Source organism: Gossypium arboreum, chromosome 4 (assembly GCF_025698485.1).
Source record: "Gossypium arboreum isolate Shixiya-1 chromosome 4, ASM2569848v2, whole genome shotgun sequence".
Taxonomy (NCBI): Eukaryota; Viridiplantae; Streptophyta; class Magnoliopsida; order Malvales; family Malvaceae; genus Gossypium; species Gossypium arboreum.
In genome coordinates this window covers 5666142-5738230 of record NC_069073.1, presented here as the reverse complement: position 1 = coordinate 5738230, position 72089 = coordinate 5666142, and the positions used below count along the sequence as shown (strand labels likewise).

The 72089-nt window shown below is 32.5% G+C and overlaps 5 protein-coding genes and 2 non-coding genes across 10 annotated transcripts; 4 read left to right on the top strand and 3 right to left on the bottom strand.

The window, feature by feature from the left end:
• Positions 1-7644: 7644 nt before the first annotated feature.
• LOC108458388 (uncharacterized) lies at positions 7645-9980 on the top strand. Of its 4 annotated transcripts, none has more exons than XM_017757759.2 (2): positions 7645-8982; positions 9654-9980. In XM_017757759.2, the coding sequence occupies exon 1, from the start codon at positions 7974-7976 to the stop codon at positions 8961-8963; it is 990 nt and encodes a 329-aa protein (XP_017613248.1). In that variant the 5' UTR covers positions 7645-7973; the 3' UTR covers positions 8964-8982; positions 9654-9980. The 4 variants fall into 4 exon arrangements, with proteins under 4 accessions (XP_017613248.1, XP_017613247.1, XP_017613249.1 ...); XM_017757758.2 differs by having other exon boundaries at positions 9594-9980; XM_017757760.2 differs by lacking the exon at positions 9654-9980 and having other exon boundaries at positions 7645-7867; positions 7954-9128.
• A 2340-nt stretch (positions 9981-12320) lies between these two features.
• LOC108460998 (uncharacterized) lies at positions 12321-17287 on the bottom strand. Its single transcript, XM_017760744.2, has 4 exons — positions 16974-17287; positions 15134-16281; positions 13803-13877; positions 12321-13183 (listed from the first exon to the last, which is right to left on the bottom strand). The coding sequence occupies exons 2-4, from the start codon at positions 16040-16042 to the stop codon at positions 13067-13069; spliced, it is 1101 nt and encodes a 366-aa protein (XP_017616233.1). The 5' UTR covers positions 16043-16281; positions 16974-17287; the 3' UTR covers positions 12321-13066.
• Positions 17288-40523: 23236 nt separating this feature from the next.
• On the top strand, positions 40524-45584 carry LOC108458301 (fatty acid amide hydrolase-like). Its single transcript, XM_017757648.2, has 20 exons — positions 40524-40880; positions 41227-41336; positions 41766-41826; positions 41925-42115; positions 42273-42402; positions 42615-42692; positions 42794-42941; positions 43032-43144; positions 43268-43343; positions 43427-43498; positions 43599-43650; positions 43772-43843; positions 43967-44047; positions 44127-44230; positions 44331-44423; positions 44499-44567; positions 44649-44713; positions 44789-44850; positions 44946-45041; positions 45243-45584. Exons 1-20 carry the CDS (start codon positions 40619-40621, stop codon positions 45303-45305), a joined length of 1998 nt encoding a protein of 665 aa, XP_017613137.1. The 5' UTR covers positions 40524-40618; the 3' UTR covers positions 45306-45584.
• A 656-nt stretch (positions 45585-46240) lies between these two features.
• On the bottom strand, positions 46241-46312 carry TRNAQ-UUG (transfer RNA glutamine (anticodon UUG)). Its single transcript has one exon. It is a non-coding gene; the product is annotated as a tRNA-Gln (tRNA).
• Positions 46313-47097: 785 nt separating this feature from the next.
• On the bottom strand, positions 47098-47169 carry TRNAQ-UUG (transfer RNA glutamine (anticodon UUG)). The gene has a single exon. It is a non-coding gene; the product is annotated as a tRNA-Gln (tRNA).
• A 2834-nt stretch (positions 47170-50003) lies between these two features.
• Positions 50004-52984, top strand: LOC108459897 (uncharacterized). Its single transcript, XM_017759298.2, has 3 exons — positions 50004-50093; positions 50347-50424; positions 50649-52984. Exons 1-3 carry the CDS (start codon positions 50004-50006, stop codon positions 52671-52673), a joined length of 2193 nt encoding a protein of 730 aa, XP_017614787.1. The 3' UTR covers positions 52674-52984.
• Positions 52985-70322: 17338 nt separating this feature from the next.
• LOC108459954 (auxin-responsive protein SAUR32-like) lies at positions 70323-71289 on the top strand. The gene has a single exon (XM_017759348.2). The coding sequence runs from the start codon at positions 70821-70823 to the stop codon at positions 71130-71132; it is 312 nt and encodes a 103-aa protein (XP_017614837.1). The 5' UTR covers positions 70323-70820; the 3' UTR covers positions 71133-71289.
• Positions 71290-72089: the final 800 nt, after the last annotated feature.

Sequence of the window (72089 nt, the reverse complement as noted above, 5' to 3'; positions counted from 1 at the left end):
GTCCCCCACAGTCGAGAAGTAGGTTATAAAGTGATTGTGCCTCGAGATCATCCGCAATTTATCCTCGCAGGTGGTAGTGGTTGCAAGTAATGGGTGGAGGGTATAATTTATTAGTCAGATGTCTTGGGAATATACAATGCCTTGTAAGGCTATTGAAATTCATTCATACCATTAATAATAGTGTGCTTGTAGATGGTATTTCTATTCATAGTTGACTCGTATAAATTTCACTTTGTGATTTAACAGGTGATATGCCCATTGATTTGACAATCTAGAAATGTATAATGTACACTCGCGTCCGGATTTATACCATGGAGATGTGTCGTGTTCATATCATGGATGCGATAATTGGACATGAAAAATAGAAAATGTAATGGCGTAAATTCAATGTTATCGGAACAGTGATTTCGTAACCACAAATCCGATTTAAAGAAAAATTTATTTCAATATTTTTGCTTGAAAATTTATATGATAGGAAATTCGTATGAAAATATTGATAGGAAAATTTTATCAATTTAGTGATTAGTTAGAAAAAGAAATTATTGAAGAAATTGGGTAAAATAAGGTATCGGGACCTCTATCTCGTAAAACCGAGTCAAAAATAATTTTATAAATATTTATGAAATGTTATTAATGTGGTATTAAAATTTCGTTAGGAAATTTTAATGTTTGGATAGTCAATTAAATGAAAAGGACTGAATTGTAATAGGTGTAAAAGTTGCTAGAGTGATTAAATAGCTTATTAGTCTAATGAGAAAGGATAAAAAAAGGCAATTAGACCCAAAATTTATTTGGGCTGGACGGCAAGGGTATGAAATCAGCAGAAAAATTGATAAATTAAGGGTAAAATTGAAATATTGCAAAATTAACTAAATAAAACTAGGACTAAATAGGAAATATCTAGATTTTTCTTCATTTCTCTTCAATTCCAGCAGCTAAAAACGCCATAGGAGGGTTCTCTAAGCTGGTATTTCATAATTTTTGCACCAAGTGAGTTAATCCTTGCCTTTTCTTGTAATTTTGTGTTTCTAAGACTTTTACAACTAGATCCTACTATTAAATTCATTAGTTTTTGATTTCATGGATGAAATTTAAAGTCACCATGGTTGAGTGCTGTAAGTTTATGATGAAATAGTATGAAATTAAAGCTTTAATTTGTTTATGAGATGATTTTATTAGGCAATTTCAATGGAAATTGATTTTTGGGACCTAATTGTGAAAATGTTTGGAATTAAAGTCTATTGCTGAAATTATGATTCCTAAAGGTTGTAAACTAGTTTAAGGTGATAGAATAAAATGTTAATTGAGAAAAATCAGCTCAATTGAGAGGCTAATTGAGTAGGGACGAAATTATCATTTATTAAAAGCTCAGGGGAAAAATGGTAATAAACAGCTTGCACTAAAACAGTTTGGACAGCAGCAGTAGACTAACTTTGAAAAATCACAAAAAATTGTAGGAATCGGATTAGAAGATGAACAAAATATGGAATTAAATCTTATTGAGTCTATTTTCTCATAGAAGAAATATTGTAAGCAATGGATTTGTAAATTTTGAGATATAATGAATTTTGTGAGACAAGGTCAGAATGAATTCGGGTTCCCCTGTTCTGACTTTGAAAAATTATAAAAATTGAATAAAAATAATTAGGGACTTAAATTTATATGTCTATAATTCTGAATGAGTCTATTTTAATAAAACAAACAAGAACATCATTTGAATTCTGTACAAAGAGATAATTTATTTTTAGTAAAGAAGGGTCAGAACTGTTAGACAACAGAACAAGGGTGAATTTGAAGAATAAACTGTACTGATTAGCTAAACCAAAAATTCTGAAAATTTTATGATAAAATATATATGAGTCTAGTTTCAGGAAAATTAACGGATCTTAATTTGGAGTTCCGTAGCTCAAGTTATAAATAATTTAGTGACTATGACTCAAGTAGACAGCTTTGAATGAACTATAAATAATAGTTGAATTATAGAGAATGTTGCATATGAACATGAAATGTATTAAATTGATAATTAAATTTATTTATTTAGATCCGAAGATTCAAATACGAAGCTAGATCGAGGAAAGGAAAAGTTCGGATTAATAGATTTTCTTGTTTACAAACAAGTATCAAGGTAAGTTCATGTAACTTGAATTATATTCTTAAATGATTGAAATGCATGTTTTTGATATGAATATGATTTGAATGTTCATTGTATGAAAATTTATGAAACATTGATATATTTGATAAAATGGGAAGAAATCCCGTTTGAATGAAAGGAAAATTCGATGGATCTCGAAAAGGAATTGACGGTAAAAGGATCTAGCCGGACGGGTGATCCTATCTTGATATAGCCCTCCAGAAGAATATGTGTAAAATGGATTTAGCCGGACGGGTAATCCGAATTAGGTCTGAATTTAGCCTGACTGGTAATTCAGATCCAAGCTCATTAGAGTAATTGTCGTTGCGAGGATTTAGCCTGACCGGTAATCCCGACAATACTCTATGAGTTTATATTGCGAGGATTTAGCTCGATGGTAATCCATTGCAAGGTTGAAGTTCATGAGTGTGCTCTCTGAAATGGAAATGTCGCACATGAATATGAATTGACGGACCTGGAATTGTACACTAAAAGTGTACCTCTGAAAATCCATCGAAATTCCAATAAATTCAACGGGATAAATATGAAAAATAATAAGGGAATGAAAATCATGGTATTGATGAGTACATCAATCATGGTATATATATATATATATATATTATTGATACATGGAAATTATTGTACTAACTTGAATGTTGAGTTTGTACATGTTAGGGTAATAATGCATTGAATGGATATATGAATGTTTATTATATTGTATTGAAAATATTAGGTAAGTATAATTCTTTTTACATGAGCTTACTAAGCACAAAGTGCTTACCCGCTTCCTTTTTCCCTGCTTTTGTAGTGTTAAGAGCTCGGAGGTCGGATTTGGTGGGAGACACATCACATTTATCAACCTCGGGATTTCGGTATATAAAGAAACTTTATTTTGGAAATCAATGGCATGTATAAGCTAACAAAGTAAATGTTAACGTGAAATGAATGTAAAGTTAGCCATTAGTATAGTTAACAAACCTAGTTATAGATATGTGATGACGTTATCTTATATAAATGCATGAATCTATCATGAAAATATGTTGAATTGAAAAAAAAAATTAATTCGTAAACTCCGGTAATGCCTCGTACCCTATTCCGGCAATGAATACGGGTAGGGGTATTACAGAAAAGGTTCAAGCAATCCATTGGCAATATAATATATAAGAGGCGCGATTTGTCCGTTGGTAATATAAAACGTAAGAGATGCATAATGTCCGTCAAAATGTGAGTGGGAGGATTATTCATTATTATAAATTGTAATACCCCTCACCCAGTTCGGTCACGAGACCCGAGCTAAAGGATGCTATAGTAAAATACAGGAATATTCACGTGCAAAGATTTACAAGAAATTTCATTTTAAAATCATTAAAACATTTCTAAACACATTTAAAAACAATCATCTATAGATCCAAGCATGTTTAAAGATTCAATTAAAAAAATATAAAATATAAGTGTTAAGATTATCATTGAAATGGGTTTTGCCAAATGGCTGACCACCAAAGATGATCCATAAGTTAGTTTGCCAAATTTCTTACATATACTCCGCAAGCCATGACCACTCGCTTTCATACGTGTCTGCCATGTTGGTTCACTTCTGGACAATACGACATATCAACTTGATTTCATATAGTTCACATATTGCGTCACGCTTGGTTCATCCATCACCAATACTCGCAAGATTACTATTTGCAGCTTTGAACATACTTGTCATATCCATCTAACAGCCCGTATTTATAAAGTCCACCATGAAACCAAAATAACTTTACACATTCAAGGCATGCATTCATTTCCATTCAAGCAACTAATTATCAACGCCATACACATGAACAAGCATCAACATATATATAAACACCTATAATTTATTTCAAAAAATATTCACATTCAATTCCTTAAGATAGACTTGTATACGATTTAAACTTATATACATGCCACTTGACCATGTGTAAGATTAAAAGTAAAATCTACCGAAACATGAGTTGAATAGTGTTGGTTGTAGGTTGATTCGCCTACCGAGTTTCAAAAAATATTAGCTATAAAAATCAAGGAATTAATCAGATTAACAATTGACTATGCTTATGGTTTTAAGCATTGAACGCACCTCATAAAACATTAATATAAATAACTTAACTAATGCGCGCTTTTCTTGTCAACACATTTCACATGTACAAAGTGAGTGCAACACATTAAATCATGTAATATTGTCTATTCATTTTGTGCCATTAAAACACAAGTCATTCCATTGAGCATTCCTACTTTTTTTCCAGGATATATCACTATAACAACAATGACACATTTATTATAACTAGTCAACTTGATAAATTTTCATGACCAGAAATGGATACGCGGGTGACCAATCGAAACATGCCAGTTTGCTCATAAGAGCTATTACACCCAATAACACACCAGTTTGCTCATAAGAGCTATCTCATCCGATAACACGCCAGTTTGCTTATAAGAGCTATTCCACCTGATAACACGCCAATTTTCTCATAAGAGTTATTCCATCCGATAACACGCCAATATATTTGTAGAGATAGAATTGGAAATCCGCAACAAATGTTGGACTCTAGTAATGTCAATGAACTTCCTCATTTTATTCACATCTCTTTTACAACCCATACATCGCGCAATAACCCTATTGGCATGCGAATTGTCTCTTTTGTTCATTTAGGCTCCATAAACATATCTGAATATTCATTTTTACCATTTAATACTTTTCTTACCTCATGTTCCAGTTTGCTAACATTTTCTATATTCATTCAAACTCAAACATTTCATAATTAAACACAACATTATCATATGAACTTATCTGGTACAACAACAAAAGTAGAATATCAAAGATTAATTTGCGATCTTTCATTTTCCTCTATTATCTACTGGTTGATTTGGTTATTGATATATACGTTAATACACTTCAATTTATCAGTGACAAAATTTAAACTTAACAATTTCGCAATCAGCCATACAAGTTAACTAAATTGAGATACAACGATCTTAAAAACATAAAATTTATGAAGAATAGGCTTTGAAAACACTTACATGCAAAGTCAATTGTTCAAGAATACTTAGAGCTTTTCTTTTTTTTTCAATGAAGATGGTTTTAGTGGAAGAAGATGAGGATGAAAAACTCTCTTTCCATCCACTATAGATTTCTACTTAAATACCCAACACTAGTCATTCATTACTAGGAAAATATGGTTAATCACCACATAACACCCTGATTAATTCTTATAAAATACATTTAACTAGGTAATCAATAATTCTTACTATTTAGTCCTTACATCAAAACTACTAACCAATCAACCCAATTACCAAATCAAGTATCAATATAACACTATAATGGACTTGTGAATATTAATGAATAATATTTATCGATTCACTCATCGAAACTGTAATCCCCAAACCATTATTTTCGACACTACTAAAAATTGGGTTGTTACATAATAGTGATAGTGAATGTAGCTTTTGGCCTTAGTTTTTAACAAGTAATATTGAATGGGTGTTTACAAAATGATGACAATTGTGACAACCCGACTTGGTTGCATGGTGACCCAACTAGGTTGCTACCAAGTATGGCGACCCAATAAGTAATAAAGTGACCCTACTTCTAGGCACATAGGGGGCTTATAGAAAGTAATAAAGTGGCCTTGCCCCTAAACGCATGGAGAAAGGCTTACAGAAAAAATAGTGGTGTTGCTTCTGCTTGAGGCGGAAGGCTTACAATAGATCCTACTCCTAGACTCATGGGGGGAGGCTTCCAATAAGAAATTGTTGGTTGATAGCGTTACTATTGGCCCTTGCAGCTCAAAATTATGTGAAGAGTGTCATCTTACCACTTTGAATTATGACTGTCGGTCGTCTTGGATTTACATGATGAATGTAGAATCATAGGTATGATATGTAGAATTATATATATGACATAAATGTGGATGGTGGATTTAACTATCCATGGGAGTCCCTCATAGGCTCACTTTGTTTAACTATATAGGTATAAATGTATATAAATGTGTAGAATGGGGTATAACTACCTGTAGGAACCCCTAGTGGGTTCCTTTTCTTAGATTAATATAAACATTTATATGTAAGCAGATATAGATCGTGGGTTGTAACCACACATGGGTTTTGTTATAATCCTCTCGTAGGCCTTTGCTTTTGCTGCAAATGTGACCAAACTACCTTCCTGCTAGAACGCCCAAGGATAAGAATTAGAAACCTAAAGACAAAAGTTATTTTCAAGGGACAGAAGTTGTTTCTACAAAGTTTTTCATGAAGACAGATGATGATGAACTTCTTTGTGTAGACGAGGTAGTGACCCAACTAGCTTGCTAACGAGTATAGTGACTAGTAAGTAATAAAGTGACTTTGCCCCCAGACACATGAGGGACTTACAGAAAGAAATTAAGTGGCATTGCTCCTAAATGCATGAGGGAAGGCTTACAGAAAAAATAGTGGTGTTGTTTCCACTCAAGGCGGAAGGCTTACGATAAATCCTACTCCTAGATGCATGATGCATTCCTATTAATTTATACTAGCACTCCCCTTTAGTTTTTTGGTGCTCGAAAAGTTGGATTGCCTTCATTGAGTCCCTATTGTGAGCATAACCAAAGATCATTGAATCACCATTATGAGCACCAAAGGTCTGGGATACCTGAAAATGGTCGGATTTCATGTAGAAGCATCTCTGGGTTTTTTGATTTCATGGTTGGAAAATAGAGTTGTAGTTGTTAAACTCCATATTGGCCTCCAAGGACTAGTTTGAATGGTCTTAACATGCCTTTATAGAAGCTAAGGGCTATGTAAATAATAGTCGTAGTCATGCTTTCAGGTTTTGGGTGCTGGGTTTCAACATAGAGAGGATTGGAAATAAACCTGATTTGCATTGTGTTTGGTTGGTTTTAATGGAAGATGAACAAGGTTTCTTCAATTTGTTGAGAAATCTTGATGGGAAGATGAGTAATCGTTCTTCATCTTTTTTTTTTTTTAAGAAAATTTGAGTTATTTCTGTAAGTCACTCCTCAAACTAAAATTATGGGTCCCCAACAGAGCTCTTTAGGTTCAAGGTTGCACGAGCCTATTTCCATCAACTTAAAATTCAGTTCCATTCCATTTTCTTATTCTATGCTTTGAATTGATTCAGAAAATTCAAAGATCAAGGATATTGGCAAGATCAAGCTTGTAAATGTTGTGGACAAGGATTAACAATGGTGGCAAGGAAGGTCACATGTTTGGTCCATGTTCACCATACCATTGTTGATACATAAAATCAACGAAAATGGAGAAGGTGGAGAAAAATCCACTAAGTAATATCTTAAGGTATTTATAACAATGCGAGGGCCCAATAAAGAACTCAACCTGGTCCATAATAGATGAAAGTCCTACGGATAATCCAATCGGCTCCAAATTGTGGAAGGGATATAACAATCATATATGTTCTTTTTCCACTTTCACTTAAAAAATAATTTATTCAACAGACCCTTCTTTTTTTATTTTAAAAAGAAATATAATAGAGATAGGAGGCATGTGGGCCTTAATGTAATCTTGGTTTAGAGCAGGCAATGATTCATTGAAGAGCTAACAAAATGTGAAAAGCCCAGCATTGCTAACACCCAAGGCTTCAAGCTGAAGGTTATTGAATAGGTACAGTAATGGCGATGGAGCGTGGTAAGTAGATTCACGACAAAGCCGACCAACAACGTCAAACAGAATGGGGACCCATTTCAACAGTAGTTAGTCAAAGTAAGTATCAAACTGGATCTTGTTCTTCTTGTTGTTACTGTCTAAGTCAAGATTTCAAAATAAAGAATGAACCCTATTTATTACAGACATAAACATAGGTAGATAGATGCAAATCTCTAAAGAAAAGAAAACAGAACAAAAAAGCAAAGAAAAGATGCTCCCTCTCCCACTAAAGTTGGTACGACAAGCCATTACACATCACCCTCTCCTTCTCTCCCAAAATACTCACCACCGTCGTCGCCGCAGTCGCCGTCGCGATCACCACCGCCGTGATCTTGATGAAGAAGAAGATGATGATAGTGAAAATGATGCCTGCAATTCCAAGCCCAGCTCTTACAATTTTTATCATCATTCCTCAAAACCAACGAAACCCAAATCCAAAACCCCATTTCTTCTTTTTCTTCCTACTAGAGAACTCATCGGTGATACATACAGGTTGGCCAACATAGCTAGAGAAATGGGTATGGATTTGTACCCTACTCCTTCCCTTTCTCACATCATTTTCTCTTTCTCTTCTTCTTCTCCTTCACCTTCCTCTTCTTCCTCTATTTCTTCTGCTTCTTCTTCATCTGCTTCTTCTTCTGCTTTGTCTCTCTCTTCTTCTTTCTCCATGCCTTTACCCACTGGCGCTGTTTTGATTTCCTTCCCTTCACTGTCTTCCTCATCCCTTTCCCATCTTCGATCCTTTGTTTCCCTTTCTAAAGGTCTTTTCAAGCTGGTCTTTATCACTACCGACTCGGATTATGACCCCAAATCCGATGATGCCCGCAACTGGGATTGCTGCTCCATCTCTCTGTTTTCAAGGCGGACAGGCGATAGGATCGAGTCCATGCAGTCATTTTCAAGGGCTTTAACTGGAATGGGATGGACCCTTTACAGTACAAGGAAAAACCCTTCTCTGGATTCCCTTAATACCGCTACCAAATCGGTTCACTTGTTCAGAAAAGTGGATTCTGGTCGTGTTCGTGGAGGAAGAGGCAATGGGGAACACAGGATAAGAGAGCTGAGATTGCCTTCGTTGGATTTCAGGAATGCTCCTTTGAAGATATTGCAGTATATTGTTTTGATGACTGATGATGTTTTTTATCTTGGGTAAAAAAGAAAAATCATAATGGGTATGCCTTTATATTTCTTCTTTTTCTGTTTATCTCTTTCATTTTTATTTTTATTTTTTTGCTAGTTGATGTAAATGTTAATTTTACTCATCCAGACACTATTAACTCACTCCAATGTTAAAACAATTTGTAGAATTTTCCCATGACATCTGCCTCTAATCACTGGTTAAGGTCTTGTTCATAGAATGATTCTTGTGGTTAATCCCTTTGCTCTAAGTTTCATGTGCTGGCTTTTGCTTTGTTTTGAGACCAGCTTGTTTGCCTATGGCTTGGAAACTAGTTAGGTATGATTTACAGAGTTGTGCTTTTCTAAGTCCTTTTATCGGTGGGTCTGCTCAGAGGTGAAGCTGTCTTTTACTGTCATTTAAAACCTTGCATGATAAAATTAAGGGGTTTGTTGAACTAGAGTAGCAAGTGGAATGATTAGCATGAAAAGGAATAGCTGCCTATATTGATGGAGGGAAATAAGAGTTAATCAAGTAAGGAAATTTCTTGAAGTTGCTATTAAATGGAAAAAATGAAAACACTTAATTACACCCTTGTTGTATGAAGGCTAGTAATTGCTTCTATGCATGCCTAAATGTCTGCCATGAAATATACACTACCTGCAGGTGGAGTTCGTGTATCTTGTTGGGAAATGCTATATTAGTTTCTTTGTTCTCTCAATGTAGAATATGCAATCATCTTGAATAAAGAGGATCATTGCCCCCTTGACTTAAGAGGAATTTGGAGGGGTGAAAGTACCATGGACATGGAGGCCTTGTATTAGGAGTCAAATTGTATTTTGCTTCCTTTACTCAAAAAATGGGCAATTCCTATCTATTATATCAAAGAGCAAATTGGTCATTTTTATTCAAAATTTTATTCATTTCTACTATTAAAAGCTAGTTATTTTACCTTAGCACGAGGTATATGTGATACGCCACATGTCATTGTATGAATATTTCATCAGTCTCGTTAGTTTTTAACATTATGAATGGATTAAATTTTTAATGGAAGTGATCAATTTATTTTTTTATCTACCGTACAAAAATTAACTTGTTCATTTTTAAGTAGAGGGGGTAAAATGCAATTTGACTCCTAGTATAGGGGTGTCCATAATACTTTTTCCAATTTGGAGTAAATATTTGATATATTTCTTTCCTTTGGGATCCCTTTTTCTATGCAACCTCAAGCTTTAGAGGCAGTTGAAATCCTAGAATGTTATATATCTTGTAATGGGAATGTAAGTTACAATAATTGGATACAAGCATGCATGTATTAGATTTTGCACACATATGGATCTGCCTCTTAATAGGAAAGTTTCTGATGAAATTTGTCATTTTAGGTGGCATTTCCACTGCACTTTATCTGTAATTCATAATCCTCAATTTTTCATGTACGAAGTTAGACGTCTCACACATGCTAAAATTTTCAAGAAAGAAAAAGTTGAAATAGAGAAATGATGGGGCTGAACTTTTTAGGGGGGGGGGGGGGAGGGAGTGTACTAACACCATTCCTTTTATGAAATTGAGCTAGAGTATCAAGGATCCATTTCTGTACTCTTGTTAATGTGTATTTATATAAACCCTTTGAGGCATCATGATTTTCAGATATTGGACCCAAAAAGTATGACATCTATAATGTCTACTTTGACATTTTTAATTTCTTGGAGACTGCAGAATATGATCAAAGGATTTGACTGAGTTGTAATCATAGCATTTTCAGAAGTAGTTAAAGAGACTTAACAAGCAAAGTTGCTTTGATCGTCATACATGCATGGGATTCTGATATAGTGTTCATTCTCCATTTAATAAGCTTGTTTTTGCTTATGATCCAAAAGCTAGACTCGAATGCGAGTCCATTGTTTCTCAATTCTCCTCATAGCCTGCTTATAGTGTTGAAGGAGGTCAAAATAATTGGGTTATATGTTTGGACTTGCTTGGAAAATTCTGGTCAGCTTAATAACAATTAAGTCTGGTTTTTGGAGCTGGATTGGTGATTGAATTGATCAGGTCACTCGTTCTCAGTTGACCGATATGATTGTTAGTCGGATTTCAATGAAATAAGTTATTTAAGAATTTGTAAAAATTATAAAACCCTGCTCAGTTAACTCAAAAGTCAATTCAATCCCATTGTTTGAATCGATATATCAGTCGATTTTCAATTTGATCATTTGGTTCGGTTCGATTTTAATAATTATGCAATTAAGTTGCTGACTCTATTGTGGATGCTTGTTTTTGGACTTGAGTGTTTACTCCATGGATGCTTATCCTTCTCCCTTGTTTTCACAATTACAAATACAATATGGTTCCAAATAATTATAATTAAAATCAAGCAATACAGGTCCAAATAATTATAATTAAAATCAAGCATTAAAAAGCTTAATGGATTGATAACTAAAATATCTTCATATTAAACCCAAATAAATCTCAACATAGTCTACACATGGTGAAATTTATGTTTTAATAAATTTGAAAAGAGTCCGCGTGATTTACACACTATTAAAGATATATATAAATTATACAACTTGTTCCTACTTGTATTATTAAAGATATATATAAATTATACAACTCGATCACTCAAAATTGTGGTGAAAATGTCATGATCGCGGATTAAAGCTTGTGACGAATGTACAAAGAGCATCCCCTGGAGGTCAATTGATAAAATGAGACTCATTCGATCCACTGGAACTAGTCTGATTCGTGAAACATATGGAGAAACTTCGTTTAGATAAAGCCTTGGTGACCAAGTAAAGCACTTAAGGAAATTTAGGCTTACCATGGTAAATGGGGAAACTAATCTTAGAAAATATGTAATTTGATAATATTTGATTTTATAATCTTAAAGGATTGTGTCAATCCTTTAAAAATCTCAATTATAAGCTCTAATCCTGATTCAATGTAATTCAATCCATTCAGAGTAATCGAAATGCTTTGAGAGCATTTACTCAAACTCCTTCTATGCATAACTTTCTCGAGGCATTTTCTGTTATTTCATTGCTTTTTCGTATAGATTTGAACCCTAAAAATCAACTAAAGTCGCATGAAATGCAAAACGAAAGTTCTAACCATGTGAGAGTAATACTTCCGAAGTTTTATTAGGGATTGGATCAATTTAATCTCTCTCCTATTAAATAGATCAATTTAATCTTATACTATTAAAAAGAATCCAATGAAGTAAAATTGTAAGAGTTAATATTTTTTATTTAAAAGAGGCAAGAAAATTTTTTTCATTTACAATTCAACTTCAAACAAAATATATCCATAAAATCATAAAAAGCTTTAAAAATATAACATTATTAAATACTAAATAACATGTTTTTACCTAATAAATATTAACTATGTTAAAATTTAAACTTATTTGATTCTTTTAAATAATAAATAAATTAAATTGATCTATTTTAATAATAAAACGACTAATTTAATCCGATCCTTACAATAAAAACACATGCCAGATACATTCCCTCTAAAATGACTTAGCCCATTCGCCAACTCATCGCAACTCATCTACGTTCCGATACAATGAAATGTGTTCGGAGTTGACCAGGTGATGATGACCTCCCTTCTCTGTTACACTTACTTTAATGGCTTGAATGGATCAACATTTTATCCGAACCAAAAACAAAAGATTTGGAGCTTGAGAGGATTTCATTGGTTATAAACAACAGCTAGGCTAGCTGTACCTATTTTAAGACCAACTAGATTGGTAAATCCAACAAGGATATTAGCTAATGGCAATCAAACTTTATCCAACTTTCCATTTCCCTTGTTCTTTCACCCAACCACTAGGAAGCAACATCAACTTTTCACTTCTCAATTCACTTGTGTAAAGCTTAAATGGCACAAGCGTCAGTGAAAAATGTCAAAACTGACCCACAAGAAACAAAAAAAAAATTCACATTCCCTTCAAGGGTCAATTAGGCTAAACATAATTGTACACATAAATTTTACCTTATCCACAGCTCATTTCTCAAATGGCAGCCATTTATGATGTCTTGAATAAAATCCCATATATTTTCCCACTTCCACTATTATGTAGGACCAGCAGTAAAGAAAGAATACAGTGAACTTATATGCATCATCATGTATCATATATCAACAAATCATGTTGTATGAGCACCGTGCGTTCTTGACGCCCATATACCAAACACAAGAAACCAGAAGACGAACAATATCGCCCAATAGCGAGCTGGTCCATACTTAATCCTTGTCAGCACAATCTGCAATTTACCACCCAGTTTATACAAAACGTTATCTCAACTGAAATCTATTACAAATAAAAATAAAGATAAAGACTACGCATCCCATAATCACAAGCACATGAACCATATGACTAACTCAAATTCAGAATTCAACTGAAAATGCTCAACCTGGCACACAACACATGAACCTGACAGCAACATATTTCCTTAGATATATAAAAGGGCAATGTTTTCAGCATCGGATATAATTCCAAATTTAAGGTAATGATGATGAGACTGCATCATTCTATCAATATCATGCCTATTGTAAAGGTTGAGCAAATGTTTAATTCAATTTTTTCAATATAACTGCTTCAGAATGCAGAAAACCTTGATCTGCTTACAATAACCTCAAAGGACAAAAACAGGTTACTCAACGGTTGGTACGGAACTACAAAGCATCAAAATAATGGCATGCCAATTCTGAAGATATAGTAAAAGTATAACTAAGTTTATCAAGATAATTGTTTGTCAAGGAGCAGAAACATAAAGAACACATCGTGCATCAACTTCCAAATATATTCAACATTTACTAAAATAAAAAATGCACACAGTTTAGAGCACAAACAACTACAGATATGACATCCAAGTTACTTACAAAGCGAAAGAAGACCACAACTGTTAAAGCACAAATGCCTCCCAAAAGAATGTGAAGACCACTCTTAGCCGTTTTCTGCAAAACAATGAGTGGCACATAAAAATAAAGCATGCAATAATTATAATACTAAAATAAAGCACTGGATAATTATAAGATAAAACAAATAGTGGCATATAGTTTCACTTAAAGAAAAGGGGATAAAGAACCAACTAATAACATAATTTATGTTTTAGACCGCAGCAATTACTAACAAAGGATGCCAATATGGGTTACAAGTGAGACATCTGAACAAATTTAGGTATCACCAATCAACTGCCACTTGTATGTACTTGTGTGGGATTGGATTGATATTCACATTCTCTTGGTCTAAATTCTACAAGTGAATCGCATTCAGCATAATTATAAGATATTCTTAAACTTAATTAAGAAAGAAATAGATTTTTGCAAGAAATCTGATCAGCTCCTAATTCACCATTTTCTCTTTGCATCATGGGTATCTCTCTCTCTCTCTCTCTCTCTCTCTCTCTTTCTTTACACACCAAGATTTCTTAATAGACATGTAAAAGGAAAGAATATGCTTCACATGTCTCTGTCCAATAATCAATGCATATGCCCTCATATCCGTGAAACACCTATCCTGTACCCTGAACTTGAACCAATATCAATGATTCAGTCTTTGTTAAGAAACTCATGCTTAAAAATCTTAGGAAACTGGTTAATACTTAATCATTATACTAATCAAGAAGAAATGTCACACAAGTCTAAACCACACCAAAATGTCCAAAACCATATATTATGAAGGCATACAAGTAGATTTAATTCAGCCTTTTACATAGAAGAATATTATAAGATGCAGAATATTTTGAATTACTTTTAAAGGAGATCAGTATCAAATCCACCACTCTCAATGTTATAGATATTCCTCTAACTAGAACAGAGAGATAATACAGAAATCATAACAAAAGCAATAGATGGCAGATAGTGTGACCATAAGATTCAGTTGGGATGTATAGAGAATGCTCATAAAGAACTCAGTACGGGAAGAGATTGATTAAGTATTAGATAGAGATATTTCCTCTCTTACAGAAAAAAAACATTTTCTTTCTAATAAGGCATTTCCTGTTAATTAATTAGTATAATAATCACTTCTCACGTTGGTTTAGAATGGGAAAAATAATTGGAGCTTCTGTAAATTTTCATGCACAAGCATACTGTTAAAGGTTTTCTAATTAAGGCGAGCTGATTTTTCATATACTGAATTTCTTTATCCACAGGAAAAACAAAATGCACTAAGTCCTTAGCTTGTTAGATGAGCATTTATCACAAAATACCTTTCCAACACGAGGAGCAATGAGCCATGCAAGTGTAACAGTAAGTAGGCCTGTAGCAAGCAGAATTCCAGTACCTTCCACAGCCCATTTGGTTGCAGGATTTTCACTGGGAGCAACTTCTTCAGTGACAGTATTTGGGGGTTGTTCAGAAACAACCTGTGAAACTGCAGAAGAACTATGATTGTTGTTGTTATTACTATGTGGACTGAACCACAATGAAATCTCACTTAGTCGTTGCCTCCGAATAGCAGCAACAGCATCAGGGTCTACACCTGAACTTGAATGAATTTGGGCAGGATTAGGATCACCACTAGCAGTCCTTTCTCTCAATGCTTCATAGTCTTTCAAAGAAACTACAACTTTCTTAAAATCGGAAGTCCTGATATTTTTTGCGGGATTTCCACAGATCTCACAAACAGTAGATCCATGACTAACAAACCATTTGAGAGCACAAGCATAATGCACTAGAGCAAGATCACTTTTGCAAGAACAACCAAGTTCAATTAATGCATCCTGATGATGACAGGTGCCCATTTCTAAATCAGTACTACAGATGAAAACCTCTCCTTCAGGGCTTATGAACTCAACAAACCCAGATTCTCTCCGAAGACTCTTAGAATGAGACTCATCACTTTCAACATCTTGTTGAACTCCTTCTGTATCAGGCTTAGCTTCTCCTTTGCTTTTAACTGCTTCCGCTAAGGGAGGAGTGATGCCCAAAAATCCTAAAGCAGCATCCCCCCTTTTGTCAGATTCTGAACACTGGCACACACGACAAGTAGGCAAACCTGCCTCTTTGTCTAGACTATACCGCGAATAAGTTCCAGAATCATCAATGTCAGCATTTGAGCAACTATCATTGCTGACACCTCCATTAACTGGTTGAGGCAAGTTTTCCTTACCCATCATGAATCAAATAGAATTAAATAAGATCACTTCAATCAACGCAGTATCTTATTTCTTTGAAGCATAACCTTAGTCTTCCAAAAAGCCAATCTCCCCATTGCAAGTTGCTAAACCATTGAAAAGAAGCAACAGTATCTCCACACAAAGAGACAGTTCACAACCACTTGCCTTTCATAGAAAATTGTTTTGTTGTTTCTGCACAATCCAGGGCCTTAATGCAAGATAGAAACAAAGAAGAGTTGCTGCAAGAAGGGAAGTAGATAAAATCAAGATTCTGGTTCAAAAATAGTACATCATACATTGTTTAACACATTAAAAAAAATGTAAACGCACACACACACAAACAAAAAACCTAAAATTTAGCACTAACCAATTCTGCGGAATGCATGAGAAAAATTATAACAAACACTAGCAAGTATTAAATGATTGTCTTCTCTTCTTCACCAGTTGAAAGGATTTAAGAACAATTAATAAGAAAACATAAATGTTCAAATAGAATCATCTTAAAACACCAAATTTCCAAAATTTGTCTAATCACTCAAATGGTCAAATCTCAATTTAAAAAAAAAAAGAAAAAAAAAAAGAAAACCCAGTGCATTCGATGTAGGTATAAAGATACAAGGAAATACATAGGAATAAGTAGAGGCATAGGAAAGGAACACTAATAATTAAAAAAAATAGGAAGTCCAAACACAGTCAAACCTAGAGCGGCAATTCAATTAAACTAATATGCAGGCATGAAGATGGGAAAAAAAGAGAATCTAAAGCAAAGCAACTGAATCATAAACTTAACACACAACTCAAAGTCCGTATAGAAAACTGATAATTAATATTAAAAAGAACAAACAGGGAAACCAAAGAAAACCCAGAAATCTTAGATCATGGAAAAATGGAAAGCACGCCAAAATTTAAAAATAAAATAAAATAAACGAACCTATGGAAATTGGGATGGAAGAGGGGAAATTGGGAGGAGTGAGGCGTAGAGAGAGTAGAGTAGATGTGAGGGAAGGGAATGTGGGGGCTGCTCAGCTCGTTTTTGTCTTACTACTACTTTATTGTGGGCTTCACATTGGCTCGCTCTTCCATTTTAGTTTTGGTTTTGGACTGTGTCGCTTATACTTTCCTTTCTGATCTCCTTGTCCTTGAAGAGGATTTTTCGAGTGCCTTCTGCTCTGTTTACTTTTGTTTGGAATTTATTTTCCCATAAATTTTACCTCCATTAATTTCACATAATTTGACTTCTATACAAATATTCTCCCAAAAAAATCTCAACATTTTTAGGATATGTCTTTTATTTCTTTTCTTATTTTTATATAATTTTGTTTCTTTTTATGTTTAAAAATAATGTGAACAATTAAGGGCTAATTTAGTGATGCTATAGAAAAGTACTTTTGAGAAATACTTTATTTAAGAATTGAGTGTTTAGCACTATTGTCAAAAATATTTTTGAAAAATAAAATATTTATTTTAGACATATTATTATTATTAAGTAATAAATATATATTTAAATAATATTTAAATTAGTTAATATTATTATATTTTAGTAAGAATATAAAAAATATTATAATTTGTTGTTAATATTTTAATATATGAAATATAAATTTTAAATATTTTAAGTAATAAATATTAATTATTTATAAAATTTAATTAGAATTTATAAACTAAATTTTTAATATTTAAATATAACTATTAAATATTTGTAATTAGATATTAACATATTTGTATTATTTTTATAAATATATTCTTTATTTTTACTTAATGATTTTAACACATTTGTAATTAAACATCAAGATAAAAAAAAGAAGAAGGTGAAGTATTATACTAATGGAGGGGTGAAAAAATAATTAAAGCGCTTTTGGGAGAGGAAAAACTAAAAAATTTAACTTCTTATTTTCAGAAGTGTTTTTCAAAAAAGCTTCTGGAAAACCAAAAAATTTAACTAAAAGCGGCTTATTTAGCACAGCTTTTCTTCCAAAAGTACTTTTGGAGCCGAAAATACTTTTTTTAAAAACTACTAAACAAGCCTTAAATGGGTTTGAATGTGCTGGAACGCATTATCTTTCTATTTATAGATTATGGAAGGACTATTGTAGGTATAAACATTATATAAAAAGAATAGATATTATTAAAACTTATAATGAGATTGTTTAAAAAACAGATTTCGATTAAAATTAAAATATTAACATTTTTATATTATGAGAAATTTATGTTTAAATATTTATAAATATAATTTTAGGTATTTTATTATTTATAAATAAGAGTTTTAATTTTGGTAAAATAATTTGATAAAAATTATTTCATAAGAAAAGCTATCATATTTATAAATAAGAATTGCAATTTTATTAAGAAAATTATTAAATTAATTTATATAATAAAATTAAAACTTTATATATAATTATTTTATATTTAAATTATTTTTCCATTAACAAAAAATAAAAAATATATTACTTTTTTTCAAATAGTAAATTTTAATTATTTATATAATAAATAATTTTATATTTTAGTTTTATAAATAATATATTGTATAATATAATATTATATATTGTCTACAATTTTTATCATCAATTTATTGAATATTTTTACAAATGATTTAGTAATGATTAGAATTTTTATTAGCACTATATTTTAATTATCAAAATAATTGATATATTATAATATATTAATTACTTATTATTTTGAATAATGTTGTTTTACATTAATCATAGTGTTAAAAATGTATTAACTGTGATTTCAATTATTATTAGTATTACTATATTAAAAATTTTAAATAAACTAATAAAATATTTGTTGAACCCAAGTTTAATTTTTATATATTTTCCGAGTTTAGCTTAATGAGATAATTTATTATTTTTAAACTCAATACAACAAGCTATTTAAGTAGATTTAAATCACTTAGTGTAACGACCCGAAAATTTACGGTTATCGAAAAGTATATTTTCGGGTCTTCATTTTCGTAAAATGAATTCGTAAATATTTATTAAAAATATTTACGAAGTTAGTTAATGGTTAATTCGGTTTTGATTAGTTGAATTTGTCTAAATTAAGAGTAATTAGGTATAAGGACTAAATTGTAAATATGAAAAAGTTGAATTATAGAATAAAGAAAAATGAAGGGACTAAATTAGAAATTAAACCATAACAAGTGTATGGTAATAAATGAATACATATGTACTAATAATATACACATGTATAAAAATAATAAATAAGTATTACTTAGTATTCAAGTATAAATATATATTATATTATATTATATTATATTATATTATATTATATTATATTATATTATACTATATTATATTATAATAGTTTAATAATAAAATAAACAAATAAAGTAAATAAAGAAAAAAGAATGAAAAAGAAACAGAATTGAAAACGAAACAGAGAAGGAGAAAGGAGAAAGAAAAAGAAAAGGAAAAATTAGGGTTTTAAGATTTGAAGTTTAATTGGTAAGTCAATTTAACTCCTTTTCTTGTAATTTTGATGTTTTTAGAATCCTCGAACAAAATACTACTTGATTTATGTTGAAATTTTAGAAGTTTGTAAATTTTTAGATGTTGATTATGTTGAATAAATTTAAAGTGCTAGGGAATAAATTGATAGAATTTCAAGTTAGAAGTGAAAAGGAGATTGAATTGTAAAATAAATCATAAGTTTTGAGTAATAGGGACTAAATTGAGAGAATTTTGAAATTAGGTTTATGATGAAATTTGACAGTTGAAATTAGTTTAAAGTGGGATTTGAATGAAAATACAAAATTAATTTTAAATAAAATAAAGTTAGTTTTGATTAGGGACTAAATTATAGATATGAGTAAAGATTTAGTATAAATTGAAATATTCAATATGAAATTGTAGTGTATTGATAAATTTTAATTATTTCGATTTCCGTAGCTAACATTGAGCCGGAAACCTCACTAGAAAAGGAAAAGACAAAGTCAACGAGGATTAGCTTGGAAATTACGATTTGTATTTCTATAATCTGAATTTAATATTTAATTGTTGAATTTATTACTTAATGTGTATGGTAAGTAGAATGAGGTAAGTAATTAATATTATAGAATTGAATTGAATATAATTGAATTCTATGAGCAAATGTAAATAGTTGAATTGAAATTGTGAGAATTTGTGATTGGTATGGATTTTGATTGAAATTGAATTGAGAAATTGAAATTGAAACCCTATTAACTGTATCAGGCTGATTTAGATATAGTTGGCATGCCATAGGATTGGAAGTGTTCAGGGATACTTCGACTTCAAGTCGATGAGACACTGGGTGTCAAACTATTTCTTCGAATAAATTTGATGAGGTACTGGGTACCAATTTACTTCGGCATGACGGATGAGACACTGGGTGTCAATCTATTACTTCGAATTATCCAATGAGACACTAGGTGCCATATTGGTGTGTTTTGGTTGGATCCGTGTATCCGCCAAAGTCTGAGTCATGTTAATAGGGGTAAATAAATAAATTGGCAATATGAATGATATTGAATGATTTTGAACATGAATTGGATTGAGATATTGAATTGAGTTATGAAATTGAAATGTATGAACCAATGGGTTCATGAAATGGTTATTGATATGTGAAATGATATGTGCATCCTATTGAGAAAAGTTACTTGAATATCAATTATAAGATTGAAATAGTAGGAGATGAGAATTGAAAGTGTTATGAATGATGTGTTATGAAATTGATTATTTGTTGAATGACTTTTGTTATGTGTGTTTAGATATACAAATATTGAAAATTCTTGTTTAATAAGTATTCGAATTATAGAAATACCACTGAGTTTATACTCAGCATACGGTTTGTTTCCGTGCGCAGGTTAGGTCAAAGTCAGATCGTTGAATCAACATCCAAAGCTGATCCCGAACTCAAAAACGTAGTGAAGTATATTTCTTTTGGTAATGGCATGTACCTAGGATATTATACATATGTCATTTTGAGAAGTGTTTGTAAATTATATATTAAGATGATATAGGTTGGTTATATATGTATAAATTTATATATGTTATGTTGAGTTTATAAATGGTATATTTTGGTTGAAGTATGAATGAATTTAATGCAACTTTTAGGTAGATATTTGATATAAAGTTTGAATTGGTTAAATGAAGATAAATGAATTGAGTTAGTAAGTATTTGTAAAATATCTATGTTAGTACATTGGTTAGGCCATTAGGTTGATTATTTGACATGTTTTAGATGTATTTGAATGTGTTTTGGATTGATTGAAAGATTGGTAATTGAGTTGCTTGCTATATAAGTTTGCAGGGTGTGGTAAACTTGATGAAAAAGGCTCATTTTGAGTCCACACGGCCTGGCACGTGTGACCGGACTGTGTGAGACACACGACTTACGCATGGGCATGTGGTTAGGCCATGTGTCCCCTGCATCTTAAAAATTTAAAACAGAATGCTTAGGTATTACCACACGGGCATGTGTCTCAGCTGTGTTAGGCACATGGCTTAGCACATGGGCGTGTGACTTGGCCGTGTGAGGTAAGTCAGGGGGTTACAAGGGTTAGGACATGGCCTGAAGCACGGGCATGTCATAGGGACACACGAGCTTGTCCCTTGACCACACGAGCGTGTGAGCCCTACACCTAGGAAAAATTTTGAAATTTTACAAAAAATTCTCTAAGTTTTCGATTAATCCCCATTTGTTTTTAACACTTATTTTGGGCCTCGAGGGCCTATAAAAGGGAGTATATGATTAATTTACGAAGTGTATGTTAATTGAATTGTGTAATGTTTGTATTTGTTTTGAAAAGTCCTGTAATGCTCTGTAACCCTGTTCTGGCGACGGATAAGGGTTATAGGTGTTACACTTAGCTTTTAGTATTTAAAGTGATCTAGGTATCTACTCCAATGATACTATTTTTCCGTACCATTATGGAAGAAGATTTAGATAAAATATGCACTTCTATGGGAATGAAAAAAAAATCAATCTACTTTCATTTGGTATTTTGGGTTAACCTTTTTTACTCTTCGATACCGAATCACATCCTTCTTTTTGACGATTGAATGCGCCCCTACAGTTCCATATTTAGTAATTACTACACTCTTTCTTCTGTATCAAAGATCGTCAACAAAAGCAAGAATACTTTTTTCTAAGAAAAATAACATTTATGGGTATTTCCATCGAGATACCGAAATGGGAATACAACATTAGTTCTTTCTCTTGGTTTTGAATAAATTGAAATTGACTAATAAATCTATTTCTTGTTTTCTTTGTCAATAAATCAACATTCTCATGGAGAATAACAGAATATATGAAATCACAATGCTCAATACCTGTGATTCGATTCAATTTTGAATAATCGTAAATCCAATCTTCTTTTTTATCAGAAAAATCTGAACTAAATAAGTTGTGTCTCACTTGATCATTATTCATTAAGAATCTAGAAATATATCTTCGTTTTGGTTTAGGTATAACAAATTAAAGTTAGCAACTAATTAAACTAATTAAAATAAATTACGACCAAAACGTTCAAAGACATGAATTATTTATGTATTAACTTTCTTTTAACAACTTTGAATGATTTGACTTAATAGCTTAACTTAAAATGATTTTTTAATGGTCTTATAGATGATTATGATATTAATTTAATTATTTAATTCACTTTGTAAATGAGCATGTAGTATGACTGTTATAAAAGAAAAAAAATCAAAAACTGCAATATTAAAATTTTTTAGCCCAAAACAATGTGATATTGTTTTATTTTACAAAGCCCAAATTTGTTAAAAACTATCGAACTAAACCGAATTACAATTATTAGTTTCAGATATTTCGGTTTTTATTCAATATAATTTTGGTTTCAAAAGTTAAAAATTGAATGGAATGGTTCGTTTCACTTTTTTGTCCAAAAATCGAATCGAATTAAACCAAATATATCCCTAGTGAGAAGAAAGTGAGATTTTGGTTAAAATATGTTGTTAGTCCTTATACTTTGACAAAATTTAAGATTTAGTCCTTGTACTTAAAAAGTTAAAAATTTAAGTACTCCCGCTTTTTTCATTCAAAAATCTTAGTTCAATCATTAAAATGGTTAATATTTGCTATTAAAATTTGTCCAACTTAGAATTGTAATTAGGTTGTCTTCGTATAATATAACAAATGTTTGATAGAAAATAAATATGTTAAATTATCAAATTTTGACAGAAACTAATAATAACAATAATGATTAGATTAAAAATTTTAAATTGAAACAATACGAGATTAAATTCTTAACTTTTAAAAGTGTAGGGACTAAATCTTAAATTCTATCACTTTAGATGACTTTAAACTTTGGGTATCACAAACATTTAGACCCTACAAGATTAAACGCAGCAGTTTGTAATTATATGGCATAAGTCCCTCAACTGCTGCCTCTTTTCATTGGCACTTAAAACCTTTGACAAGCCTTGGTTCTGTCTTAAAAGGCCTCTTGACATATGATCCACTTCCTTTTCCTTAATTCATTTGGTCATATCTTGTGTTAATGGCATAATCTTTTTAAAGTAAATTTTATTAATTTATTTTATGAATGAGATTATATAATTCAAGAAAAAATAATAATAAACACTTATAGTAAGCGGTAAAAGACAAACTCCATTAATAAAACAAAAACTTCAACCTCGACATCAATAAAACATCATGACATGTTGACAAATAACCTAAATTGAATAGATGAGCCATGTTTATCACATAGATGTAAGAAATTTACCTACAATGAACCTCATGTAATGATCTGATAATCAAGGGTGTTAACTGCCTTAAGTGTGACCTGAGTTCGAGTCGCGCTAATTGCGTTTGTTGTTTGGACTTTACCCTATTATTATAATTAAAAAATTCTCAAAATTAGTTCACAAAAAGTTTTCTCATTTTCTAATTATTAAAGAAATGAAAGCTACAACTACCCTCAATAGCACGGATGCAAAACTCAAGTTGCTCCATAAATTTTACATGATCCACTTTCAACACCAAATTTTAAAATTTATTAATTTTAATTTTATAAAATTTTTATGTATTTTTAGATTTTCTTTTATATATACACCATAAATATATTAATATTGATTTTTTCACTAATTTAATATTTTTAACGAGTTATTGAAAAGGACAATTATCACGTGCTTTTAATATTTGTAATATAATTTATTTGCTTATTTGCTTATTTCAATTTTCTTTTACTCATGAGTTAAACTATTTTTATTTTAGTTTCATGCATATTTTTATAGTATATTATTTTAGTTTCAAAACTTTTGTTTTATTATTTATAGTATATTATTTTTAAATATATATCTGTGTTTTAAATTCATAATTTTTATACGCATATATGTATGATAAGAGTTCTAGTATATATTATTGCAGATATATATCATTTATATGTATATTTTAAAAATTTATATGTATTAAAGTTATAGTAATGAATAAATTATAAATATATATTTCATAATATTAATATAAAAATAAACTATTAACAAAAGAAGGCAAACGGAGAGGAGTAATGTATATATACGAAGGTGGTGAATGTTTTCGGTATCTATATAAAGTTACGAATGCAATCCTATACCGCTCTCTAATTGATACTTGCAAGTAGACCTATGTATAGTCGGGTTGGGTTCGAAAAAAAATGAAAGAATTTAAATAAAATTATGAGTCTAAAAAATGAATTTGGACAAAAAAATAAGACTCGTTTAGAAAAATAATTGAGTCTTAGGTAAGGCTTTTTTGACTTGAGTCCAGCCCACCCGAATTTGCAAAAATAAAAAAAAAATATTTTTTTTGCTTTTTTTTTTACTGTTTTGCTGCTATTTTCTTATTGTTTTTTACTATTTTGCTACCATTTTACTATTATATTATTACTGTTTTGTTGTTATTATATAACTTTTGTTTTATTGTTAACTTTGTTACTATTTTAGAGGCATTTGCTTGTTAAGTTGCACCTATCTAAGTATATATTTAAAAAATATTTTTAATTTATTGGGAAACATTTATTTTATTTTAATGCTTTTAGTATTTTTGATGTATTATATATATTAAAAATTATATAAAAATAATATAAAAAATTTAATACAGTCAAACCTTAAATTTTAACATTTTTATTCGGGTCAGACTTTGGTAAAATTTTAGATTTTTTTCAGGCCTCGCAAAGGAGTCTAAGATTTTGGTTGGGTCCGACTTAACCCATGGACATATCTAGTCAACAAACTTACAATGGAATTTTGAACATAATTTCAGTATACATTAACTATTTGATTGACATATGTTTGAAGAATTATTTTTTAGCTTTTTAATACAAATTAAAATATGTTAATTTGAGTTCGATAACTAAAGTTATAACCATTTTACAAAAGCATGTGTAAGTAAATTTTTAAATCAATTTATTCAGGTTATAATCTTTAATTTTTATTCCTTTATTTTTATTCTAATTATTTAATTTTGAATTTTACGGATTTAAACCAAACTTTCTCTTCCTTCTTTTTTCTCCGTTTTGGATTTTATACATCAAATTACCCTCCTTAGTTTCACGGCATTTTCAGCTTCAACCTTCTTCCCTTTGTAGAACCAACATGAACCCTTTTCTTTTCAGCCTCCATTTCTTTTCTTGAAAATTTCTCCTGAACCAAATTAAATAAAATAAAAAGCACATGTAAATCAATTTTTTTTGATCGATTTTACCTGATTACTTGTTAAGAGAAATTAACTCATACGAGAGAAGTCTTCAAAGAGTTACCAGTTCAAAGTTGACAAACCTTTCAACGAACAGCATAGTTGCCCACAAATGCCTTATATGTTGCAGGGCACAAGTTCAACCCTACTACGCACAAATGCTAACATTTCTTTGGTAAATGGCCATGCGCTATGCGCCACACATGATATACTTCTTCAAGCATCCAACGAGGGACTTCTATTTTGTTGAACCGATTGTCTCTTTAGGCAACCTCAGATATTCAAACTCTCAATAAAGTCGAAAAATAAAACTCATCCAAAAACAAATATTAAACATGTTGAAGGACTCATCGACTTCAAACGAAAAACACTTCAAAGATTTCTTTCAAAAAAAATAAATTTTTTTTTATCAATTTAACCCCCAACAACCATATGATAAATCAAATCCAATATTGTTTAAATTGCATTTAGTTTAACATTAACGAAAACCGATTCGCTTTATTATATTCATACTCAAAGTGGATTGCAATTCACATGCAACACCAATATTGATCTCAGTCAAAAGTAGGAAGCAATTAATAGGGAGTTCAACTGATCAAGGGTTTGGATTTAACCCCATTTAAGCGCCGTAAAAGTTATAATCCACGTCTCTGGAGAGGTCTCGCCTAAAATGGTAACTGCATATAAATTACCCTAGCTTAAAGTTGATGATGATCAGTACCATATTTTGACCCAGCATGACCCAGTAATTACTAATGCCAGCTGAAATTCTAAGTAGGAGAATTTACTCCTTATTCTATGGATAAATATATATTATAAAAATTTTCAACAAATTAATTTTTAAATATATACTTTTATGAATTCTGTTTAATTAAAATAATCGAGGTTAAAGTTTAAAAAGTTTGTGTTAGTTCGAATAGTTATAGAGAAAAAAGTTAAGTTTAGGAAGAAATGACAAGGGAATGAACACTCCTTCACTACCGAAAGTAAAACAGTAAACAAATAGAAGATACAATAGTTGTTTACATAATTCGGTTTTCCTATGTTTGTGGAACCTACCTTAGTGACAAATATTTATTATCTTCAACACTTGCAACAAGTGATCCTAACATATACCCGCGACAATTTTCTTCGCATTGAAGAATGATACTCTCACCACTACAGTCACCTATTGAATACACTCATATAATAAAGTTCCTCAAAAGAAAAGATTATCTGCTTAATTCTCTTAATACAATAACGTATACAAGTTTCTCAATTATATAAAATATTTTGAAACTTGTTAACATAAGAAGATTTATACCAATCCCTATTAAGCAACAATAGAATAAGTTGAATATAATATAATAATAAAGTACAAGGTAAACATGGGCTCTTGGTAGCTAAGCAATCAGTGTTTCAATTCAATCCAATATCCATGATTCAAAGGGATTAAATAGGATGATCTAATTCAATTGAATCTCTAAATTATATGTTTCCCAAAGTGATTTGATCTTCAATAACGGGTTATATATCATCCACATAATCAACTTAACTCATAACTACCGTTCCATAAATTGTCAACACCTTAAATATGAAAATTATATTAAATAACTCCAATAATCAGAGAGTGGACACTCCTTGATACTCAATTATCAATTTCATATTTTTAACAGTTTGACTTAAAAATATCACTTGTGTGACACAGAGAATATAAATTATATTTATATTTAAATATATGTGATAAGTAATGTAAGGTTTTTATATTTTTCAAAAATCAAAATATGATATCAAATTAAAATCTTAAATTAATCTAACTTTAAATTTCTAGTTGGCAATAATGATTTGAAATTTTTGAATAAAAAATTATTTATAAATTTGAGTTGCAATTTTTGGATAAATTCTTTTATTCTTCTCTGCAAAGTATCTTTGATCCATGAGTCGTTTAAACTTTGACATTTTATAGATGTAGTTCATTTTAATGGTTATTGAAACTTGATCTCAAAATTTGGTTTGGAGAGTTGTTTTGTTTAAATTATTTGAGATTGATCCAAAGATCACCTAGAATTGATCTTGGGTTAATGTTGTCCACTACAAGGTTGTGTACTTGATCTTCTTTGTGTTGATGCAACTGGATTGAGAAAAGCTTTTATCCAAAGGTCTTTAAAGATTGAACTTGGATGGATAACTCTGCTTCAAGATTCTTCTAAGCTTGATCTTGATAACAAGTTTAGCCTTTTTTTTTTTTTTTGGCTGGTTGAACAGGAGTGGAGAGCAAATTTATTCAAAAGTAATGCATCATTTGTTAAAATCTTTTCAAGTTCTTCAAAGGTTTCTTAAGATTTTGGAGAAAAATTTTTATTCTTATCTTTAGATAACTTGTGGAACTTTTAGCTTTTGAAATGGTTTTCAAAGGCTTGGAAGTGATCCCTTTTATAATGCAAAGAGAGTTGCGTAGAATATAACTTTTTTCATTTGAGTGTTTTGCAAAGATTAAATTCTTTTATTTATTATTTATCTTATTAATTTAGATTAATTAGAGATAAAATAATATTTAAAATGTAATATATTTTTATGAAAGAGTTCGAATGGATTTATTTTATTGGATTATCTCTTATTATTTGATTTAAATAGAGATAAATAATAATGACACGTGATGAATTTTGATTGTTCAAAATATTCTTATGCTACAAATTTTGAAACTTATTTTACTTCCGATGTCAAATAATGTTTTTTTTCATCTTTCAATTCTGTTGACAAGATTTGCAAGGTTCAAAGGGAGCCATCAAGATTTTTTTATTTAGTATTTGGATTGACCTTGGTAATGAAACATGTTGCAGATGTACTTTCCTTTTTGAAGGATTAAGCCATGACACAATTCAATTATTGGATGTGTAGTTTAACTCTTACTTAGGAGTGATACAATGGTTTAAGCTCATACTTAGGAGTCTTATTTATTGGATGAGTAATTTAAGCTCGTGCTTAGTAGTATCTGTTGTAGGCTAATTTTGGGCCCGTTTATAATCAAACTCGAATGGCCCAATAACCCTATCCAACCCATTACAATTAAACCCAATAAAATCCAACCAAACAAATACAAATAGCCAAGCCCACTAAACTTTAACCATAAAACCCAAAACAAAACAACCCATCAGCCCAATAACATCAACAGTAACCCAAACCCTAAACCCAATTCCTAACAGCCCAAACACTAAAACCCTAAATCTAAACCTAGCCCCTTAGCTTGTTGGCGCCGCAACCACCCTCTCACTGTCAGCCACCTACCCACTGCAACACCATCCCCTGGTGCCACCTGTCCCATAGTCACCTCCACCGCCCTCTGCACCTGCAAGGAATTAAAAAGAAAGGACAACAAACATAAAATAATAAAAGGCAAAGCATTTGTAAAAGGCTATAAAAGCCATCAAAAGACGGTGTAATGAAAGAGGAATTTTGGATGAATGAAAACAATAGATTCGGCCATTTTAAGCAATAGATCTCAAATATCAAAGACAAATCTAAACACCAAAGCAGTGAATATCAGAATATAAGAACCAGAATCAGAGAAATAGGATGTGACGTTCTGTCTTTTAAGTTTTAAGTTTTTTTTTTCTTTTTTTACACAAGCAAATATAGACATATATATAAACCACAAAAAAAAGAAGGAAAAATTACCTTTTTGAGGTTCTGGCCACCGTGGACGGTGGCGGCGGCAGAGATTCTGACGGTAGCCTTGTGGCCCTCTGGCCGGCTCAGGTTTCCCAGAGAAAAACTCCCTTCCCTTTGTTTTTTTAAAACCTGGATGAAATGAAAATTTTTAAAGAATTTTTTACTTTTAAAGGCCCTCAAAACGACGTCATTTTGGGGTTGACCTTCAACACCCAAAACGACGTCGTTTTGCCATAGCCTGACCCGATCCGACCCGCTCTGGCCTAGGATTCGAGTGTTTTTAAACGGAAGGGCTAATTGCACTTTTAGCCCTTTTGCTTTTTTGATATTTCGCAATTAAGTTTTTATGGTTTTTTAATTTGGCCCCATAATTTTTCGCGATTTTCAACTTAGTCCCCACTGATACGCTGCGTTTGGATGGGAAGGAGTAATTGTTGTTTTGGTCCTCCTAGGTTACGCGCGTGTTGCAATTTGATCCTTTTTCTTTATTTCCTTTTAAATTTGCCCCAAAACTTTGTTATTAGTTCAATTTTAGTCCTTTCTTATTTATTTTTGTTTCTTTATTAAATATTATTATTATTATTTCTAATATTATTATCAATATTATTATTATTTTTTATATATTAGTGTATGTTTTCATTATATACATATACGTATATGTATTTATATATGGTATTACTTTTAGTTACTTTAATTTCATATTGTTATTATTAAGTATTATACTATGATATTTATTTTTAGTATTAGTATACATTTTATTATATGTGTATATATATAGTAGTGTTTTATTACTTCATTTTAATATTTTGTTGTATTTGTTTTTTTTGCATTACAATATTATTATATATATATATGAGTGTATATGTTTCCTATGTACGTACATGTATATATAATTTATATAGCCTTACTTTTATTATTTTATTTTAATATTTTATTATACGTGCTTTTTTGTTACTATTATTAATATTATATAATAGTATATACTTTTTATCATATATGGATATATATATTTGTACATAGTCGTATTTTATTACTTTATTTCAATATTTTTGTTGTATTTGTTTTTCGTATTTCAATATTATTATTATATTCATTGCATAATAGTGTATATTTTTATTACCTATGTGTATATATATATTTATATATATATATATATAGTATGATTTTTAATTACTTTATTATTTTTATTATATTTTATTATTCTTTTTTTTGTGCTTTAATATTATTACTATTATTATTATTATTATTATCATTGTTAATATAGTGAGTATTTTGTGTTATATATATATATGTATTTATATAATAGTATTTTTAATTACCTTATTTTAATATTATTATTATATACACTTCCGTTTTCATGATTATTTATCTATTACTCTATTACTAATTAACTTAATTTATTGATTATTATTATCATTATTACAATTGCCACTCATTATTTTATTTTAATATTATGTATTATTTGATGTACATACATCTTTTATTATTACTATTATTATTATATATATAAATATATATTTTTATGTTATTGGTATTTCTAATATATATTGTATATGTTCATTTTATATATATTATGTATATATATATATTATGTATGTATTTAGTATTATCATGTATACGTTTTTCATTCCTATCACCAAGTACATATTTTATATATATATATATATATATATATATATATATATATATATATATATATATATATATATATATATATATATATATAGCACTATTAGTATTTTTAATATTAGGTTTACGTCACTTCATTTATTATTACAATATGTTTATATACATTCATGATTTTGTTTCGTGTTTAATGCTATTACTATCATGTTTAATACCATATGCATTATTATTGTTTTATACTATTACTATCGCATGTATATTGTTAATGTTTTATATATTATCTTTTACGTATATTCTTAACTTTTTATTATTTGCCTGTCCCGAATTTAGCATAGTATTTCATACCATAGTGCAACATCTATTTTAGTTTTCTTTTACTTTTATTTGTTCTATCTAGAAATATTTTTGTTCATGTCTTTAAATTAATTTCAATAAATAAGGCAACATGCCGATTTAACATTAAGTCGTTGATTTCATCGCTATGTTGGGTGAATATCATCAGCTCGTGTTAAAAAGGAACGTCCTTCTCAAAAGGGATTGAAATTATAAAAAATTTTCGAGTTTTGGTCGGATTACGATTAAAATTTAAATTGAACTCGTATTTTTGAGAATTAAGACAATGTGTGTTTTACAAGATACCAAATTTGGACGTCGCGACGATGCTAATATCTTCCTCGCTCGTAACTGACTCCCAAACTCTAATTTACTCTGATTTTCACGTAGACCAAAATTTGGCCTTCATTTTTGTTCAAGAATAAATTTTCTTTTAAAAAAAGATGATTTATCAGGTTTCCGATCACACCTAGAAAAAAGGATCGGTGGCGACTCCCCTTTCTTTATAAAACCGAAATTTCATTTTCAAATTTTCAAATAATCGCCTCAATTAGTGACCCAAAGCAATATTTTACGTCGCTACAGTATCATTATTTTGGTTTCTTTGAGATGAAAAATTTAAGCTCGTGGAGCATCATATAAAATGAACAATTTGAGCTCGTGCTTAGGAGCATCATTTGGGAAGAGTAGATTAAGCTCTTACATAGGATCATAATCATTTTTTCCTTTGAGATGAACAATTTAAGCTTGTGTTTGAGAGTAATGTGAATGTTTAAGCTCATGCCTAGGATCGTTGCTTTTTTATTGACTTCTTTGACATACGAATGGAGTCCAACCATGATAATTATAATATCTTGGAAGCAGACAATTTGCCTCACTTTCTTGGAGAACCACTATCTTGTTTGTGCTTAGGGCCAATATTATAGGATCAAAAGAATCAAAATTTTCTCTCCAACATAATGGACTGAGAAGCTATAGTGACTAATGTTAAGTTTGTTGATGCCACTTCTTATTCAAACTCGATTTTCTTTTTTCATCTCTTTGTATGATTTTGTCATTCAAAACGAAACACTTTTAAGAGGATGACTAATAATGTGGTAATATTTGCAATAGTTGACATCATCTACGCGACCAATTTCTTTAAGTTACTTTACTTTTAGAAATTGAAACAACTTTATTTCTCTTCAAGCATGTTTGGGCCATGTATCAACTAAAATTTTTTCTTTTATTACCTTTACTTTATATGATTTTTGTTTTACTTTTGAATTGAGTAGAAACGGGTTTTTCATTAACAACCATAGACTTTATAATATCATCATTATTAGCCAATATTTCCCCCTTTTTTTGAATTTATTATTTAAGAGATTCTTAATTCTCAATAGTTTTCATACTTAACTCTATACTATAAGCTCGAGTAGTTAATTTTTCAAAGGATTTTGGTTTGATGCCATAGAAAATATAACACAACCCCTAATTCATGTCTTGTATGAATATGTCGATGGTAGAGGAATCTGATAATTTTACTTTGTAGTTCAGGATTACATTCCTCTAATGGTGGATGTAATCAATGACTGGCTCATCCTTTCCATTGTCATGAGCTTGTGAGTTTAATCATGTTGGCAATTCGGCGAGTATTATAAAATTGATTGAGAAATTCATGTTCACGGTTTTCCCAATTTTCAATCATCTTAAGCTCAAGATCAATGTACCAATTGAAGGTATTTTGTTTTAAAGACCGAATGAACTGCTTTACCATTAGACCTCCATCAGTGCTAGTGCTATTGTAGGTTTCCAAGAAATGTGCAACAAGTTGAAATGAACTTCTTTTGCGATCAAGCTATTGAAGTTTTGGAGGTTGATAATTTTCCAACATCTTCAAATAATCAATCCTTTGAGTGTATGGTTTTACATATGTGTATGAAGGTGGAACAATACTTTCAACTTGCTTTTTGATAGCTTCCTTGATAGGCTTATTGAGTTGATCTGAAGAAATATTTTGAAGTCATTCTTTAACAACATTAATAGAAATTTCACCAACTTCTTGAAGAGCTTGAGTTGAGTTTTGATGACAAGAATTTGTTTGTTTCCACTTAGGCTTTTAATTTGTGCCATCATGAAAGCAAGTTGATAATTCATTCCATTAATGCTTGTCGTATTTGTTTTCATATCTTTTGCAAGAGAAGCCACTTGTTCCAATCACCGCATCCAACTTTAATGATGAGCTTTGGCGAAGTGTTATTGTAGATATTCTTCCTCTAACTTTTAAGCTGGAGAAGACTTGAGATTTGACTTGTTAACAGGGTTCTTCATAGGAGCCATCACAAATTTAGTGAACTTGATCTTTGAAGAAATAAAATGAAAAGCAGAGTTGGTCCCATCAAACATGCTAGAAATTTGTGTCGAGTTCAAGCAAAAAATAATAACTTGAAAAATTGGAACAAATAAAAGAATTTTATTTATAAAATTTTGAGTTACAATATTTGGATAATTCTTTGAATTTTCTCTTTAATGGAACTTCGAACTAAAGGTCATGTAGACTTAATTTTGGATGGATGCAGTTTGTTTCAACGATCATTGAAACTTGATCTTTAAAGTTGATTTGGAATGTTGTTTTCTTGAAATTATTCAAGATTGATCCAAGGTGTTATAGCCCAATTTTGCCCACTCTTAGACCTCAACCCTTCAGCCTAATAACCCCAACAGCCCAAAACCCAATAAATAAATAAACCATTACAAATTAACCCAACAACCTAGCCCAATTCAAAATACTAGCCTAAAAACTAAAACATCTTTCAGCAGCAAACCCTTCCCCGAGATGCAGCCACCAAAGTTCAGCCGCATGCCCCCTCTGCCTTTGGCCATCACGTGCACCACCTACACCTGACACACCTGCAACAGAGACAAAAACAACAGCATGCGAGGGATGGGGGAAAGAATAAACAAAAGAGGACAGGAAAGGAATGGAGAAACATGCAAAGCAAAAGCAAAACAAGCAGAGAGCAGTGAAAATCACATGTAATCGGCTATAATAGCCGAAAGAGAATCAATGTAATGGAGGGGGGAATTTTAATCAATCCAAAGAATTTATCTTCATTTTTGCATCAATATTAGCAGATTAAAACCAAGAAAGAAAGTGGATAGCATCGAATACAAACCAAAAATCTCAGAAATCGAAAGCTAAAAAATACCTAAAGGTGATCTTATCTTCTTTATTATTTTACTCTTATTTTTATTTTTATTTTATTTTTTTCCCCTTTTTCGAATCTATTAATCTATATACATACATCATAATAAAAAAAATATAATAAAAATATATATACAAAACAAATATTAAAAAAAAAAATTTACCTTTTCCACCATCATGCGTCGATGGTGGACGCGACAGACGGAGGGACAGTGAGCCGTTGACCGAGCCCTGGCCGGATTCCCCTTCCCCCCTCCCTTCTCTCTTCCCTCTCTATTCCCTCTCTCTTCTTTTTTTTCTTTCCCTCTCCCCAAATGATTTTTTTTGGTTATTTTAGGCCTTATATAACCCTCCAAACGACGTCATTTTGGGGCTACATAAGCCCCAAAACGACGTCGTTTTGGCCATCCCACCCATCCGACTGACCCGCCAAGAGGATTCGCGTGTTTTTTTGAATGGGTTATTTATGTGCGCAGTCCTTCCGCTTTTTCAAGGTTTTGCAATTAAGTCATTTTTTTGTTTTCAATTTGGCCCTATAATTTTTTGCGCTTTTCGATTTAGTCCCCGCTAATGTGCTGCGTTTTAATGGGAAGGAATAATTGCTGTTTCAGTCCCCCTATGTTTTGTGCGCGCTCAAATAAGCCCTTTTCTCTTTATTTCCTTTCACATTTGCCCCAAAACTTTGTTATTGGTTCAATTTTAGTCCTTTTTCATTTGTTTTTGTTTCTTTATTAAATATTACATTTTGTATTTCAATATTATTATTATTATTATTATTATTATTATCATTATTATTATACGTTAGTGTATATCTTCATGTATGTATATATATATATGTAGTAATATTTTATTACTTTATTTTAATATTTTTATTATAATAGCTTTTGTATTTCAATATTATTATTATTATTATTATTATTATTATTATTATTATTATTATTATTATTATTATCATTAACATTACTATATATTCTTATTAGATGTGTGTATATATATATTCTGTTTTTAATGACTTTATTTTAATATCATTTTATTATATTTACTTTTTGTATTGTGTTACATGGTTATTATTATTATATTTATTAGTGTATGCCTCTTACCCCGTATATATTTTTAGTACGTATTAATAGTAAATTTTTTAATATATATTATATGAATAATTTATATATAATATTATGTATATATTTTAGTATTATCAGTTATATATCTTTATACTATATTATCTAATACTATTATTTATATATATATATATATGTATAAGTATGTGTGTAGTGTACAAAATAGTTTTATTATTATTATTATCATTTCTAAGGTATATATGTATTGTATACGTTCTATATATGTTATATATATATTTATATTATCTTATGTATATATTACCTTATATTATTATTACTAAATGTACTTTATATTTGTTCATGTTTGGTTTTCTCTTTTAAATATTATTATTATTGTTTTGCTCTGTTCTAGTATTATGTTAACATTTTTCATTGATAATGTCATTGTTTGCATTTTGATTTATTTTAAATTCTTATTTCATGAATATTTTTTATGTTTAATTACTAATCGAGGCAATATATCGATTTAACATTAAGTCGTAAATTTCATCGCTATGTTGGATGGAATTTGTCGGCTCATGTTAAAACGGTATATCCTTCTCAAAAATCAAAGATTGAAAGTTCTTGTTTTTTTAAATCGGATCACAATTGGAATTTAAATTGAACTAGCATTTTTGAAAATTAAGACAACACATGTTTAAAAGATACCAATTTTGGGCGTCGCGAAGGTGCTAATACCCTCCTCGCGCGTAACTGACTCCCGAGCCCTACTTTATCTCTGATTTTAACGTAGACCTAAACTCGGCCTTCTTTTATTTTTAAAAATAAATTTATTAGGTGTCCGATCACACCTATAAAAAGGATTGGTGGCGACTCCCCTCTTTATTTCCGTTTTTCAGTTTATGTTTCAAAAAAATCAAACTTCAGTTTTCAAGTTTTCAATAAATTGCCACAATTAGCGACCAAGCTAAAATTTTTTACGTCCCTACACAAGGGTTGCCTAAACTTATCTTGGGTCAAGGTTATATGTTTTAAGGGCCGTTGAGACTTAATTTTCAAAACATGCTTGGAGAGATGTTTGCTTAAGTACTTGATTTGATTTGGATTCAAGGGTATTCAAGACTTTATCTTGAACAATAAAGTTTGCTTTAAGAGCTGTCGAGACTAGATCTTGAAAAACTGAGTTTTATCTTCTTCCTTTTTCATACAATCAGAATGAAAAGAGCTTCCATCTAAAGGTGTTTGAGATTTGATTTAGGATGCATGATTCTGCTTCAAGGACCTTCTAAACTTGGTCTTTAAAAGCAAGTTTAGCCTCTTTTTTCCCGACTGAACGAGATCAGAAGGCAGCTTCCTTTATAATTTGTTCGAGTTGTTCGATTTCTTCCAAGAATTCTTTGAATCTTGGAGAAAAATTTTAATCTTAAAAATCTTCTTTTTGGAGAACTTGTGAACTTCTAAAGTTGTGTTGAATGGCTTGGAGGTTATCTTTTTTATATTGCTAGTTAGTCAAGTAAAATAGTTTAATATTAGTTCGGTTGGCATCGATATTATTGCCCGTGTAAAAGGGCACGTGTTCGAGTGTGCTAAAGCATATTTATCCTCCTATTTAGAATATGATAGATACTTATAAATATTTTATAAAAAAAATATATAATACAAGGCGTAAAACATGAGATTTATTACTGTCAAAATAGATTGACCTACATCTCAAGGGAAAGGTCTAGAATGGCTAGGTATATCCACCGAGGAAGAAGGGTAAATTAATGTTGTTTTTCTTGTCTACTTTGTTAAGTTGCAGTTGTGAATTGACCAAACCTCTGTTTTAGTTGAAATAGTCTCAACTGGTTTGTTTGACTTTAATGCCATGGAATATTTTCCAAACAATGCTATCTCCCTCTCTCTTGTTTCATAATTCATAGCCTTCCCTCCTTATTAATTTAATATTTTTTTTCATTTTACGGTTTATATTTAAAGTTCGTGGTCAATCATTTTAAAAATCAATTTAAATGTTTTAATTAATTGTTTTAGTTGATTTAACAAATTTTTATTAATTCGACCGAAATTTTTTACCAACTGAATTTTTTTTAATTATAGTATATTGATTGAACGACCATAACTATCAATCACTATTTCTTCAACAAATCAATCCAATTAATATTATTATTACATTTTAATTTAATTTTTTATTATTAAGATTTTTTTACTTTTAATTTCATAAAAGTTACAAATAATTATATATATATATATATATATATATATATAAAAAGCACATACATCAGTGTAACCAGGGGAAGGCAGAATTTGTTATTATTATTTTATTTTGATGTTAAATAGTTTAATATAAAAAACCAATCAGTTCAATTTTCTTTATGTATTTATAGTTTTTTTTCTTTGATGCATTAATTGGTTGAGAATTATATTTTAAATATTTTTTATTTTTTTGGAAGATCAATTATTTTTGGGTAACTAATTTTTACAAGTTTTTTTAATGATTTTTCATGTGTTTTTTTAATGCAATTTTTCGAAAGAGAACAGCAAGACCATCTGTTAAAATAGACTACTAAGACCGTCAAGCGACAACAAAGAAAAAATACCCACACCAAAACAGTTTATCCCAACAAAAAATCAACAAACCAGAAGATGCTCGAAGTAACATTATCTCGACTCAAATTATCCAACCATTAACAATAAGTCGTTACCTAATATAAAATTAAAAATAAATATAATATTAATAAAATTTAAATACTTAAAATAAAATGTTCACATATATATATATATATATATATATATATATAAAATATTCCGTACTAATCTTTCTTTCGCTCTATATTCAATTTTCTTCAACCATCATGCTATTACATAAAACTAATAATGTAATTATCAGTCATTTAATTTAATATTTTAATAATTTTTAAATTATATTTTTATATAAAAATTATTTAAAATTTGAACCCAGATATATTCTTTGTATAAAGTTAAATACTTATAGTAAAATAATTTACGATTCACATTGTTTTGAGTTGCAAAATGGATTGTGATATAAGATTAAGATGATGGACTTTCCTCCATTTTTCAGGGATAATTTAGAAATTATATTATAAATAATTAACATGAGAATCTAGCTGCTCTTTACAAAAAATAGTGACATCAATATTTCAACTAAATATCTCACTATACACATTTTTTATACTGGACTTTTAATTACAGCTCTCTCTCTCTCCCCCTGCAAGTATGAAAAAAAATAATAATAAAAGGCTAAATTGAAAAAAAGGTGAGAGCATGTGACTAATAATTATATCATTTATGCTTATAAGTAATTAAAGCCTGGTTAAATTTTTTTTGGTGCAGATATATAGTTTTATAATCAGGTGAAATTTTTCTTTTTTTTTTTTAAATTGTTTAATGATATTTCAGTAGTTTTTTGTATATCATTAATATGCAATTTTTTGTATTTTGAGGTTCGGGTTTAAGGTTGAGAAATTATTTTATAGACTCTTCCCAGTTCCCACCATATCATCTATGGTCTTTTTTCAATTATTTAATGACATTTCAATAATTTTTTTTCATATTATTGACATATAATTTTGGTAATTTTTTTTACCTCGAATCATAAATGGGTTCAATATTCAAAGTTTAGGATTTAAGATTTATGATTCGATGTTCAATGTTTGAGATTTGAAGTTTGAGGTTCAGGGTTTGAGTTTAGAGTTTAGGGTTTATGGTTAATGTTTGGGATTTAGGTTTTTAGGTTCAAGATAAAAATTTACTAAAATTATGTATCAATAACATGGAAAAAATTGCTAAAATGTCATTAAATAATTGGGAAGGACCATGGATGATGTGGCAGGAAGGTCCATAAAATAATTTTCTCTAAAATTATGGTAACTTACACAACTTGTCATTAAATTACAGGTAAGTTTTTCATTTTTATCGCCTAAGGAAAAAAAATTACAATTTGATCATTGAGCTATTCAAAAGTTTTTATTTAAGCCATTGAACTGTTAAAATCAATGTTATATGGCTTTCTTTGTTCATATCGCCTACACCAATTAAAAACTTTCTTTTTCATTCTTTTCTGCAATTTATTTTTTCTCATGAAATAATTTTGGACGTCAAAAATCTATGAACCAAAATTTAAACAACCTTTTTTTACTTGTCGATGGGTATTAATCAATCGTACCGATCGTCAAATTGTCACTAGAATTTTGCTGGCAGAACTTTTCTTTTTGAAAAAAACTTAACAGCCTAGTGATTTAAATAAAAATTTTTGAATAGTTTAGTGGCTTAAATGAAAATTTTCGAATAATTTATTATTTATTAACTTTTTTTTATTTAAGTGATAAAAACAAAATTTAACTATAATTTAGTGAGTGAAGGTTATTAAAATTTTACAAGTGAAACAATATGAAAGCGAAGGGTAGTAAGGCATGCAAGTTGAAGGGCCTCTTCCCTCCTTTCCAAGCTGTCCAAACTTAATGAAAATGGCATACTGTAGTAGAATACATATAGATATAGACTTAGTATGGCCCTTCCAAAAATTCAATGCGGCCCCTCAATAATAAAAATTCATATTGTAGGTCAAATTTTTAATCTTTGAAGTCCCTACTATCTTTGATTTCTTTTTTATATTCACTTTTAATTGCTAAAATATCCATTATATCATCCATATATATATACATATATATTGAATTACCCTCAATTAATTAATCAAACTACCTTTCTTTAGTTCTTGTTTATTCACCTTTCAATAGAGTTTTTTAATTTCATAAACACGATTAAGAACTCAGAAATATTCATGTTTACTAATACTGATATCCATTTCAAACATATGTGTATATATATATTTGTTGTATTCAACACATGTCCTTGTAAAGCGAATATAATGAAAGAAAGTTGGGAGGTATGTTACAGGTTAACAGGAAAGAGAGAGGTCCTTCATCCATTGACCTTCCATGGTTTAATGTTGATAATGAGGCCTATTTAAGCATGCAATTTAATAAGTGTAATAATGGTATTATGGGTATAAACGCTTTTAAATAGCTGAAACCGTTGCCATCTCCGCCACTTTATAGGTTCATGACAGTTTTCATTTTATATAACCAATGTTACTTACACAAGTTGATCATAAAATATATTTATTGGTTGAACACTGTTGTTTTCTTGTTTAACCCTCTGCCTTGTTGCATTCTTGCTCTAACCACCACTACCCACCACTCTTGCAAGTTTTTTTCCGGTAAAATGGGACTATTCAAGGCTGCTGGCGTTGTTTACAAGCCGGTCGAGGAGATTGATCTTGGTCCTGACAGCAATGAGTTTTATCTCAAAGCCAATGTTAAAGGTCTCACCATCATCATCATCAGCAGCAGCAGCAGTTTGCTGTTTACTTTTTGTTTTCTTTCTAATTTTACATCAGATTCAGAAACCAACAAAAGTTTGCTTATTACAAGTCCTGTCTCATCTTCATCTCATTGTTTAAGAATGTCTGTTTTTTTTCTTTGTTTTAGTACTACTAACTGAAACTTTATCTGACAATTCCAAAAAAAGTTGCAGACTTTTCTATATCTACCCTTGTTACTTGAAACTGCTGTTTGTTGACTTTGAGGTTTCAATGATTACACTGCAAAAAGCATGTTTCAATTGCATAATCTTACAATATGTGTATGTTTTGTGTACATGATGTACAGCTCCTCGCATGGCTGGATTTCTTGTCAAAATATTTGCTTGGTTCCTGGAGTCAAGGATCATTGGAACGTTATTGTTGTATATATTGAAGAGGAACAACCAAATTCACAAGGTACACACTTATTACCTTCATTTTTACCATTATTTTTGGTTAAAAAAGAAATCCCAACATTTTTTACCTCGTACTTCCGACAAGTGACAGTCAGTCTGACATTGTGGTCTCAAAGCTTTTACTGACACCCATGTGATGGCATTTTGGCAACTTGTTCTTGTAATTCATTCATTCATTCCATAGGGAAGAAAGCACAAAGAATAATTGGCCGATAGTTGAGACTTGGTACATTTTTTGTTCGTTACCATTTTACTGCTTTGTCCTCTCTTTACTCCTGTTAGCCACAAATTTGGCTAAGTTTATGAGGCAAAGGGAAGTAACTTTATAAACCACTTTCTGCAGGGAACTTCTTTTCACCTATATACTATATTAGATATAAGATTTCAAATTTTCATATAACTTCTGTTATAACAATTTTTCATCGAGCAGCTTGTTTCCAATGCAACGCTGGAGGAGGCACCTATGTTTGTTCCTTTGCATCCATTTGTTGGTATGTATGTGCTACATACTCTTTTACCTTTGATTCATATGCGTAGATTACTGTATATTGGAAGCATTTTAAAACTCATTAAGCATTGATCAATACAGACCTTAATGAACAAGAAGTTGAACAAATTGACTCTGATGCATCGCCAGCAGAACGAGTTCAACGGGCAATGAATTGTCTTCCTTTGACCTTAGAGAAGTCAGTAGATGATTCAAATTCCAGCAGCTTCCGACGCTGGACAATAGCGGATTATTCAAGAGCCTATAGTTCTGGAGAAATAACTCCCCGGAAGGCATCATTCTTGGCTATTTAGTTTATGACATATAGTTGATTTCCCATTTACATGAATGATTACATTTCCACCTGAAAGAATTTGAGGCTTTCTAGATATTTGATACAGTTAACTTTTAGTTTATCATGGTCATGAAAATCGATTTTTGATATTACAGGTTGCGGAGCAATTTATAAATGCCGTGCATGAATCTTCCCGTGCTGCTTTGCCAATGTCCTTCTTCATTAACTATGATGCTGAAGATATCCTGAAACAAGCTACAGAATCAACTCTTCGGTACGAAAGAGGTAACTGTTTAGCGTAACTAAATCACTATTACATACCCTAATGTGCTTTTCTGTTGTGACATTATTGCTTCCATTCTCCTGAAACATAAAGACATAAAACAAGGTAACTGTTTGGTTTCAAAACTTGGCAATAGTGAACATTCATTTTAATGTATAATGTTTAGTCTATACCATCTAGAAGTTCATATGGATCTCATTGTCCTTTTCTTCAGGGGATCCGATATCAGCTCTAGACGGAGTCCCAATAGCTATCAAGGATGAAATAGATTGTTCTCCATATCCAACAACAGGTCTCATAATTTCTCCACTTGCCATGTTCTTTACTTGCATAGGCTTTTTTTTTCATAACGGTATCCTTAGTTTCTTCCTATTTGAGTCTTGATTCTTTTAGGAGGTACAAAGTGGCTGCACAAGGTTAGACCTTGCACGGGTGACGCATGCTGTGTTATGCGGCTCAGATCCTGTGGTGCTATAATTGTTGGAAAGACTAATATGCATGAGCTTGGAGCAGGAACAAGTGGGATAAATCCTCACTATGGGTGAGAACTTTCTTGTGTGTTCTCCTTTTCTAATACCGAAAACTTCATGTTTAAAATATAGTGATATGTTTTCATTTTCTGAGGCTGCAGGACTACCAGAAATCCGTATCATCCCAACAAAATCGCTGGTGGTTCTTCCAGCGGATCTGCTGCAGTAGTATCTGCAGGATTATGCCCTGCTGCTCTTGGTGTGGATGGAGGAGGTAACTTCCTCATCTTTTACTTAAAAAAACCCACAAATATATCATAATAATTAAGTACAACATTATATCATGTGAATAAGTTTAAAGGACCATTGTGCTTCATATTCTGTGGTTTCCTTGTAGGATCTGTGCGGATGCCCGCATCCCTTTGTGGTGTTATAGGATTCAAACCGACTTTTGGGCGCATACCTCATACAGGGTGAGAATTTATTTTAGGAAAATAATTCTCTGTGTTCCATGTAAGTTTTAGACAATATTTCAGAAAATTCATGTTGTTTTCAGTGTTCTTCCTCTGAACTGGACAGTAGGAATGGTTGGAATACTAGCAGGCACCTTAGAGGATGCATTGATTGTGTAAGTAATCTCTCCTTTTCTTGTATCAATGCATTTCCTTCACTTTTATATATTACTTTGTTAGTTCTAGATATGATTTACATTAGTTTTCTGTTTTTAGCTATGCTGCCATTAGTGGCCAACTTCCATCACATGAGCCAACAATTTTACCTGTAAGTGCCCATCTCTATAATATTACTAGAATTTCCAAGTACTTGAAGCTGTAGTAAAGTATCACTAGCCTTTGTTAGCTTGATTCCTATTAATTGCCCTGCTAAGCATTCCCTTTACCAGCCCAAGTTACTTTTTCCCCTGCTGAACTCAACAAATCCAATATCAGAAATCAAGTTTGCAAGATATGGAGAGGTTAGTGATGTTATTATATGATAAACTAGTTTTAAGTCCAGTTTCATCATTGATTATAGCTTAAAAAGATAAGGTTTCTAATACCTCTCATTCTATTTTTGAACCACTAATTGCCTCAATTAGTGGTTCAACGATTGCAGTGACGAAATCAGAATATGCTGTTCCAATGCTTTGCACTTGCTTTGTGAGCATTACAAATGGAAGGTATTAGCAATGGAAGTTTCCTTTAACTAATAAAAAAAGGTGACTGCTCACTAATCTGCAAAGGTTTATTATTCACAAGACTGTAGAGGTTACTATACCAGAGATAGAGTCGATGCGGCTGGCCCATTATCTGACCATTGGCTCCGAATGCACAACTTCACTGAGTTCCGCTCTCGAAAAGCTGTATGTTATGTTCCAAACCTCAACCCTAATTTATCCCCTTATGTTCATGTTTGGGATATTAGAAGTTCAAAAGCTGACAGTATAAAACTTGTTGAAATAGGGATTTTGCAGAACTAGGATGGGATGCAAGAGTAGCACTTAGGGTATACGGTGCTTTCAACAGCAAAGAGTACATAAAAGCTCAGAAAATGAGGTAAGTTTTTTCCAAAATTCACTTGTTATTTAAGTTCTTATAGTTGACACTTATAAATATGGGCTTTATATGCAGGAACCGCCAGATGCAGATTCATAAGAACATATTTGCCAAGGCAGATGTCATAGTTGCTCCAACAACAGGGTAGATTCTTTGTAAACTGCAACATCTTACAATGTCTTTAAGAGATTTTTATTTTTGATTATTTTATTATTCTCAAAACAGTGTGACTGCATACTCAATATTTGATGATGCTCTAAAAACCGGTGAGCTCGATTACATAAATGGAGGTACGAGTTTCGACAGATTTTTCCATTATGCATTTTATGTTTAAATGGAAATTAACCATTTCATCATCTTTTCAGCTGCCCTTGTTCGATATCAGATAGCAGGAAACTTTTTAGGACTACCTGCTGTGACCGTTCCTGTACTAACTTATTACTACTCCGTTCTCTTTGGTTAAGATTTTATATAGTGGGACAACATTTATACTAACATCAGTTCTCTATGTCTCCTTAATAGGTTGGCTATGATAAAGAAGGTTTGCCAATTGGTCTTCAATTTATAGGGAAGCCATGGTCAGAAACCACATTAATGCACATAGCATTTGCAATGCAGGTAAGCTACATGCTTCTCTGGATGTAGTTGCTTTCTTATTCAAAATAAGAAAATGATAAATGGTATATAATTAGATTTCTGGTTCCTGTTTTGGGTATTTTTCATAAATTGGAATAATTTGAGTTTTCTTCATACACAAGGCATTATTGAATTGATTATACCCTTTGCTTGCTGATATGTAGAACACATTTTTGGTTTCAGGCCTTGTGCATCTCACACTATAGGAAGCCTAAAGTCTTCTATAATCTACTTCATAAGAATTGAGTGGGGCAGGCCAGAAGCCACCAGGAGGAGGCCGGAAGGGTAATCAGTCACCATGATTGCATAGCTTCCTTTTCTTCTTCTCTTATCATGGTATATGGCAATATGTAGTATTGTTTAATTATTTAGTGAGTTGCTACTGTTGAGATGGGCGTGTCAAAAATCATTAGAAGCTAAAAGTGTGTACTATGTCATTCATACATATCTATTCTTATATGTAGATGAGATATGTATTAAATTGCTTGTTTTATGGCTATAATTGGAGTTATTCTTCTGTTAAAAGTAGCTAATACAGAATAGTAGTGAAGGTGTAGTTGAGTTACTCAGGGCTCATGTGCTACTTGCTGATCCATCATTAAGTAATATTATAGGGTGTAATGACTGGAAAGCATTCTAATTATGTAATTGAGGCCTTAGACATTAATTCATTTAATAAATTTGTTGATCTACAAAACAAGGTAGTTTTTGTTTTCAACTTGAAATTTGGTGGCGCTTGTTGGATGATGAGAGTTTAAGCATTTGTTGAGTTTAGGATGGGGTTAGCAAGTGGTTAGAAGAAGAGGTAAACGGACTTCTTCCCCATTATTTAAACCGAGTTTGAATCTCTAACTCACCACTATTGAAGGGTTTATTTGATTACCATTTTTAACCTGGATAAGATTCGATTTAAACCATAAAATAAGTAAAAATATGTGATTATATCCAAAAGGTTGAGATAATAGATCCATCAACAATTCCTATGCTTTTATATTTGTTTTAACTAGTAGATACAAACATTTTAAAATTTTCAACTTTATTCTTGTATAGCAATGGTTATGTCCAAGTGACCAAGTCCCTCTAATATTTAGGCTTGTACTGTAGAAAATGAGCACTGGATATTTTTTTCATTGCTCTTAAATATTTCTAACTTGTAGATAAAAAAAATTAAAGATGAAAAAAGGTCCTACCGGGAGTTGAACCCAGGTCGCTGGATTCAAAGTCCAGAGTGCTAACCACTACACCATAGAACCTTGACAACTGTAAAGTGAAGGTTTACCTTATATATCCAATAAAATCATTAGAGAAATCCAATCTATAGTCAAAGGAGGGACTACCCAATAAATAGCAGATGGAGACAATAAAAGTGCTTGAGCAATGAAGTGAGCTACTCTATTTGTAGTCCATCGAACCCAACAAAAAGCAATATGCTGGAATTGAGCTTTTATCCACAAACAGTCAGGAATCATTGCACCAAATTCAGAGTTTAGGCTTTGAGAGGGGATAGTGATTTCCGTCCGTTTAGGCTTTACATGTGCAATGACAACAAAGGTAAGTTTCCAATTTTTATGGAGTTTTGTGTTTACATAAGACTTATTGTGACAATACTATTTCCTAAAAGAAAAAAAAAATTCTTGTTGATTGAGTTTTAGTTTGATTGGTATGAATATTCTTGTCAATGCAAGAGAACGTGAGTTCGAGTGAGCTGAAGTGTATTATCGTTCTATTTATAAGTTAGAGAAGAGCTATGTAATTTTAGGCTGTCCAAAAGAACATATATGATTAAAACTTATAGCAATGATTGCATGTGAGTTATTAGTGATTAGAAAGTAAAGTTGGGTGTTTTCATAAATATTTCAATGAAAATTGCTCAGCTGGAATTTTTGTATACAATTTTGCTGTTTATCAGTTTCTGTACACTTTTGTAGGAGGATTAATTACATTCCGTGTTGGTTAACAGAAATCACAACACACAATGAAGCGGGATCCTGACCGTTGAATTCCTTTTCACTTTTAAAAAATTAAAAGATGAAAAAAAAGGTCCTACCGGGAGTCGAACCCAGGTCGCTGGATTCAAAGTCCAGAGTGCTAACCACTACACCATAGAACCCAAAGGCTGAAAATGCTCTCTCAGCACTCTATTTAATACTAGAATAAGTTACTCGCTAACTATCTTCACATAGCAAGTGACTGGTAAGTGATAACTCATTTCGTTTTACATTTTTTTAAATATTTTCTTCATAATTACTTTTTTTTTGTGGTTTTAATTAACTAGTTGAATAGCATCAATGTCTATAAAACCTTAAATTTACCATTTTAATCAATTTTTATTTTAATTTTTCTATAAATTTTTATATTTTTACAAAAACCCTTTTCACTTGCATCATGTTCTACAATTTAATGTAATAAATTTATATTTATATTAATATCTATATCTATATTATCTATACTTAGTATAAAATTTTTGATTAAGTTGGTAACATGAGTTAATCGAGTACCGATTCAATTGGAGAAATAGTTATATATAAACATAATTGATATTTTTATAAGTTTAACTATTATTCAAACGGTTAACTCTATTTTTAAAAAATAAATAATTAAAATTTTTCATGAAGCAAAAGACAAATATATTTTCCTTTATGTATTTAAAAATTCATTAAAAATAAAAATATTTAAAAAATAGAGAAAATTAGTTCAATCGATTTTTTAAGCTCGGTTCAATTGATTTGTATTAATTTTCGAGTCAACTATTCAACTCTTCGGACCAGTTCCCAGTGTAGCTCTGAAAACACTAATTTTGATTGATGCATGAACTTTTTCAATCCCGTTAGGTTGAACAAGTAGGCAGTGAAGTTTGAAAATGGAATTAATCGCCAGCATCTCGACCTTGGGAGGACCAATTTCGAACATTGCTGGCTTTGCTAGAGACCGAAAAGGAAGAAGAAAGAAAACAAATTAAAGAGAGAAATAATGTAAAAGAAAATAAAATAAATAAATAAAATATTTTTTAAACTTTATATGACATGTAGTTTATTATTGGCTAGAATTTTTTAACGGATAACATTTTTGTGTAAAATAGATAACATAAGAATAATTTAGGTACCATTTGTGACCAAAAGAAAATTTATGTACCAACTTAGAAGAAAGAATATTGTTTAGGTTAAGGATGTTGAAACCAAACCAGATCAACCAATTGAACTAGTTGAATCGAGAACTGACCAATACACAAGTCCGAAGTGTACTAAAAACCCTGTTTGAATTGTGAACAGGGTAGAAATGTCTTCTTTTACTCATTTCATGGATGTAACATAATATAGCTATTATTAAGAGTTTGGTTGAGTTGATGACACTTATCAATTGAGTGTTAACTCAGTTATGAAATTACTTTATGTAGATTCCTTTTTCAAAGCAACAAATGTTATTTCAAGAACATTTGTTTTTTTTATAGTTCATCAATCTAGAAAAATATGTCTATATATCCATTCTTATCCTTGAAAGTTGTTTCAAAATACTATTATAAGTTTAAGTGTAGAAAATAATACTAATAATTTATTAATGTAACTAATAATTAGAGATGTTTATGGGTTGGTAATCTATCTAAGTTTGAAAACCTATTGAAAATGTGAGAGAGTTTGGACAAAAGAATGAGTCTTAAAAAATGAGCCGAGCTTTTAAGGTATGAGATCAATCCATTTTTTATTTACTTTTTAATATATATTAATATATTATGTAATTTATATACATAAATTTAAATATATAATAGTACAATACCAATCTCTAGTACTTGAACTAAACTACAATTATATCGAATAAAAACAGAATGTTTAATATAATATTTGGTACTTGAACTTGATACTTTTTCTAATTTAGTACTTAAAGTTAACACTTTTCTTAAGTTAATACTTAGTCTTTTTGAGATCCAATTTGTTATTTAAACTTGATTCTCTTTTTCCCTAATTTGATAACTAATCTTTTTTTTTGTTCTATTTGGTACTTTAACTTGTCAAACTTTTTAGCAATGTTATTTTTTATGAGGTAATAAAATAATCAATGTATGACTAACATGTGACAAATGATATGATAATTTTATTTTATTTTATATGTTCAATTACTTTAGTTTTATTTATTTAATTAATTATTTTATTAATTGAAAATAATGAATTTTTTAATTTAGATTTTTAAAACTCTTTTTTTCTTTTTATTTAATATTAATTAGTTAAGCATAGCTCGATACTTTTTTTTTTAACATGAATTCCTTTAATTCTGAAAATATTTTTGTAGCATAAAAAAATAATAGTTAATATTTTGCCTAATTTGTATAACATTTAATAAATTTGGATATCAAATTGAACTAAAAAAAAAGTTTAGGTAGCAAATTTGTATAATACTTATTTTTATTTTGATACACAGTGCATAGTATATGAGTGAACCGTTCTATGAATGTTAGCAACCGTTTTCTGAAGTTTTGAATTTGCAGATTAATCAACACCCACATGTAATCCTTCTTGTGCTTTGAATACAATTGTAAGCATCCATTTTATTTGATTTTTTTAAAATTCTTTTTAAGAAAATTCAATGTTTGATTGCATGGTAATTAACATTTAAAACCAGAGATTTAAAAAAGAAGAAGAAGAAGAAGAAGAAGAAGAAGAAGAAGAAGAAGAAGAAGAAGAAGAAGAAGAAGAAGAAAGGTTTACTGGAATCGTTAAAGGTTGTAAATTCGGATTTTCTTATTTTGATTGACTATACTTTCTACTGATTTCTTTATTCAATTTGTTGCATACATTACTTGTTCATTGCTTTCTTTTTTTTTTCTTTTTACTTTTATATAGACTTGGATGTTGTATTGTTACCCATTCTAAGAAATTAGGCTACGGGTCTTTAAATTTGTTTTTTTTTTATTAGGGGGGTTATTTCTTTCTTCCCATAGTTTCGATAAGCAAGATGGAACTGAAGGATTTGCAATCTGATCTTGAAGCTTTAAGAGAATTATATGGACTTATACGTTATGGTGATGTTACAAGCAATGTGATTGTAAGTTCTCAAATTGTTAGGGCTACTATTTCCACTTATTATGTTTTGAAGAATCTTAATTTCTCAATTAGTTGTTGAATTTCGAAGATTTGTACTACAACATTTTCTCTTGAAAGATTTGTGGATTGTCCATTTCCTTTGTAACTGTCTTTACATTATCTTGAGGCAATTGCTAAAAGTGTAGCAATTTGGAAGATATGCATTCCCTTTTAATTGATCATGTGTACATATTTTTTCCTTTGATGGTAAACAGTTAGGTGAAGGATCAAAGCTCTTACTCAAGGATCTTCTAGATGGAGCTACAAAGAGAGTTTTGGAGACACATATAAAGGTATCTGGACCATGTCAATGTGCGGACTTGTGTCGGATTATTTGCTATTCGGAGTTCTTCAAAGTTTAATAGCAAAATTGTTGAACATTGATGATTCCCTTATTGTTATTCCAACTGTGATATGCTGTTCAACAATTTGCTAGCAATCTATAGTTCTGTTTGATTTTAGATTCATTTCATTCTCGATGATTGTAATCTTTGCTGTTAATCGATTTGTGTGACAGATAATAGCAGAAGCAGAACATGGTATTTGTGGCAATACCTTCTCTTCTGAATCTGGAAAATGGTTAGTAGAGTCTCGGCCTTGTGTTTCATCAAATATTTTAAATGCTACACCAGATGTAATTCGTGATTCGGTAAAAGAATCAAAGCACCCTGCATTCAGTTCATCGAAAGATGAAGATTATCCTAACCAGCTAACAACTCATGAAGTTATCTCGCAGCAATCTAGATTCACCTTAGACAAATCTGAAAATAGAAAGAAAAATTGTGAGTTCAACAAGAAAAGCAGTATGAAGCAGCACAGTACAGCCAAGATTTTAAGCAAAGATGCTAAGCAACAGGGTTGGCAATGTGATCCTCTTGGACATTTTTATCAAGCCATTGGGGATGACAAGAATTTGTCAGAGAGAAATGAAACAAATATGGAGCTGTTGAAAAGCAATGAAACAATGAGGCAGAGTAGTATTTGTGGATTGCGAGGTATTGAATCAGTTTCTAGCTCCTCAAATTCTGTAGCTTCTGGAGATAATCTTGCTGATCTGTATGAAAAGGGAGGGGAGGCAGTAAATAATTTCTCCAAAGACATCGATAATGTAGTCAAGCACATTGAATCCCACATTTCAGCTTTGCGTTTGTTATCAAAGTTGGCGGAAGCTACCAAAGCCCCTATGCCTACATCAGTGTATCCTATGGTACAAGCAAAAGAACATTTGGTTAAAAAGAATGAACTAAGTCATGATGTTGATCCTTTTTCAGATTGGGATGATATGCAGCTAATTGGATTGGTCAGTCAAAGAAATGGAAAGAAAGATGACTCAAATGGGATTTGTCATGTGTTAGGTCAAAGTACAAATGACTTGTTGGACGAGATAACGAGCAAAAGGAGGAGGATTCAACACAAGGAGATGGGCCAGACTTGCAACCATATTGTAAGGAGTGATAGTAGGGTGAATAAAAAGACAGGTAACTGGAATGTGAGTGACATGCTAGAAGCAGATGGCTATAAACAAAATGAAAATACTGGTTGCTATGTTCATGGATTAAGGATTCCAACTAAGCAGGAAGATATCACCAAGAGGTCTCCCATGCCTGTAAAAACTCCCTTTCCGATCTCAATAGATAGAGGGAAAGAATCATCACCAACCATATCAAAATTAAGATCTTCACCACCTTACCAGTCAACAGAATCTAAGGCTCTTAGTCATAAGAGAAGCCTAGCACATGAGATTCTACCCAAACAGGACAAAGGCGGTATGGGGATTTTGCGGCATAAGATTCTACTGCATCAGCAAGAACCTGAGGAGTCTTCTACTTCTGGCAGTGGCAGTAGTGGCAGCAGTGACAATGAGGCTTATTCTTTACTGAGTGAGGACAGTTCAACTTCAATGTCCAGTAGGTTTGATCATGGAGCACGTGAAGAAAGCAGTAGTTCATCAATTAGCAGTGATTACAGGGATGCTAGTGAATCAGATAGATTGCATCCTTCCAGAACACACAAATTAATCCATCCAACAGACTCCGAGCCTGAGAAAGCTGAGGGTCGAAGGGTCGGACGGCTGAGGAAGATCACAAACAAGTTAGGGCTAATTTTTCATCACCATCATCACCATCACCATCACCGTTACGATCACCATGATAGTGGCGATCGCTCCCACGGTGCGCACACCAAATCTTTGTGGACACCTTTGCACAAGATTTTTCATCCCAGAAACAGAAATGAAGTTGATGAAGGTAAATTAAGAAAAGCAAAGGCGAGTAATGCGCCGGTCAAGCATCAGGTAGGGCATTTTCATGCACTAGTTGACGGACTGATGCAGCACCTTCGGCACTCAAAGCAATCAAAAGCTTCAAAAAGTGGGATGGGATGGCTAGGAAAGAACCAACATAAAGAAAACAGGAAGGTGAAGCAATTACATTGGTGGCAGATGTTTCAGCGTCAAGGTGGAGTAAAATTACCCAATAGAAGGCGTGTCAAGGTAGGGTTTATGAGTAAAAAAAAGCAGCTTAGGGTACCTAAGTTGAAATAGCAAATAACAGGGCAGGGTGCATAGCTGTGGTTATTGTTACCGTCAACTACATTTACTACAATGTCTTACGGAGTATAGACTTCTCAACTATTGAAGTAGAAGAAATGTCTAATGCCCACTCTTTTTTTTTTTTTAATCAAATGGCACCAGTACTATGAAGGACTAGGATCAATTTCATTATAGGGTATCTATTTTTTCTTTTAAATGGGTTAGCCAGTAAAACCTAGTAGATTTGTCTCTTTTTTACTTTTTGGTCTTTATAATTTCTCGTGTTTTCTTGTCTTTAGACTAATGATATGAGAATTGAAATTTACTAAGACGATGTCTTTGGTGGGAGATCAAAGTTTATTGCTGCAAATTTTTTTTTGACAAGTGCAACATCACCTTTTTTTTACAACAGCAACAATCACTTTCCATTTGTTATTGTGATGGTATTTAAGAGTTGTGACTTGTCAATGACCATTACCCAATTTGGATCAAACAGTAGTGTCGTAACCATTTTTTAGGAAAATCGGGTATCGACTTGGAGAAAAAAAAAGAAAACAGGAGTCGCCACCAATCTTTTTAGGTGTGATCGGATCACCTTAAATTAATCATTTTAATAAGAGTTAAGATTTACTAAAACGATAATTTTTGGTCTACGAAAATCAGAAAATGAGTTCGGGAGTCGGTTAATCACGAGGAAGGATTAGCACCCTCGATACGCCCAAAATTGGTACCTAGTTGATTAATTAGTGTCTTAGTGTCGAAAATTTGAAGGCTTGAAAGAATTTAAAATACGATCCCTCTTTGTAAAGAAAATGCTCAAATGTTAAGGACCTTCTCGTCTCACAATATAAAATGTCACATCCAGTAAGTTAGGACACGACATCTTGAATTTTCGAGAGCGAGCTTGCCTTTTATATAAAAGTTCGTGTATTTCAAAAGGTTATTTAGTTAGTTAAGGTGAACGAGGAAAATCAAAACCCAGTAAGTTAGGGCACGTTTCTTAGAATTCCCGAACACCGAATATTGCCTTTACTTGCAAAAATCTTATTTCGAGGTAACAAAATGCCATACCCAGTAAGTTAGGGCACAATACCTCATATCTCCGAGAATAAGCATTTTTCAAAACTCATGTCGCGATTTAAAAGAGTATTCCGTTATTTAGGTTAAAGGAGAAAAATCGAAACCCAGTAAGTTAGGGCACGATTGTCTCGAATTACCAAATACGGAATATTACTTTATGAAAGAATTATTATTGAGTTGGATATAATGATAATAAGAATAATATTAAAGTAAAGTAAATAATAATACTATATATAAAATATATATATATATGTATATAATAGAAATACACACTACTATATAATAATAATAATAAATATAGAAATACAAAAAGCAAATATAATAAAAATATTAAATTAAAGTAATAAAAACAATACTATATATAAATATATATATATATATACATAAAATATACACTAATATATAATAATAATAGTAATAGCAAAAATAATGAAAATATGAGTAATATTAATAATATATTAGAATACACAAGTAAAGTAATAACAATAGGGTGATAATAATAATAATACTAATACAAACAATAATATATATATATAATAATAGTAGTCGAAATAAAAATAATAGAAGTAACAATAATGATAATAATAATATAAATAAATATGGAGAGGGCATATATAATATAATAATAATATAAATAATAATATATACATGAGAAATAATAATAATAATATAAATAATAGTAAAATAATAAAATAAAAAAATAAAACAAAGCTCTCAACTCTCTTTTCCTCTTTTCTAAATCCGCCGTTGGTCCGGCTTTACTTCAGTTATGGACCCCACGGGTCACATCATCGCCACAGTGCAGACACGGGGGACCTCAAAAAACCTTTTTCGTAATGAAAATATGGGTAAGCTTCTTACTTTTATTTTTACTTTGATAAAAAAAAACAAAATAAAATTGAAAGGAAAACAATAAACAAACAAAGAACTTAAGATGAGAATAGACAAAAGAAACCTCTTTTGCTTTGATCTTTGATTAATCTCCAAAAACTAGCCTTTCCAAAAAACAAAAAACCCCCTTCTAACATAGTCTTGAATGGCTTTTATAGCCAAATTTTACAAATAAAATTTTGTAAGCAAGTGGAGTGGTTGGGGTGGTTTAGGTGGCCAAGGTGGGTGGCCAACAAGAGTGGTGGAGTAGGTGGGATTAGGGTTTTTCTTTTTTTGATTTTTTTTTTGGGTTGGGTTAGTGTTTTGGGCTAAGTTTTGGGTTTGTATTGGGTTTTAATTGGGTAGTTGGGTTATGTTTATTTGGGCCCAAAATTGGGCTTGTACAGCTGCCCCTCTTTGCTTGTTTTCATGTAACGAGAACAGAGCAAAGACTTAAGAAAGACCAATTTTGCCCTGTCTCACTGTGTCTGGACTTGTTTAGTGCTCCTTTTCTCCAGGTAGCTTTATTACAATCTTGTTGCTTCGCTTCGCTTCACTGCTCTACTGCAACTTCAAGAAGGTAAGGTTTGTTTTGATCTGCTCCACTGCAACTCCATGGAGATAAGACACGTGACTTCAATTAATTCCACTAAAACTTTAAGGAGATCTGCTGTAGCTTCGATTAATCCACTGAAACTTCAAGGAAATCTGTTGTGGCTTTTAGCTGCTCCAACGCCATTTCAGGGAGAAGAGATTCACTGAAACTTCAAGGAGATCTGTTGTGGCTTTTAGCCGCTCCAACGCCATATCAGGGAGAAGAGATCCACTGAAACTTCAAGGAGATCTGCTGTGGCTTTTAGCCGCTCCAACGCTATTTCAGGGAAAAGAGATCCACTGAAACTTCAAGGAGATCTACTGTGGCTTTTAGCCGCTCCAACGCCATTTCAGGGAGAAGATATTTGATTTTCAACCTGTTACCCTACTGCTTAAGGGGTTAAGGCTTGTTATCATTGATCTGTTTCCCTACTGCTTAGAGGTTTAAGATCTTGTAAAATCAACCTGTTACCCTACTGCTTAGGGGTTTAAGGCTCATCGCCTTCAATCTGTTTCCCTACTGCTTAGGGGGTTAAGATCTGTAAATTTAGTCTGTTACCCTACTGTTTAGGGTTTTAAAACTCATCATCTTTAATCTGCTTCCCTACTGCTTAGGGGGTTGCGATCTGTAAATCTTCAATCTGCTTCACTGCAACTTCAGGAAGACAAGATTCGCTAAATTCGATCTGTTCCACTGCAACTTCAGGGAGACAAGATCTGTAATTTTAAGCCTATTACCCTACTACTTAGGGGGTTAAGGTCTATAAATTTGGCTTGTTACCCTACTGCTTAGGGGGTTAAAGATTATTATTTTCGATCTGTTTCCCTACTGCTTAGGGTGATAAGATCTATGAACTTCAGCTTGTTACCCTACTGCTTAGGGGGTTAAAGCTCGTTGCCTTCGATCTATTCCCCTATTGCTTATGGGGTAAGATCTGTGAATTCACTGATTCTAGGGACATGACCTGTAGAATCAGTTCCATGTCAAAGAATTAGGATGTTATGATCAAAATGAATCAAATGTTCCTAATTAGATGTACTTATGAATGATCTATAAATGTATGAGTGCAGCATGTTGTGAGCGTGAATCCCTGTTTAGGTTGCCATTGCTCTTTGTTCATCAAGGTTCCTTCACTGAAATGGTACCCTGTCTTCTTGTTCAGCTCAAATTTTGAACAGAAAACCCAAAGAGGTAGTCCCAATTTAAACTCTTTCTTATCAAATGCTTTCAATCTTTGAGTTTGGTTAGTCCTAAAAAATAGTCCTGTTTCAGGTTCCTGTACTATTTAGAAACTTTCAGAGTAATATGCAGAACTCTTTTTGCGAAAATAGGTTTAGTCCATTAATCATCATTTTAATGCAAAATGCTTGAAAAAGATCATAGTAATGATGGAATTGAAATTTATCAGAAACAAAATTTGAAGGGAATGGATTCATCACAGTCAACAAACATTGCTGGAATACAAAATGAATAAGAAGGGAATAGGTGCCCCAGATATCGCAACGTGAGCTTCTCTGCACTTGTTTCTTGAGAACTCCTTTTTGCCCAATATGTGTTTAGGGGATCTAGAGTACTCTTGTAGATGCCCCAAAACGTAACATCTCTCTTCCTTGTTAATTTTAGGTATCATAAGACCATCGCATGCCTCACCTTCGATCAAAATTTGAATCGCCCTTTACGGGTTTTCAATTCAAAATCCCTTTGGCCTCAAGGTGCTCTTTGCGAGTTTTCACCCTGGCCTCTCCTTTTTTTTTTAGGCGAAGTATCTCTTAATCGAATCCGAATTCACAGGATTGGATAAGGTCTTGCCATCCATTTCAGCCAATATCAATGCTCCGCCAGAAAAGGCTTTCTTCACCACATAAGGCCCTTCCCAATTCGGCATCTATTTTCCTCTAAAGTCTTTTTGTATGGGCAGGATCTTTTTCAGTACTAGGTCTCCCTTGTGGAACTCTCTGGGACGAACCTTTTTTTTGTAAGCTCGCATCATTCGCTTTTGGTACATCTGACCATGGCGAATAGCCTGTAGCCTATTTTCTTCAATCAAATTCAGCTGATCGTATCGGGACTGGATCCATTCTGCTTCATCCATCTTTACTTCTGACAAAACTCTGAGGGAAAGAATCTCGACCTCGATAAGTAAAACTGCCTCCATTCCATAGACTAATGAGAAAGGCGTTGCCCAAGTAGAAGTTCTGATAGACGTTCGATAAGCATAGAGGGCGAATGGTAGCTTCTCATGCCAATCTTTATAAGTTTCTGTCATCTTTCCTACAATCTTCTTGATGTTCTTATTGGCTGCTTCGACTGCTCTGTTCATCTTCGGGCGATACGATGACGAGTTGTGGTGTCTGATCTTGAACTGACTATAGACATCCGCTATCATGCTGTTGTTCAAATTCAATGCGTTGTCAGATATGATCCTTTCCGGCATTCCATATCGACAGATGATTTCCTTTTTCAGGAACTTGCTAACTGTTGATTTAGTGACATTGGCATATGAAGCGGCCTCCACCCATTTGGTGAAATAATCAATGACCACAAAGATGAAACAATGCCCATTTGAAGCTTTTGGCAAAATTGGCCTAATCACATCCATGCCCCACATCGAGAAAGGCCATGGCGAAGTCATGACATGCAGAGGTGAGGGAGGTATATTAATCTTGTCTCCGTAGATTTGGCATTTATGACATCTTTTTGCGTAGTTAATACAGTCTCCTTCCATGGTGGACCAATAATAACCGAACCTCATAATTTGCCTGGCCATTGTAAAACCATTAGCATGTGTCCCGCAAATGTCCTCGTAGACTTCTTCTAAGATTTTCTTAGCCTCAATGGCGTCTAAACATCTTAATAGTACCTGATCCTTCATTCTTTTGTATAGGATCTCCCCATCTAAGACATAGTCACTGGCCAGTCTTCTCAACGTTCTCTTGTCGTTCTCAGTAGCTTAGTCGGGGTACTCACAATTCTTCACATATCGTAGGATATCGTGGTACCAAGGGCAATCATCATTTTCCTCTTCTTTTTTAAGGTTGTAACAATGAGTCGGGGCCTCGTAAATGCTCATTTGGATTGGTTTCACATCCTTTGGTTGGTTTACCTTAATCATAGAAGCTAAAGTTGCTAGGGCGTCAGCCATCTGATTTTCTTCTCGTGGGAGATAGTAGAAGACAATATTATCAAACTCTTTAATTAACTCAAGGATCAACCTCCGGTAATTGATCAATTTGGGGTCTCTTGTCTCCAATTCACCTTTGAGTTGATAAATCACTAGGGCAGAATCTCCATATACCTCTAACATCTTGATTTTACGTTCTATGGCCGGACGTACTCCCATGATGCATGCTTCATATTCTGCCATATTGTTCGTGCAGTCAAAATCTAATTTACTAGTGAAGGGATAATGATCTCCACTCAAGGATACCAGGACTGCCCCGATTCCATTGCCCACGGCATTCGATGCTCCGTCAAAGTTTAGCTTCCAAGGATGACCTTCTTGAGGGTCTTCTTCAGTGGTTGCTACGTACATTAGATCTTCATTTGGAAAGTTAAAGTTTAGAGGCTCGTAGTCCTCTAGGGATCTGCTGGCTAGGAAATCTACTATCGCACTCCCTTTTACGGCCTTCTGGTTCACATAGACTATATCGAATTCAGAAAGTAAAATTTGCCATCGGGCCATTCTCCCGTTCAAGGCAGTCAACTCCATCAAGTACTTCAGAGGGTCCATTTTAGAGATTAGCCAAGTTGTGTGATACAATATGTATTGTCTCAGTCTTCGAGTTGTCCAGATCAAGGCACAGCACAACTTTTCAATGAACGAGTATCTCGTCTCACACTCAGTAAACTTTTTATTGAGGTAATATATCACTCTTTCTTTCCTTCTCGATTCATCGTATTGGCCAAGCACGCATCCCATAGAATTTTCAAATACCGTCAAATACAGTATCAGTGGCTTATCTGGATTAGGTGGTGTCAACACTGGGGCATTAGACAAATATTGCTTAACTTTGTCGAAAGTTTTCTGGCATTCCTCGTCCCAACCACCAGGGTTGTGTTTCTTAAGGAGACGGAATATGGGGTCACATTTCTTGGTTAGTTGTGAAATAAACCGAGCGATGTAATTTAGTCTTCCTAGGAATCCTCGAACTTCCTTCTGAGTACGTAGTGGAGGTAACTCTTGTATGGCTTTGACTTTATCTGGGTCAATCTCAATCCCTTTTCCACTGACCATGAATCCTAGCAGTTTACCTGACTTGGCTCCGAAGGTATATTTTGCGGGATTGAGTTTCAACTGAAATTTTCTCAACCTCAAAAATAATTTTCTCAAGACTTGCACATGCTCTTCTTCAGTCCGAGATTTGGCGATCATGTCGTCGACATAGACTTCAATTTCTTTATGCATCATATCATGAAATAGGGTTACCATGGCTCTCTGATATATTGCTCTTGCATTTTTCAATCCGAACGGCATTACTTTATAGCAAAAGTTCCCCACATGGTCACAAATGTGGTTTTATTCATGTCTTCAGGATGCATCTTGATCTGATTGTACCCCGAGAAACCATCCATGAAGGAGAAGAGTGAGTAACCTGCCGTGTTGTCCACTAAGGTGTCAATATGAGGCAACGGAAAATTATCTTTCGGGCTAACCTTGTTTAAGTCTCTGTAGTCTACACATATCCGTACCTTTCTATCTTTTTTAGGGACGGCGGCGATGTTGGCTACCCATTCCGAGTACTTAACTACTTGTAAGAAACCAGCATCAAATTGCTTCTTAACCTCCTCTTTTATTTTCAACAGAACATCGGGCCGCATCCTTCGAAGCTTTTGCTGAACTGGCTTGCATTCTTCTTTGATGGGGAGCTTGTGTACCACAAGGTCAGTACTTAGCCTAGGCATATCCTGATATGACCATGCAAAGACATCCTTGAACTCTTGGAGTAACTCAATAAGGTCCCGCTTTGTCTCTGTGGTGATGGAAGCTCCGATTTTTACTTCTCTCCTTTCTAGTTCATCTCCCAAGTTCACGACTTCTACGGTCTCTTTGTGGGGTAGAATCTGTTTCTCCTCGTGTTCTACCATCCTTAACAAATCAAGGGATAAGTTACAGTCTCCGTCATCCTCAAAGTCTTAGGATCCCTCCAGACACATAACTCGCTCAAAAGAAGATTCTGAATTAGTAGCAACGTCACTCGCGTCATTGATATCTGGAGACCTATTGTAGGTGTGAAGGAAGATGCAAAGAACAAGAGAATCTAAGAACAATGATATGTGTGGTATGATCATGAATGAAAGAATAAAAGAATATTTATACGGAATAAGTCAAAATGATGCATTTCATTGAAATAATGATTTCGAACATAAGCCTATTTCTCAAAAGGACACTTGTTACTCCTAGGCCTAGAGCAATAAGTGTGTTTTGGACATTACTCTGAGTTAGTTCTAAAGACTACAGGAATCTCTTCCGCAGTCCAATTATTTAGAACACTTCCCGACTCATAGGGGCGAATGCCTGATAAATTCTCTACCCCCGTCCCTTCTTCATATGTGGCGTTGATGTCCAAACTCTCCATCATTCCTTCCAAGATTTCCTTTCCCGACGTCTTCTGCTCGGAGTGAATGACCCCTCCAAACACAAAAGTCTTCGATATATAGGGGAAGATCATTGGTTCCCATTCGATTTTTCCCCCGCTCAATCGCGCTCTCCTTCTTTCTTGCTTCTTCTCAAGTTCTTTCTTTCTTTGTTTCATATCCAGCTTAAACCCTAACCCAAAACGGTCTTGTTTGTCCTTCATCATTGGTACATTAATCCTTCCTTGGAGGTATCTCCCGAGTCCTCTTCCGGGTAGAGCCCCTTTTCTAATAGTTAGCCGTAGTCCCATTCTTGTAGTCTCAGATAACCTGGGCATTGGAATCTTATTTCCTTCGATGATGAACGTCGCGTTCACAAACTCCAAAGATCAAAAAGAACACTCGATTGCTTCATTATTTGCCTCCAGATATGGGGCATCACTGGTTATTGCCGTAATGATGTCCTCTTCAGCATTGATTGTTACTAACCAACCTTCGGTCACTAATTTCAACTTTTGATGCAGCGATGAATGGACTGCCCCCGCCGAGTGTATCCACGGTCTCCCCAATAGGCAATTATACGAAGGCTTAATGTCCATGACCAAGAAATCTACCTCGTATGTACTCGGCCCGATTAAGAGGAGTACTTCAATTCTCCCCATTACCTTCCTTTCCGTGCCATCAAATGCTCTCACTACATTTTGGCATGTCTTCATATGGGAACTATCCACTGGCAACCTACTCAGGGTAGATAGGGGTAGGACATTCAGTGTAGACCCATTGTCAATCAATACCCCCGGTAACGTGTACCCTTTACAGCGAGTCGTGATGTGCAAAGCTTTAGTTGATCCTCGGCCCCCTGGCGGTACCTCATCTTTATTGAAGAATATAAAGTTGTCGGCGCTTATATTGTTGACTAAGCGGTCCAGTTTGTTTACAGAGATATCGTTAGCAACATAAGTTTTATTCAGCACCTTCATCAATGCGCTGCGATGGGTTTCAGAACTTAAAAGTAAGGCCAGTACCGATATACACGCTGGCTGTTTGTGCAACTGTTCTACGACACTATATTTGCTGTGCTTTAGGAATTTTAAGAATTCCTTGGCTTCTTTTTCAGTCACTGATTCATTAACAGTTGGTTTAGGCCCCGCCGGCTTCTCTTTCTTTTGCTCAATTGCTAATGATTTTTCTTCAACCTGCTCGACTTTTGTATTTGGGGTATAACGCCTTCCGCTGCGCGTATAAAAACCTTCGTCTTGAACTTCCTCTGATGCATTGATCGGGGTCTCTTCTCCCGGGAATGTCACATTGCAGCTATAGTTCCACGGTACCCTTTTGCTATCTTTATAAGGAAAAGCAACGGGCTTTTAGATCACGACTTTTGGCGCAACTTGTGCCCCGGCTTCATTCATTCTCGGACGTGATATGATAACCACTGGGTGGTTAACTTTGTAAACGTCCTTCATCGACCCCTCTTCGGAGGCACACACATCTGTTTCTTCCAGGCTCCCGACATATTCGAAGAATTCCAGCTCTTTATTATCCATCAATCCTTGTACTAAAGCCCTGAATTGGCTGCATTTCTGAATCTCATGATCCTCTTGATCGTGGAACTCACAATAATTTTTCGCTTCTCGAGGTCTGACCCTTGAATTCTGTGCTATCAACCCTCTTTCCACCATTTTCTTCCAAACTTCCTCCAACTGGGTATTCACTTCTGCAATACTCATCTTAATTTCTTTCCCCGAACTCTCGATTATCACATTTATTCCTTTATCCCCATGGTTAGGTAATGGGTTTTCTGTATTGGATGCATCATCAAATTTCACAATCCCCATGTTGATGAGTCTTTCAACCAATTTCTTAAAAGTGGTGCAGTTTTCTATCGAGTGTCCTGTGGCTCCCGCATGGTATTCACATTGGGCATTTGCGTCATACCATTTGGGGTATGGAGGTTGCATTGGCTTTAGATAGAAGGGAGACACGACATGTGCATCAAATAAACTCTGGTATAACTCCTTGTATGTCATTGGAATGGGCGTAAATTGAAGTTTCTCCCTATTTTGTTTTGTGTTGGGCTCTTGTCTGGGTGGGCCCTGTTGTCCAGTAGTTGTCGACCTTGGTTGGCTTACGGTGATCGATTTCGAATATGAGCTCACATTATTCACCTTGTGCTCTTTCTTTCTCGGAGCTGACCTCTTAGCGTTTTCCTCAGCCTCTATTTTCCCACATCTTATGGCATTTTCTATCATTTCTCCAGACATTACTATGTCCGAAAAACTCTTGGTTGCGCTACCCAGCATGTGGTTAATAAAAGGTGCCTTCAGGGTATTGATGAAGAGCACAGTGGTTTCCTTTTCCAACAGAGGGGGTTGGACCTGTGTTGCCATTTCTCTCCATCGCTGGGCGTACTGTCTAAAGCTCTCATTATGCTTCTTCTTCATATTCTGTAAAGTGATTCTATCAGGGGCTATGTCTACCACATGACCGTACTGCTTCATGAAGGCTTGTGCTAAATCTTTCTATGAACTGATCTGGGCGCGACTCAGCTGGTTGTACCATCTAGAAGCGGCCCCAACTAGACTTTCTTGGAAGCAGTGAATTAATAGTTGGTCATTATTGACATGGCCTGCCATTCGTCTGCAGAATATAGTGATGTGAGCTTCGGGACAGCTAGTCCCGTTGTATTTCTCAAATTCCAGAGTTTTGAACTTGTGAGGGATTATCAAGTCTGGAACCAAACTTAATTCCGTAGCATCGATTCCACCACGATAGTCAGTGCTTTCCATTTCTTTAAATTTTTCTTCCAACCATCTGCACCTTTCTTCAAGCTCTCTCGGGAGTTCTACCCTTATCTTTTGTGCTTCTGTTACTTCATCGAGATTGAGGACCACAGGATTGGTCGAGTTATCCCCCGGATTAGAGCCCGAGCCTGCCTGATAATTTATCGGTGCCGAAACACCAGCCTGAAATAGTTGGGGCTTAATTGTGACCGATGGCCTTCTTGGGTACATGTCAAGTTGTGTCTGAACGTCTGCTGGGGCAAAACCCGGAGGGTACGTAGGATCTTCATTATCTTCTCCCGCATTGATCAAAGGGCTTTTTCCCTTTTTCTAATCCGTCAGCCAATAGACGAGTTAATTGGTCCATCATGCTTTTCTGGGACTCCAACATATGGTCCCTCATATCTTGCTGTATCTTTGCCAGTTGCTCTTGCATTTGCGCTTGTAATTATTCTTGTATCTCCATTTGCATTTGTTCTATCCTTTCTAATCTCTGGTCCATTGCTTTGGTTTTACGACGGGTATAGTGGCTGTGTTCGGTTGCTTGATTCTCGTTGGTTTCCAGATTAACTGAAATAATTTTGTTTAATCAGGGTTCTTTAGTGAAAGTTTAATGCAAATGTTTCAATGTAATGCAAATGTATAGAACGAATGCAAAAGAAAGGAAGATGTTGATCTTGAATTCAATTCCATTAGAATAACTTTTCTAGAAAACATATTTCTTTACATGAAAATAGATTACATATGCGGTATTGCCCTTCATAGTCCAAGTAAACGTTGATCTTTTCTTCATGGTCGAATCCTGTAAATTCTCCAAGAGATGCCTTTACTAGTTCCTTGCTGCTTAATCTGAGCCTCGATCTCTTGCTCGCTTATCTCCATGATACTCATCAAAAAGTGCCGGCTCTTGGATAATCTTCGTCGACAATTAAATCAAGTCATGTATTCCTTCGTAGACTTCTGGCTTTCTCTCGTTATGCTCTTGGATAACTTTTGTTGGCTTGAATCTCCGGCAATTACATCATGCATTCCTCCGTGGACATCAGCTTTCTCTTGTCGTATTTATTTGGACTATATTCAGACGACCACACTATAATCCACTTTATCAAAAAATTCGTTTCCTTATGACAAACTATTCTATTTAGGAATCGAATTTCGAATCAACACATTCTTTTCTTTAATGTAATGTAATGCAAATGCATGAACGCAAAAAAAAAAAGGAAGGCATTGATTCTAAATTTAATTTCATTAGAACAACTTTTCTAGAAAGCAAATCCCTTTACATAAAACAGACTACATATACGGCTTTTCTCTTGTATTCCAAGTGAAGACACCTATCTTCCTCTTCATATCCGGATCTTATGGTCGAGTCTGACGAATTCTCCAAAAGATGTCTATATTAACTCCTTTTTTGCTCGATCCAGGCTGCGACTTGTTGCTCACTTATTACTGTGATACTTGTCAGCTCCTTTAAGAAGGTCAAGATATGAAGGCTCTCGAATAATCTTTGTCAGTTTCTGTCTTCAGGCAATGAAGCAAAGTCTTGTATTTCTTCACGGGCTATCAGTCTTCTTTCATGTGTTCACTTGGACCATATTTAGACAACCGTATTATAATCCACTTTATCAAAAAATTCGTTTTCTTATGACAAACTGTTCTATTTAGCAATCAAATATGAATCAACACCTCCTTCCTAGGATGATGTAATGTAATGCAATTATAAACAAAACAAAAATAAAACACGTTAGTGCAGGATAAATAAATAAAAAATAAAGTAATTCGGGTGACCACTAGGGATTCGGAGTGGCTCTACCTAGTGTGGGCTCCTAGGTCTCTTTATATGTGGTTTGGTTCTAGAGTAAGGGTACCTGAACCAGCAGATTCCTCGATCTTCACCCATTATAGGCTCATTTGAATCGAGTTCAATTCAGGGGAATACATTTCCCTATGGCTACACGGAGATGAAAATCTCACGAAACCATAGGTACGGATGTATTCCGAAAGTGATCCACTATCCTACACAGAGGTGAAAACCTCACGAAGGCGTAGTTTCTCACTCCCACTTAAGGGTGTGACCACAACGGTCATGCAATGCAATGCGAGAAGATATATGCATAAAAACTTAAAACGATTAAAGAAAATAGGAATAAAATGATGAAAACAGTACAAAAAATGAGTGAAACGCAATGAAGAGATCGTATATCAAAGCCAAATTCTCAATTTTCGAAAAAAGACAAAAGTTAATCAACTTGTGGCTTGACTCTCTTATAAAACTCCCCAGTGGAGTCGCCAAGCTGTCGTAACCATTTTTTAGGAAAATCGGGTATCGACTTGGAGAAAAAAAACGAAAACAGGAGTCGCCACCAATCTTTTTAGGTGTGATCGGATCACCTTAAATTAATCATTTTAATAAAAGTTAAGATTTACTAAAACGATAATTTTTGGTCTACGAAAATCAGAAAATGAGTTCGGGAGTCGGTTACGCACGAGGAAGGATTAGCACCCTTGATACGCCCAAAATTGGTACCTAGTTGATTAATTAGTGTCTTAGTGTCGAAAATTTGAAAACTTGAAAGAATTTAAAATACGATCCCTCTTTGTAAAGAAAATGCTCAAATGTTAAGGACCTCCTCGTTTCACAATATAAAATGTCACATCCAGTAAGTTAGGACACGACATCTTAAATTTTCGAGAGCGAGCTTGCCTTTTATATAAAAGTTTGTGTATTTCAAAAGGTTATTCAGTTAGTTAAGGTGAACGAGGAAAATCAAAACCCAGTAAGTTAGGGCACGTTTCCTCGAATTCCCTAACACCGAATATTGCCTTTACTTGCAAAAATCTTATTTCGAGGTAACAAAATGCCATACCCAGTAAGTTAGGGCACAACACCTCGTATCTCCGAGAATAAGCATTTTTCAAAACTCGTGTCTTGATTTAAAAGAGTATTCCGTTATTTAGGTTAAAGGAGAAAAATCAAAACCCAGTAAGTTAGGGCACGATTGTCTCGAATTACCAAATACGGAATATTACTTTTATGAAAGAATTATTATTGGGTTGGATATAATGATAATAAGAATAATATTAAAGTAAAGTAAATAATAATACTATATATAAAAAATATATATATATATATGTATATAATAGAAATACACACTACTATATAATAATAATAATAATAATAAATATAGAAATACAAAAAGCAAATATAATAAAAATATTAAATTAAAGTAATAAAAACAATACTATATATAAATATATATATATACATAAAAATATACACTAATATATAATAATAATAGTAATAGCAAAAATAATGAAAATATGAGTAATATTAATAATATATTAGAATACAAAAGTAAAGTAATAACAATAGGGTGATAATAATAATAATACTAATACAAACAATAATATATATATATATATAATAATAGTAGTCGAAATAAAAATAATAGAAGTAACAATAATGATAATAATAATATAAATAAATATGGTAATAATAATATAAATAATAATATATACATGAGAAATAATAATAATAATATAAATAATAGTAAAAATAATAAAATAAAAAAAATAAAACAAAGCTCTCAACTCTCTTTCTCCCTCTTTTCTAAACCCGGCCGTTGGTCCGGCTTTGCTTCGGTCATGAACCCCACGGGCATTATCTAGCTACCACCGTACATGATGGCCGGACCTCAAAAAACCTTTTTCGGTAATGAAAATATGGGTAAGCTTCTTACTTTTATTTTTACTTTCGTATAAAAAAAACAAAATAAAATTGAAAGGAAAACAATAAACAAACAAAGAACTTAAAGATGAGAATAGACAAAAGAAACCTCTTTTGCTTTGATCTTTGATTAATCTCCAAAAAATAGCCTTTCCAAAAAACAAAAAACCCCCTTCTAACATAGTCTTGAATGGCTTTTATAGCTATATTTTACAAATAAATTTTTGTAAGCAAGTGGAGTGGTTGGGGTGATTTAGGTGGCCAAGGTGGGTAGCCAACAAGGGTGGTGGAGTAGGTGGGATTAGGGGTTTTCTTTTTTTGATTTTTTTTTTTGGGTTGGGTTAGTGTTTTGGGCTAAGTTTTGTGTTTGTATTGAGTTTTAATTAGGTAGTTGGGTTATGTTTATTTGAGCCCAAAATTGGGCTTGTACAAGTAGCATCAAGCTACGCGGATTACGTGGTAATTTATGAACAAGTTATAATGCGTTCGTTACTAAATGTAATGAGCATTATCCTATGCAGATTAATGGGTAAGTCCAAAAAGTTACTATGCATGATAAGATGTAAAGCATAAACATATGAGGATTAAGCCATAGCTTAATCAAATCCCACCTCCAATTCACAAAGCTAGCACTAATCATCTTAGAACATAAAGTACAAAAGCCATGACTGCTGCAGCACTTGATTCTTATGGTGATGTTTCTATGCTTGGTTTGTGTTTTATGGCTTTAATCTGTTGGCTTGTTATGTGTTGTCTTTGGGGCTGGTTTATGGGGTGTCATGTTCTATGCATTTGGCTTTGGTGATGCGCTGTGGCTTTTTGTTTGTCAAATGCTTTGTCTACACCGATGTTCTCTTTGGTGCTGGGTTTTGCTTTACCACATGAGAAGATGAATCCCCAGCTTGATTTTATGAGGTGAAAATCTCCTATTTCTATTTCTTTGATGAGAGTTGCAATGTTAATCTACTTAGACATGTAAGTCTAACAATTAAAACACAATACTGTTGATGATGCAGGGGTTTAATGAAGATTAAAGGAAGCTTGATTGCAGCTTAGAAATTCAAAATTAAAACATATATTTTTCATAAAAAAAAGAGGAGGAAAACAATGGCTAGAAAATTAGGAATTGAGAGATAAAAGTGAAAATAACGATAAAGGAACATATAAAAAGGAGAGGTCATGATGCATTTGAGTTCGCCAATAAAACATGGCAATCCAATAGAGTTTAAAGGCCATCAAATCATATCAATCGTGCATATGTAACCGGCCGAGACTTTAATCGATCAATCCCTTTAACCATCTGCTTGCAAAGCCTGCCCCACTGTTGCACAGCAGGGCCGCAATTTATTTTTGGGCAAAGAGTTTGGGAAGAAGATAAAAAAGCATGGTAGAAATGAGTGCGCCACCACCGCCCAAATCCCATCCATGGTTGTTATCAGTCAAATGGGATAGAAAAGCTAAAGAGTATAATGCATTAAATGGTGCCTCGCCATATTTCCCGCTGCCGACCATATCATTGCTTATTCCTTTTATCCCTTTCCAAATCTGTCCAAACAACTGCTTGTTTTCTCTAACTTGGCAACTACTTATAAGTAGTACAACTTTCCATGCAAACTAGACAGGTGTGTTTTTTTTACTTTTTTTCAATTTCATAAAATCATTTTTAAAATAACGATTTAGTATTTGATATATTGATGATGAACTATTTTAAAAGGTGACGAACTATTGTCATCTTTTCTTATTAAAGTCAAGTTCTTAATGAAAACAGATCAGATCAGACCGATCCGGGTCGTGTGATATTTTATAATGAGCTATTATCATGTTTTTGGGTAAAAAAAAAACTTTAGAAAAACTAATTTTACATGAATGGGCACCATTTGTACGGACGTCAACCTCACTTACTGCAAATCGTCTAATCCTAGTATTTACTTTTATGTATTAGACATGAAGATTTATCTTTTCTTTACAATTCCTTTCATAAGCATTATGGGTGTTTAATTAATATTTAATAAATAAATAAATAAAATACATGACATTCTTTTTAATCCATCATTTTTAATTTCAATTTCTGAAATAAATATTTTTAGGTAAACTATTAAAATAGTTATTTTATTTATCATAGGTTACATTTTAGTCACTTATGTTATCGTGTTATAATATTTTAGTCACTGAGCCGTTAATTATTGTTAACGATGTAACGGTAAGCTGATGTGGCACATTAAATCATTATTTCAAACAAAAAATTTAGGTTAATTTATTCAATCAGTCCCCATCTTTTTTCGTTTTGAGCAATTTAATTTTTTTTCTTTTATATTCTTGTTAACTTTTCTCATTTTCCTCCATTCTTCATTTATTTTAACAATGTTTTGTTTTATATTTTCATTTGTTAAAATTAGTCTACAAGTTCGCCTCACTCAAAAAAAATAAATTGTTCAAAAAAAATAAAAGTATAGACTAGTTTTAACAAATAAAAAATATTTAAAAAAACAACTATGTTAAAAGAAAGGAAGAAGGGAGAAAAACAGATGGAGAAGTAGGAGAGAATGGAAAATGAAGAAAAAAATAAATTGCTCAAAATGAAAAGAAATATGAGAACCGATTGTATAAATTAACCTAAATTTTTTGCTTGAAATGTTAATTTAACTTGCCACGTTGCCTTACCGTTACACAGTTAACAGCGTAGTGACTAAAATGTTACGATGTGATAACACAAGTGACTAAAACATAACATTTCAAATATAAGTGACTAAAATATAATCTGAAATAAATAAAAGTGACTATTTTAATAGTTTACCCAATTTTATCATCGGTGTGTAATATATTAGAAGATTAGCTTGGCAGGATAGAAGCACTTGGAATTTATAATGATATACTAAAAGGCAAATTGCATTTCTGAGAAGGACCTCCGTACTGATAGATGACTAAGAATTCAACTTTGACCTGCTTCTTTACTTTATTTATCATTATAATACAGGTCAAGCCCTAATGCTTTGCTTTACATTACTTTACTTTCTCATCATCTCATCATATACAACACAATAAAGCAACAGAGGTAGAAGGTGCTTAGTGTTTTCCAAATACCCCAACAGATACTCTATAATATAACTATGAATATTACCTACAAGAAGCCACTTATACAGATATGGAAATGGAAGGAGTAAGATTATTAGGTCGACATCAGTTCCACTTGTATGGTGGGTCAAATACTCCTCTCCAACCATTATGCTTTTTTTTTTTTTACAACAAAAATCCCACCTCCAACCAACTTGCAGGATTCTGGAGAAAGAAAAAAGGAAACCAAAAAGAACCCAAATTCATGATTGTTCCGTATAAAGTGGTACTAACTCGTATTTCTTAATTTTTTATTACTACTCAAAGAGGGTATGTGTAAAACCCAACCATAATGTTCCATTTAGCTGTGTCTGTGTGGTATAAATACATATAAGCACGCACTTGCAAGTTGCAAGCCTCAGCTTTGCGGGAAAAATAAGCAAAGTCCAGAGTCGTTTAGAAAAAGAACAGTAGAGAAAATGGAGAAGGCAAAGGGGAAGGTGAAGAAAGGGTGGCTTGCAGTGGAGGTAGGATTAGAAGAGGAGGATGAACAACATGGTTTTCAGCGATTTGTGATTCCTATATCTTACCTTTACCATCCACTTTTCAAGCAGCTGTTGGACAAGGCTTATGAGGTCTACGGCTACCACACCAAGGGACCTTTGAAGCTGCCATGTTCCGTCGATGATTTTCTTAATCTCAAGTGGCAAATAGAGAAAGAGTCCAACCATCACCACCACCATCACCATCACCATCATCTTCCTCTTACTTTACCCTTCCACTCTTGTTGAAATATTTCATCATCAAAACAAACACATACTGATACACTTACGCTTTGATTTTCTGCTTCTTGTAAATTAATTAGATATGCCAAGGGCTGTCCTCTCTCTTCTTCTTTTTTTTTTTTTTTTGGGTATAAAATGAGGCTTCTTTTTGGGGTTTGTGAAATGCATAATTTCTCAGAGTTATATTTCCAACTTGTTTGTGACTTGTACAATTTTTTTATGACAAGGTTCAAACTTCAAACTTGGTTATGTTATGTCCCTCTCTAATACAGAGATTCTAGTTTGCTGCTATACTTAATACGACAATGAAAAAGAAGTATGTAGTATTTGGTTTTAACCCATATTTATTAGTAACTGAAACTTAATAACATGCACTTTGTCTTTAAGTACTTTGGTTTATCTGGCCAGAGGAAAAATAAGGACCATAACTAGGCATTAGAAGGTGTCTATATAGTAAAAGAAGGAATAGAACAATGAGTTATGGATGCATCCAAATCAAGAAACTGTGATACTACTAAGGGAAGATAATAGTGTAAGTCAATGTTTTTGGAATCGAAAAAGTGGTCAACCGATCACAACATCGATTTTCAGTTACATCAATTTATTTAGTTCAATTAATCAAATAAATTATTAAAATATTCATAAAAATATTTTTTTGCTCCAATCAACTTAGTGGCCGATCAACTCTGTTCTGAAAATACTTGTGGAAGTACATGAAACTTTGTAATTTAGAGGTCTAGGTTGAGTCAAATTTGAGCCGAGCATAAATATATATATAGTATTAATATATTTTAAATACTGTTTAAATTCAATTTCACTCGAAAGGTGAAATTAAAATTTATTATAACTTATCATACTTGTCAATAATTAATGTTTATCCATATTTTATCTCTTTTATAATAAATAGTTATTTTAATTTTAAAGATTAAATATGTTTATTCTTTTATTAAAACTTATATTTTT

What these genes read in the sequence shown, in the direction of transcription:
- LOC108458388 (XM_017757759.2), top strand. Translation starts at nt 7,974, where the DNA reads ATGCAAATCTCTAAAGAAAAGAAAACAGAACAAAAAAGCAAAGAAAAG.
- LOC108460998 (XM_017760744.2), bottom strand. Translation starts at nt 16,042, where the DNA reads ATGATGGGTAAGGAAAACTTGCCTCAACCAGTTAATGGAGGTGTCAGC. An exon ending in TTGCTCCTCGTGTTGGAAAG is followed by an intron (nt 13,878 to 15,133) that starts GTATTTTGTGAT and finishes ATTGTTTTGCAG; the next exon opens with AAAACGGCTAAGAGTGGTCT. An exon ending in TTGTGGTCTTCTTTCGCTTT is followed by an intron (nt 13,184 to 13,802) that starts GTAAGTAACTTG and finishes GGTAAATTGCAG; the next exon opens with ATTGTGCTGACAAGGATTAA.
- LOC108458301 (XM_017757648.2), top strand. Translation starts at nt 40,619, where the DNA reads ATGACAGTTTTCATTTTATATAACCAATGTTACTTACACAAGTTGATC. An exon ending in GGAACAACCAAATTCACAAG is followed by an intron (nt 41,337 to 41,765) that starts GTACACACTTAT and finishes TTCATCGAGCAG; the next exon opens with CTTGTTTCCAATGCAACGCT. An exon ending in GCTCGATTACATAAATGGAG is followed by an intron (nt 44,714 to 44,788) that starts GTACGAGTTTCG and finishes TCATCTTTTCAG; the next exon opens with CTGCCCTTGTTCGATATCAG.
- LOC108459897 (XM_017759298.2), top strand. Translation starts at nt 50,004, where the DNA reads ATGGAACTGAAGGATTTGCAATCTGATCTTGAAGCTTTAAGAGAATTA. An exon ending in ATGTTACAAGCAATGTGATT is followed by an intron (nt 50,094 to 50,346) that starts GTAAGTTCTCAA and finishes GATGGTAAACAG; the next exon opens with TTAGGTGAAGGATCAAAGCT. An exon ending in TTTTGGAGACACATATAAAG is followed by an intron (nt 50,425 to 50,648) that starts GTATCTGGACCA and finishes TTTGTGTGACAG; the next exon opens with ATAATAGCAGAAGCAGAACA.
- LOC108459954 (XM_017759348.2), top strand. Translation starts at nt 70,821, where the DNA reads ATGGAGAAGGCAAAGGGGAAGGTGAAGAAAGGGTGGCTTGCAGTGGAG.